General features: G+C 42.2%; 5 protein-coding genes and 1 long non-coding RNA gene across 17 annotated transcripts; 3 read left to right on the top strand and 3 right to left on the bottom strand.

Annotated features, from left to right (window-relative positions):
• Nucleotides 1-260: 260 nt before the first annotated feature.
• On the bottom strand, nucleotides 261-1,601 carry triap1 (TP53 regulated inhibitor of apoptosis 1). Its single transcript, XM_026312456.2, has one exon. The coding sequence runs from the start codon at nucleotides 1,486-1,488 to the stop codon at nucleotides 1,264-1,266; it is 225 nt and encodes a 74-aa protein (XP_026168241.1). The 5' UTR covers nucleotides 1,489-1,601; the 3' UTR covers nucleotides 261-1,263.
• On the top strand, nucleotides 1,600-22,689 carry supt5h (SPT5 homolog, DSIF elongation factor subunit). 6 transcript variants are annotated; one of them, XM_026312386.2, is made up of 31 exons: nucleotides 1,600-1,992; nucleotides 2,204-2,299; nucleotides 2,538-2,682; nucleotides 2,799-2,867; nucleotides 7,560-7,565; nucleotides 8,980-8,991; nucleotides 9,097-9,166; nucleotides 9,901-9,969; nucleotides 10,834-10,899; nucleotides 11,001-11,031; nucleotides 11,213-11,281; nucleotides 12,609-12,860; nucleotides 13,212-13,301; nucleotides 13,388-13,458; nucleotides 13,859-13,964; nucleotides 14,195-14,285; nucleotides 14,889-15,025; nucleotides 15,169-15,324; nucleotides 15,826-15,972; nucleotides 16,087-16,233; nucleotides 16,873-16,998; nucleotides 17,441-17,525; nucleotides 17,690-17,797; nucleotides 17,947-18,049; nucleotides 18,260-18,387; nucleotides 19,204-19,312; nucleotides 19,406-19,564; nucleotides 20,006-20,174; nucleotides 20,689-20,886; nucleotides 21,403-21,498; nucleotides 22,161-22,689. In XM_026312386.2, exons 2-31 carry the CDS (start codon nucleotides 2,213-2,215, stop codon nucleotides 22,299-22,301), a joined length of 3,243 nt encoding a protein of 1,080 aa, XP_026168171.1. In that variant the 5' UTR covers nucleotides 1,600-1,992; nucleotides 2,204-2,212; the 3' UTR covers nucleotides 22,302-22,689. The 6 variants fall into 6 exon arrangements, with proteins under 6 accessions (XP_026168171.1, XP_026168180.1, XP_026168188.1 ...); XM_026312395.2 differs by having other exon boundaries at nucleotides 19,207-19,312; XM_026312403.2 differs by lacking the exon at nucleotides 7,560-7,565.
• A 366-nt stretch (nucleotides 22,690-23,055) lies between these two features.
• On the bottom strand, nucleotides 23,056-32,611 carry rnaset2l (ribonuclease T2, like). Its single transcript, XM_026312443.1, has 9 exons — nucleotides 32,479-32,611; nucleotides 31,597-31,783; nucleotides 29,420-29,487; nucleotides 28,358-28,415; nucleotides 28,188-28,255; nucleotides 27,501-27,614; nucleotides 27,111-27,159; nucleotides 25,672-25,746; nucleotides 23,056-23,553 (listed from the first exon to the last, which is right to left on the bottom strand). The coding sequence occupies exons 2-9, from the start codon at nucleotides 31,768-31,770 to the stop codon at nucleotides 23,368-23,370; spliced, it is 792 nt and encodes a 263-aa protein (XP_026168228.1). The 5' UTR covers nucleotides 31,771-31,783; nucleotides 32,479-32,611; the 3' UTR covers nucleotides 23,056-23,367.
• A 1,336-nt stretch (nucleotides 32,612-33,947) lies between these two features.
• Nucleotides 33,948-39,675, top strand: cox7a1 (cytochrome c oxidase subunit 7A1). The gene is made up of 4 exons (XM_026299226.1): nucleotides 33,948-34,100; nucleotides 37,440-37,526; nucleotides 37,830-37,914; nucleotides 39,330-39,675. Exons 1-4 carry the CDS (start codon nucleotides 34,086-34,088, stop codon nucleotides 39,386-39,388), a joined length of 246 nt encoding a protein of 81 aa, XP_026155011.1. The 5' UTR covers nucleotides 33,948-34,085; the 3' UTR covers nucleotides 39,389-39,675.
• Nucleotides 39,676-41,495: 1,820 nt separating this feature from the next.
• Nucleotides 41,496-50,074, bottom strand: chp2 (calcineurin-like EF-hand protein 2). Of its 7 annotated transcripts, XM_026295988.2 has the most exons (8): nucleotides 49,522-49,676; nucleotides 48,828-48,913; nucleotides 48,481-48,553; nucleotides 43,680-43,760; nucleotides 43,222-43,346; nucleotides 43,064-43,125; nucleotides 42,357-42,479; nucleotides 41,496-42,016 (listed from the first exon to the last, which is right to left on the bottom strand). In XM_026295988.2, the coding sequence occupies exons 2-8, from the start codon at nucleotides 48,904-48,906 to the stop codon at nucleotides 41,963-41,965; spliced, it is 597 nt and encodes a 198-aa protein (XP_026151773.1). In that variant the 5' UTR covers nucleotides 48,907-48,913; nucleotides 49,522-49,676; the 3' UTR covers nucleotides 41,496-41,962. The 7 variants fall into 7 exon arrangements, with proteins under 7 accessions (XP_026151773.1, XP_026151781.1, XP_026151759.1 ...); XM_026295996.2 differs by lacking the exon at nucleotides 48,828-48,913 and having other exon boundaries at nucleotides 49,522-50,026; XM_026295974.1 differs by lacking the exon at nucleotides 41,496-42,016 and having other exon boundaries at nucleotides 42,172-42,479; nucleotides 49,522-50,074.
• LOC113123764 (uncharacterized) lies at nucleotides 49,629-53,896 on the top strand. Its single transcript, XR_003294979.1, has 4 exons — nucleotides 49,629-49,765; nucleotides 51,025-51,058; nucleotides 51,792-51,861; nucleotides 53,043-53,896. It is a non-coding gene; the product is annotated as an uncharacterized LOC113123764 (long non-coding RNA).
• Nucleotides 53,897-69,837: the final 15,941 nt, after the last annotated feature.

Below are 69,837 nucleotides of genomic sequence, written 5' to 3' on the forward strand. Positions count from 1 at the left end.
CCCGGTCCCCACCCTGGATTGTCAGGCTTTAGGTCGGCTAAGAAACTCGGCCAAATTCCTAGAGATGAGAGCTGCACCATTCAAAGTGGGATGGATGCCATCTCTCGCTATCAGACCGGGTTTTCCCCAGAAAGTGGCCCAATTGTCTATGAAGCCCACATCGTTTGCTGGACACCACCTAGACAGCCAGCGACGGAACGACGACATGCGGCTAAACATGTCATCGCTCTTCCTTGTGGAAGACATGAAGAAGAATGAGCTGCCTTTCTCACTGTTTTAATTTTCACATGAAAAAACCCACTGTATTCTGATGTTCTCTAAATTACAATCACATGTCTCTGGTTTGTACAAAACAGTCAACATGAGAATGAGTGTGATCCAGGGGGTCCAGTTCTGCTCATGAGTTCGGTGCAGTTTATAAAACAGATTCTGATGTGACATTCATGCAGCGCCAGGAATGACCAGATGTCCAGTTTTCCGCCCACCCTCAGAGGAAAACAAGAAAAGCCAAAAGTGCCTTGTTATGTAAAAATGATGGCATTCTTTCAACATTTTGCTCCACAGCAGGGAAGGTTCGTCACTCAGACGACCCAAAACAAATAAAAACTCCAGAGCGTTAATTTGAATGAAGCTGTGTATACTGGTGGCCACTAACGAGTGTGTCAACTGTGGTTAAGGAGGCAGATTCTGCTTGGACAAACATCTGTTTTTAATATCTTAAGGAAACCCAAGGAGATGCAGCGCTGAGTTCCAAAGGACCCTCAACCCCAAACCTACAACATGATGACAAACATCAGCAGAGATGCTTCAAACAAAAAGAAACTGTAAGGAAGAAAAACATAGAAAGCAAAATGATAGAGAACAGGCTCAGCACTCAAAGCATGTTACTGCCTGATTACCTAGTAAGTTTTAGTTCCCTTATTCTGTTAATTGTGTTTATAAAGGCTCATATTCAGAAAGTCCAAATCTCAGTGATGTTCCAATTAAAGAGGTCGATCAATCAATTAATCGATTGTTGTACTGGTGGTTTCAGTTGCACACTGCTCATGATAAATAAAGTGAAAAACAGAAGCAGCAGATTTGTTGAGAAAATGTCAGATGAACCGAACAGTCTATTTTAGGATCACGTCTCTGGCCCCCGGTACAGAAACACCATCTGGAGCTTCTCTGTATCTGCGCATGCTCAGTGGGCCTCGTGGACACACTCCCCATCAGCCCAGTGTGTCAAAATGAGGGTCGACGATCAGTCCGGGTCGGGCCCAATCAGCTTTCGGGCTTGTCCTTGTTGGGGCCCATGAAGTCCACTCCGTCGATTGGAATCTCCTTCTCCTTGATGGCCTTGTGCACGCAGCGCTGGTACTTCTTGAAGGTCTCGGTGCACGGGTCGCCGCTCCGGTCCCCCTTCAGGAACTTTTCGGCGAACCAGCGGTTGAAGCACTGGTCGTACTCCCGCTTCAGCTCAGTGCAGGCCTCCCCGACGCTGTTCATTTTCGGTGAACAACCGCAAACATGGAGGGTTTACTCGGCTGTTTTCAACACGCAGCAGCGGCGACACCGCCTCGCACACCGCATGACTGTCCTTGAACCGCGGGATGTGATTGGCTGGTCTCACAACGACGTCGAACGTAGAAACGTCACGACGTATCACAGATAGTGTGTTGAGGAACAGCATCACTCGGTGTGATCTCAAAGGATTCACAGTGAAGCACAAAAATGTGTCCCAATAAATCATCGAAATCAAGCTTTTGACCCGAGCAGTGTGTTGAATGAAACCCTTGAAATGTGAACTACTGTAACTGCTCCGTAAAAGAGGCGGAGTGAGACCTCCTACCTTCTTGACCTATGCGCCGTCCAAAACTCGAGTTATCTGCGCAGCTTTGTGAAATCTCGCGGTTCTTTGACAGTACGTGAGACAGAGAAAACGAACTAGGCTGATATTTACGTTTATTTATCAGTTAACGAACTCAAACCTTCACCTGGAGATAGAAACAGGTAAGTGGGTGTCACTCAACTCATCGGCCCGTGTTTGGCTGCTGCTCTTTGCGGATACGTGGAACATTTCATTCATGCTAGCTGCATTAGCATGCTTTGCTAGGCCACTCCGATTGTTGTGGCCGGGTGCTGCTAGTTCAACGTTAGCCGCTGTTGTTATCCAAACTTTAGAGACGTGCTTTTATTTATTCGCGCCGGTGCTTCCGTCCAGGGCTGCACCATGTCTGACACCGATGACAGCGACTTCTCCGACAACCAGAGTGAGCGCAGCAGCGACGGAGAAGCCGAGGAGGTCGAGGAGAATGAGGTAAGCTAACCGTTAGCTGGCTGCGCTAAGTGCCTGGGGGTCCAGGTAAACATTTTGACACAGATTAGGGTAAAGGTCAGTAAAGTGGATTATTCTGATGAAGGTAGTGTTAAGAGCTGGTAACATCAGACATGAGCGGTGGTGCAAACACGCTGTCAGGGAGAAGCCATGCAGGATAGTAGGTTCTTAGTCCTGTGCTTTTTTGGTTTGTCGTGACCCCCAAACCATGTGTCTCCAGGAGGAGGCGGGCAGCGACAAAGTAGCAGACGAAGAAGGGGAAGACCTGGACGATGAAGAGGAGTATGATGAAGAGGAGGAGGAGGACGATGATGACCGTCCCAGAAAGAAGCCCAGACACGGGGGGTTCATCCTGGATGAAGCCGGTGCGAACAGATGACTCCTTCCTCACGTGTCTTCTTCTTTTTCTCTATCTTCTTTAGACGACGCGAGCAGTTAATGCAGATGTAAAACTCGACTTTGTCCTTCTGTGTCTGTCTAGATGTGGATGACGAATATGAGGATGAGGAGGAGCAGTGGGAGGAAGGAGCTGAGGATATTCTGGAGAGAGGTGAGGAGCTCAGCTGTTTCCAAGGAGTGCTGCGTTAACCTGTCAGGTGCCGTTGATGTTTATGACACAGACAGTAGGACTTTTGTGCACATGTGCTAAGGCCTTGGTCATTTTTCTCACACAAGACTTAAGGTTGGCAATTTCCATGCAAAGTTCAGGCTAAACATTATACACAAATAATAATCATACATGAATAACTGTCAGAACCCCAAGTCCCTTCACAATTGAACAAGGTAGAACAAACATCTTTAATAGTCTCTGAGAAAAAGTTCTAATTCACATATGAAGTATATAATAAAACCACAGTGTTGTCTCAAACAGGAATTTGAAACTCATTTTCTCATTGTGAGAACAGCATGCTGAGGTGGTGCCATGATTGACGGCCCCTCATTCCTGGACTGTTATAGGGGAAACACTGGACAGCCATACGGACTTTGTAGGTTTTGGATATCAAGGCCTAAACTATTCTCTTTCTTCTTAACAAGACCATTTTCTAAAGACACAGATCACCAGTGTTTGGATCCTGAGACCAGTCCGGCTCTGATTAAAGGACCACGTCACTGTTTTTGCAAGTTTTGGATCATTTACTATAAAAGTTAGGGCCTTCCCATTTTCCAAAACACGCTGAAGCAAGCTGATTTAGTTTTTTTTAAATAATGTCCTGGCTTAAAAATCAGATTTAGATTTTGATCGGTTATTAAACCTACACCACAAATAACTAGAGCCCGACCATTATATCTGTTTTGCAGATTTTATCGGCCGATATGAACCGATACATCAGTATCGGCGAATACGCCACAGATATGCTGCTGATATTAACATTTTTTAATGTGTTTAAAATGCATTTATGTATATACTGTTTATGTATACAGTATTCTATATAGAGTACCAATCAAAAGTTTGGACACACAAATTGAAATGTCATTGCCTGTGCAAGTGTATCCAAACTTTTGACTGGTACTGTACTATAATATACACATAAATAATATCAGCTGATATATCGATATCAGATTTTTATTTTTTTTACTTCATAATATTGGTATCAACATTGGCCCCAAAAAACCCATATCAGTCAGGCTCTAATTTAGATACTTTCACTTCATTTGAATTTCAAACTAAGACTAAAGTCATTCCATTATGGAAACGTCACCTGAAGGGGGCTGAACCAAGTTTTCACAGCAGACATTTAACTGTTTACATCTTTAATGGTTTAATTCACATAGTTGTTCTAGCTGCAGGTCTAAGCAGAAAACTGGTTTGCACGTCATGAAAGCTTTTACATGTGCACAATCACAGCTGGAAATCTGTGAACTGTTTCCAGGCCAATTGATTGTGACAACACTACAGTGAATGTCAGCATCCCAGACCCACACTGCCCTGCTGTTCACAGTGGGAACTGGCTGACCTTAAAGCTAAACTTCACTCTTGCAGGTTCAGTGGAAAATCATCCACACTTTATCAAATCCAGATCTCCAATGTTTTCACGTTTTAACTGCAAATCATCCAGATTCTGTATTTCAGCCTAATGTCCGCCAACAAATTCTGCTCTTTAGAAACTGTGCTGTCATTTTGACCAATTGTAGCTTAGAAATGTGTTTACACAGTTTAATCCCTCACCATCCATAATGGCCGACCTCAGTGTTATCTGTAGAGGCCGACCGATATGGTTTTTTGGGGGCCAATGCCGATACCAATATTATGAAGTAAAAAAAAAAAAAATCCGATATCGATATGTCGGCCGATATTATTTATGCGTATATTATAGTACAATACCAGTCAAAAGTTTGGATACACTTGCATAAGCAATGGCATTTCAATTTGTGTGTCCAAACCTTTGACTGGTACTGTATAAACAATACAGAATATATATACAGTGGTGTGAAAAAGTGTTGGCCCCCTTCCTGATTTCTTATTTTTTTGCATGTTTGTCACACTTTGTTTCAGATCATCAAACAAATTTAAATATTAGTCAAAGATAACACAAGTAAACACATCATGCAGTTTTTAAATGAAGGTTTTTATTATTAAGGGAAAACAAAATCCCAAACTACATGGCCCTGTGTGAAAAAGTGTTTGCCCCCTAAACCTAATAACTAGTCGGGCCACCCTTAGCAACAACAACTGAAATCAAGCGTTTGCGATAACTTGTAATGAGTCTGTTACAGCGCTGTGAAGGAATTTTGGCCCACTCATCTTTGCAGAATTGTTGTAATTCAGCCACATTGGAGGGTTTTCGAACATGAACCATCTTTTTAAGGTCATGTCACAGCATCTCAATCGGATTCAGGTCAGGACTTTGACTAGGCAACTCCAAAGACTTCATTTTGTTTTTCTTCAGCCATTCAGAGGTGGACTTGCTGGTGTGTTTTGGATCATTGTCCTCTTGCAGAACCCAAGTTCGCTTCAGCTTGAGGCCACAAATCGATGGCCGGACATTCTCTTTCAGGATTTTTTGGTAGACAGCAGAATTCATGGTTCCATTTATCACAGCAAGTCTTCCAGGTCCCAAACTACATGGTGAAAAAGTGTTTGCCCCCCCTGTTAAAACATAACTTAACTGTGGTTTATCACACCTTCAATTCCTCTAGCCACACCCAGGCCTGATTACTGCAACACTTGTTCGCAATCAAGAAATCACTTAAATAGGACCTGCCTGACAAAGTTAAGTAGACCAAAAGATCTTCAAAAGCTAGACATCATGCTGAGATCCAAAGAAATTCAAAAACAAATGAGAAAGAAAGTAATTGAGATCTATCAGTCTGGAAAAGGTTATAAAGACATTTCTAAAGCTTTGGGACTGCAGCGAACCACAGTGAGAGCCATTATCTACAAATGGCGAAAACATGGAACAGTGGAGAACCTTCCCAGGAGGGGCCGGCCGACCAAAATTACCCAGAGAGCACAGCTACGACTCATCCAAGAGGTCACAAAAGACCCCACAACAACATCCAAAGAACTGCAGACCTCACTTGCCTCAGTTAAGGTCACTGTTCATGACTCCACCATAAGAAAGAGACTGAGCAAAAATGGTCTGCACGTCACAGTTCCAAGACGAAAACCACTGCTGAGCAAAAGAAACATCAACAAAGGCTCATCTCAGTTTTTCCAGAAAACATCTTGATGATCCCCAAGACTTTTGGGAAAATACTGACGAGACAAAAGTTGAACTTTTTGGAAGGTGTGTGTCCGATTACGTCTGGAGTAAAAGTAACACTGCATTTCAGAAAAAGGACATCATACCAACAGTAAAATATGGTGGTGGTAGTGTGATGGTCTGGGGCTGTTTTGCTGCTTCAGGACCTGGAAGACTTGCTGTGATAAATGGAACCATGAATTCTGCTGTCTACCAAAAAATCCTGAAAGAGAATGTCCGGCCATCGATTTGTGGCCTCAAGCTGAAGCGAACTTGGGTTCTGCAAGAGGACAATGATCCAAAACACACCAGCAAGTCCACCTCTGAATGGCTGAAGAAAAACAAAATGAAGTCTTTGGAGTTGCCTAGTCAAAGTCCTGACCTGAATCCGATTGAGATGCTGTGACATGACCTTAAAAAGATGGTTCATGTTCGAAAACCCTCCAATGTGGCTGAATTACAACAATTCTGCAAAGATGAGTGGGCCAAAATTCCTTCACAGCGCTGTAACAGACTCATTACAAGTTATCGCAAACGCTTGATTTCAGTTGTTGTTGCTAAGGGTGGCCCGACTAGTTATTAGGTTTAGGGGGCAAACACTTTTTCACACAGGGCCATGTAGTTTGGGATTTTGTTTTCCCTTAATAATAAAAACCTTCATTTAAAAACTGCATGATGTGTTTACTTGTGTTATCTTTGACTAATATGTAAATTTGTTTGATGATCTGAAACAAAGTGTGCCAAACATGCAAAAAAATAAGAAATCAGGACGGAGGCCAACACTTTTTCACACCACTGTATATACATAAACGCTCATTAAAAAATGTTAATATCTGCGGCATATTCACCGATACAGATATATCTGCGATAGGCTCATATCGGCCGATTAAACTCTGCAAAACGATATATTGGTTGGGCTCTAAATGTCTCACATTCCTGTAACAGACCAACAAAAAAAGAATGAACCTTGATCCAGAATAGGCCGTTTCTGCAGCTTTGTCTTTGCATTGCTTATTTCCAGTCTAGTCCACAGTGATTTGCTTTTTAGTATTGAAGCTGAATTTCCTTGTGTTCCTGATGTAATTGATTAGGACAAAGCAATGTCCACCAGTGGGCTACACATGACTAAAGCACAGAAAGCGTCCTTTAATCCTGGGCCGTTGGCTGCAGATCAAAGACAGTTTCAGGTGATAGGACGGGCAGGAAGTCAGGATTATGAAAACCTTTAGAGGACTTTAAAATCCCATGAAAATAAAAATAAGAGCCTTGGCACAACAGCTGCTCTCTAGTGAAACTAACTTTCTCCATCATTTAAATTCTATTTTATCTTTCTCATGGATTATAGTCACATTAAATTGTTCAGATGTGTCTGATTTATAAGGTAGAATGGACTTTGCCTTTCTTTTTCTTTTTTTTTTTTTTAAAGGTTCTTTAAATGTTAAAACAAAGTTGTTTTAGTGTTGTGTAGTGTTCAGGATGGAGTGCAGGGTGCAGCTGTTTTCTGACTCAACTCTCTCTGTCTTGTCGTTGTTCCTCTCCGTCATGCATGTCCTCTTCAGTTAACGGTAACTCTGCTCCAGATACTCTTTTTATGTATATCCATGTGTATCTGAAACAAATGGAATATCAGCATCATCCATTTGATGAAATCATGTCCCAGAATGGTTTTAACCCCACCTCATCTCAGTATAGCTGTGTTTGTGAGTGTGTAGCTTAACCTGAGGAAGCACTGAAGGCAAATCCATTATTGGCTTCTTGAACAGCACCAGTCAGTGTTTTTGTGAATTCCAGGTGCCAAATGAACTGAAATGCATCTTCGGAACAATTTCCTGGCCCGTTAAAACTGGGATTTGGATCAAAACCAGTTGTTATGTGAACTTGTTAGCCTGAAGCAAATCCAGCCACATGAGTGAACATATCTTAGACAGAGTACTACTTAGATTGTGCATCTGGAGGTTTGACCTCAGGCAGAAGTGTTTTTGTGCCGACCCAGATGTGTGGTAAGTAATTCCACCTTCAGAGAACCAACTATGATCATTTGCCTGACCCTGCTGCCTGGTAAAAGACTGTCACGTTTGTATGGATTATTTCTAGACTAACAGATAAATTTGAAGCTTGTTATGTCCTACAGAGTTATGCACAGCATTACTACAGGCACAAGTACAGTAGAAACAAGCATGCCACTGACGCAGTCTGTGTGTGAATGCCCAGATGTTTATACCCACATCTGTTGTGTGTCATACAGAGCTGCAACTGTACTTCATGGTGGTCACAGGACTACAGGGTTTTCAGTTTCAGATAATTGTAGAAGCTTTGTTTATGCTGAGTCAGAGCATGAGATTTTTGCAGGTCGTCTTATCGCAGCAGCCTGTCAATCTTTAGGAATGACTGTAGCCAGGCATTAAACCTGTGGTGCTGGATTTGTTTCTGCTGTGCTGTCACCGTTAACCACACTCATGCTTCTCTGTGCTGTACAGCCACCATTAATCTGTTTTTGTGTTGTTTTTTTTTTCTCCCATCATGCTTTGTGCTGCTGCTGCCTGACCTTGCTCTGCCCTGATGACACTGTCTGTTGGCTTCTGTCCTCACCTCCTCACCTTTTTTACCCGTCCTGCTCTTTAATCGCTTTTCTTCTTTTCTCTGACATCTTTCTTGTCATTCTCCCCTCAACCTTTTCTTCTCCTCCATTTCTCCCTCTACCAACATTATTTTCTGACCTTATACTCCTCTTTTCCTTCTTCCTCTCCTGCCTTTGGTTTTCTCTCTATCCACTTATCTTTTCTTCCTCATTTGTCTTTTCGGCTCTGATTCTGCAATCATTCCTCTTTCTTGTAATCTGCTATATTCTGAATACCCCTTTCTTTTTCTACATTTTCCTTTTCTTCCCCTTTTCTCTTCCCTGCATCTGTGTTTTCTGTTTTCCTGTACCTCTTTTGTCCTCTTCATCCCTTCTTTCTCTTGCTGGTCACTTCTGAGCAGAGGAGGCTGAAGGTAAGTCTGTTTCTCTTAACACTCACAATCTGTCAGTATTGTATTTTTAAATAAATGTGTTTATATTAAATATTCTTACAATACCTCCTCCTCTGTCTCTCTCAGTGTCTAATATTGACCATGTGGTGCTGGATGAGGATCATTCTGGATCCAGGAGGCTGCAGAACCTCTGGAGGTAACAAATCCTCAGTCGTCTCAGTGTTAATGGCCCACACACACAGGCAATTTAGACAATCCTGCTGCAGGAATTTCTACAGAAATGTCTTTAGGATGGTAATGTCTGATGACCCGCTGTGTTATGTGATGTTTACAAAGACAGCTTGCAAGGGTTTTTACTGTCACCTGTAAATGAAGTTGTTTCTCTTCATTCTGAAACTGGCCTGTTTGAGACTGGAATCTGGTGTGAAGCCAGTTGGTCTTATTATTGGGATGAGGACACAGAGGCATAACTGCTTTGTTGGAGCTGCTCTTGTTTAAATTCCTTTTGTCTTTCTTTCTGACAGTAGTTCATTTGCACACACCCAACCCAGAATGAAACATGGTAGCAGGCTGGAAGCTTGTCAGTGTTTTCATCCATTTTCAGCGGCAGATTTGAGACTTCCTCGGAATTCTGAGATTTCTTGGTATTTTGGTCAAAATTCGTCCGAACCAGAATGATGAGTTGACTAAGTTTTATTACTGCAGACTCCTCCTGCCTGGGGCCTTATGGGGGAATTGTCTGTGACTGCAGTTAAAATGTGGTGCAGGGAGAACCCACCCAGACTCTTTGTCATCACACTAATTGTGAGATCACAGCTGATGAGTTTGGCGGATGAGACTATACATCACTTACACAAAGACAAAATGTGTGTTTGCTTTTGTTTTCCACTGTTATTCATGTGTCCTTGTCTCAATTTGTGTGTTTTACAGGGACTCCAGAGAAGAGGCACTGGGTGAATACTACATGAGGAAATATGCTAAGTCCTCAACTGGAGAACAGTGAGTTACTTTGTTCCTTCATGTCACACAATATGTTCCATCTAAAACTGTTACTGCAAAATTTTCCACATCAGTAGCTCCAGTGACATCACCTCACCACAGTCTTTTTTCCCAACACAAACTGTTTCCATTCACCAGGTAGTTCCTTACTCCATCACCTTTCTCAGGTCACGATGCCAACCCTCCCCCCTCCCCCGTCTGTTACTGTGAAACGTTTGTGCAGGAAGTCTTGGTTTAATTTACAGCTCCTTAGCAGAGATGGGGGGAAAAAACAGCAAAGTAGAAGTAACTGCATACAGCAAGTGAACAAAAACAGCGTTTGTATTAAAGCCAGTCATTATTTAAGTTCAGAGTTTTGCTTGAGAATCGACAAGTTCTTGATGTGAAAGTGTCTTAAATGACACCTGGTATGAATCTGGTACACAGTGATTCATCAACCGTTAACTTTCAGGTAGGGATGTCCCACCTGTCTGCAGGTTGTTTCTCAGATAATCTTCATGACTGAGACACTGTTGACTAATTCTTCTGCACCTACTCTCAACCTGCAGTGATTTGTGTGACTGCTTAATTCAGGATTAGTGGCATAGAGGATGCATGAATTGTAGTTTCCGAAGAATCGAATTATATGGAGCTGTGTTTGCAGTGATTATATGTGTAAAATGATAAAAAAAAAACCAAGTGAAATTCGTATTTGCTGCAACACAATAAAGTATCTAATACAGCACAACAGAATGAAGCTGATGGTGTGATCCGTTTTTCAGTTCAAACTGATCATTTGTTTTTGAGCTGTGCTGACACTTGATCTGGGAAACGTGCTGTCTGAGACCAAATGCTGTTTCTGCTTTCTTCTTCTGTGGTGGGCAGTTACTCTGGAGGGTCTGAGGAGCTGTCCGATGACATCACCCAGCAGCAGCTACTTCCTGGTGTCAAGTATGTAAACAGTCCTCCACCAATCAGCATCAAGTGACCTGCAGAGATCATGATGTGTTGACTAGTGGGTTGTTTAATGTTTGTGTGTTTGCTGTCACCAGGGATCCCAATCTGTGGACAGTCAAGTGTAAGGTGTGTGTCTTCTCTAATAAACCTTATTTTAGTTTTCTTTAGGAGGAAATGTATTTTTCTAATGTACATCCAAACCACAGTTTACAGAAATAAACAGCATTAATAGGCACTAATAGATATTTTACTGTGCAAATGCCTTTATGAGAAACAGTATGTAAGAAACATGTCTGCATGTCTCTAGATCGGAGAGGAGAGAGCGACGGCCATCGCATTGATGAGGAAGTTCATTGCCTATCAGTTCACCGACACGGTACAAAACATTTTTGAAAGCTCACTTCTGATTGGATAGAATGGATGAACTCTGGGTTTTATCAGTTCTGATTAAGAAGCTGCTTTTCAAAACCAACTGAATTCCTCTGAAGAAAGAAGATTACTCAGTTGAATAGATTTCAGATTCATATATACATGACATGTTTTCCTGCAGCATTAATAGATGTTTTTCAAAATAAACTTTTAGGTTTAATAACCTTCATGCAGACCTGTGCCTGCTTTGATAATGAGATTAGAAATTAGTCAGGATCTGTGTTCTTCAAATCTTCAATAATCAAATTATAGCCAAGCTACCGGGTGAGCAGGCCCTGTCTCCATACCTGACAGGCTGCATTTATGGTTTTTACAATATAATGTCAATTTGGCACTAGTCATCTGCCTTTATGGTGGATGGTGGACTAGTTTCTTCAAATGTTTTTTTTTTTTCCTCCCAAAGAGCAAGGCAAGTTTTTTTTTATATCGCACAGTTCACACACAGTAATTCAAACTGCTTTACAAAAATAAGAGACAAGTCAAAAGTACAGACGCAAAAATCTAAATTAGTAACAGCAAATAGTAGAAAATGACTTTTAAATGAAAGATGGTTCATACATCTCTGGCATTTTGATGCCGTAGGTGTATGGTAGGACACATTATTGATGCATATTAACTCGCCTAAAGGAAACGTGTAAATATTGTCAACGCCATTTGGTCTGAGACATAGTTACCAAAGTACTTCCTGTCTTCAAGATAGGACAAAACCATTTCATGGCAGTACCAGAGATGCCTGTCCAGTCCTCTAATCTTTGTAACAGGATCACATGGTTCACCGTGTCAAACGCAGCACTCAGATCCAATAGTAATCAGACAGCGACTCTGCCAGCGTTGGTGTTGTGATGGGGGCCTAAAACCTGACAGTTGTTTAACAGGAGAAAGTCAGTAAGTTGTTGGTAAACAACTTTTTCAAGGAATTTGCCTTAAAACAGCAGGTTTGATAGGGGCCAATAGTTGTTCAGTACTGTGGCATCAAGACTGCTCTGCTTCAGGAAAGGCTTGATGACAGCAATTTTCAAGGCCCTTGGAACTATAATCAGTTATTAACTAGTTGAGTGAGTTGTGGTAGCAAACTGCTTAGTACTGATTTCAGAAATCTAGTGACGTAATGACTTTATGGCTCTTATGTTCATTGTTTTGATGGAAGCTTACAAATAATTAATTCTGTTGTATCAAATAGCATAGATACTGTCCTTGGTAAAGTGTGAGTGAGTGAGTGTTATAAGGCTGCTGTAACTGTGTTGTGACTGTACCACACCCTCGTCAATTCACAGCCTCTGCAGATTAAGTCCGTGGTGGCCCCAGATCACGTTAAAGGCTATATCTACGTGGAGTCGTACAAACAGACGCACGTCAAGGCGGCCATCGAGGGCATTGGGAACTTGAGGATGGGCTTCTGGAACCAGCAGATGGTTCCCATCAAAGAGATGACTGATGTCCTCAAGGTTGTCAAAGAGGTCACCAACCTGAAGCCCAAGTCGTGGGTCAGGCTGAAGAGAGGCCTGTACAAGGACGACATCGCTCAGGTACTGGCTGAGGCTGCACACTCTCAAAACCGTATCAGATGCAGACTCTGAAACACCAGCAATACAAGACAAGAGCAATACAATTGGTGATAAGCAGTGCTGCTCTTCATGGGCTCAGAAATATGAGCCACATTTTCTCTTCTAAAACACCAATAAATTAAAAGCAGTTGTTTAGGAAGAAACCACAGCAGAACCCAGACAGGGCTCCAGTGACAACAGGATGTTGATGAACTCTGAACTGGAGAGAGCTGTCCAGAATAAACTTGCACAGATCAATGAATAACTAAATTAACAATCAATAATCAGTGTGCAGCTCTGCTTTGATGCCTTTGTGTGCTTTTTGTTCTCCAGGTGGACTACGTGGAGCCAAGTCAGAACACCATCTCTCTGAAGATGATCCCACGAATAGACCTGGACCGGATCAAGGCCAAGATGAGCCTGGTAGGACAAACACATTAAAACACTTGATATGTGTTTTGTTCAGTGAGGTTTGTAGTTGGTTTACAGTTGGTCTGTGTGTCCTGTAGAAAGACTGGTTTGCTAAGAGGAAGAAGTTCAAGAGACCTGCTCAGAGGCTATTTGATGCTGAAAAGATCAGGTACACACACACACACACACACACAGACAGTGTCCGAGGGAATAGAAATGTACATGGATATGGACAAAATAAAATAGCCTGAGTGTTGCAGTTCATCTGCAGTATAATCAGTTCCGTCTGCGTGTGTTGGATGTGCTCCTGATAAAGACTCAGTATCAAATATCTTGGGACTAATTAGGGCTTTACATGATCATGAGACCACAGTTGTACCAAGAGGAAACTCAGGTACTGCACTGTGACGCAGGTTCTGGGGATCAGCGTGTTTTTTTTTTTTTTTGTTTTGTTTTTATTGGATCTTATAGAAGAAGGCTGAAGTGAATTTCTCAGACTCAGACGTGCACAAGAGAGTGGAGCTGTGGTTGGGTCCATCTTTATATACAGATGATGATTTGATTGACAGGTCCCTGGGAGGCGAGGTCAGCCATGATGGAGACTTCATGATCTTTGAGGGGAACCGTTACAGCCGTAAAGGATTCCTGTTCAAGAGCTTCGCCATGTCTGCGGTGGTGAGGAGGAAGTTTCAGTTTATCGGTTCTGTCTGGTTGGTTCACATGAATTTCATAAAGTTGTTTGAAGGAATCTTCAGAACCAAGAAACCCTCTACTCTTTAAAGGTTTTGTAAACCCTGATGGCTTTACAGAGAGCAGACTACTGTTTTCATATGAACTTGGATGTTAAGGTTTTAACTTCAGCTGAACAATTAAATGAAGCTCTGAGATGTTTTTGTGTCTGACAGATCACAGATGGTGTGAAGCCCACTCTGTCTGAGCTGGAGAAGTTTGAAGACCAGCCTGAAGGGATCGACCTGGAGGTCGTCACGGAGTCAGGTTGTGTGTGTGTGTGTGTGTGTGTGTGTGTGTGTGTGTGTGTGTGTGTGTGTGTGTGTGTGTGTGTGTGTGTGTGTGTGTGTGTGTGTGTGTGTGTGTGTGTGTGTGTGTGTGTGTGTGTGTGTGTGTGTGTGTGCGTGCGTGCGTGCGTGCGCGCACATTTGCTCTGGGCTGAACATAATCAGGTCTGTAGAGAATCTGCTGCAGCCATGAAAAGCAGTTTGGTGAGGAAAAGTAAAAAACTGAATTCATTACAAATTGAATTCAGTTTTTAATATTATCCGGTTTTAATATTAATTTGTGACAGATTCATTTTTATCGGACATGATTAAGCTGCTCATCTGCTGCTCTTATAATTACAGTTACTGTACATGCTTTTATCTACATAAATTGTCATTTCTTGTTCAACAGAGTTTAGTTCTTGTATGAAGACACAAGATTCATACTGTGACATAATAGATCATTTTTTTCATTCTAAGTTTCGCTTATTTACTTTAATTCAGGTGCATTTCAAGCATGAAGCATGAAATTGTCACAGGTCAAAATTATGATGGCAATAAAGTTCCTGCTGGCTAAAATAAAATTTTGTGTGTCTGTGTGCAGGTAAGGAGCGTGAACACAACCTGCAGGCTGGTGACAACGTGGAGGTGTGTGAGGGGGAGTTGATCAATCTGCAGGGAAAAATCCTCAGTGTGGATGGCAACAAGATCACCATCATGCCCAAACACGAAGACCTGAAGGTACACACACACTCTATTTAACACAGAATGGACACACTTCAGAGGATCACCATGTCCCACCATAGATGCCACAGACTATTAGGAGCAACCAAAGCCTATAGCATTCGTAACTTAGACGATTGGGTGTGTGTGGTTTAATGCAGGACCCGCTGGAGTTTCCAGCTCATGAGTTGAGAAAGTACTTCCGGATGGGCGACCACGTGAAGGTGATCGCTGGGCGATATGAGGGCGACACCGGCCTCATTGTCAGGGTGGAGGAGAACTTTGTGATCCTCTTCTCCGACCTCACCATGCATGAGGTACCTGAGCTGTCCAGTCGAGATTAAGTCATACGTAAACATCAAACCAAGTCAGTATAAATTGTTATTCCTTGTCATCTATCGCTGCCTGCCCTACTGGACAGAAAAGAAATTTCTGTCCAGGAATTTTTTTTTGAATAATATTTGCATATTTATTAATTCTGGATTTGTCAGTGACGAAGAACCTGATGTCATTTTAAAAAATCCTTCTGTCTCTCTTAGGTAAATTCTTTAACAAATAGACTCAGAGATCGAACTCCAGTTGATTATATAAGAGTTTTACTTGTAAGGAGTAATTGTCATGTAAACAGAAAGAGGAGGCAATTTCACACTGCAACACATCTGGGTTTTGATACCATGAGTGTTTATCAAACACTCTCACTGAAAACACACAATAGGTCCTATTCAGCAGTGTTACAATTATACTCGAGTAAGGTGGATTAGGTCACTTGAGGGTAAAAAATTTTCTTAATTTCTGTGTCTGTCGCTGCCTGTGCACAGTTGAAGGTGTTGCCCAGAGACCTGCAGCTGTGCTCAGAGACGGCGTCTGGCGTCGATGCAGGAGGGCAGCATGAGTGGGGGGAGCTGGTTCAGCTGGACCCACAGACTGTCGGCGTCATCGTCCGACTGGAGAGAGAAACCTTCCAGGTAACATTCTGCTCCCGGACCAAAATGGCAACTTGTCTGCAGCTACAGACCTGAACGTTAACAATCCCTAAATCAAGCAAACAGAAAGTAAAGGTCATGCCCCATGTGTCTCAGGTGTTGAACATGCATGGGAAGGTGCTGACGGTGCGACACCAGGCGGTGAACCGCAGGAAGGACAACCGCTTTGCTGTTGCGCTGGACTCAGAGCAGAACAACATCCACGTCAAGGACATTGTGAAGGTCATCGATGGACCGCACTCTGTAAGGATAGTCCTGTCTCCTCAGTTGTTGAGAAACTAAATATTTATATTTATATGTGTGGTGAGCAGCTGACACACCATCTGGCTTTTTTTTGAAAGTTCAGCTTCATTTTAATTTACACAAAACACTTTTCAGGATGGAGTAATTTTAAGTCATTCACTACTTTTTTCAGAATACACAGAATACTACAGACAGATTTAATGTTAGTCTTTTAAAATGTTTACATGCACGGAAAGGCTCATGATCTTTTAGCCAACACTAATTTGCTGACCAGCAGCTACAACACGAACATGGTTCGCATACCAGTTTGTCTGTCTCTGCACAATTAAACAGTGTGTGGAGAGGACAGAGCAGTCACAGTGACAGGGACAGCATAAACTAAACTAAACACAATGACGTCATCGTCATTGGGTTGTTACTGTTGTGGCAGCAGCACCATCAAAGCTTCACCCATGTTGTAGTTTGTTCAGACTTGACATCTCGATAAGCTGGCCCTGTGCTTTATGTGCTTATTTGCACCTTGTGGATTTTTGGGTCATGCAGGTGCAACACTAAAGAAATGTAGAATAAGTTTGGTAGTGGTCATGTACACAGCAGCACATACTTATGCACTGTGTGTGTACTGTTTTTCTCCTGCAGGGCCGTGAGGGTGAGATTCGACATCTGTTCAGAGGCTTCGCCTTCCTCCACTGTAAGAAGCTGGTGGAGAACGGAGGGATGTTTGTCTGCAAGACCAGACACCTTGTGTTAGCTGGAGGATCCAAGGTCAGCTCCTCACCTGCTACTTGGCATCACTGTGGATTCCTGTGGCACTGAATGTCACATTAATTCAGTGTATTTGTATAGATATGTATAATAATCACAATCATTTCAAGGCACTTTACATACCCAATAAATTCCTTATGAACAGGACTTGGTGACATTAGTGCACGGTGACATATAGTCAGAGACAGTTCAGAGGTAACTGATGTTGTAGCCGCAGCTCTCCATGGCTTTAACAATGGGCACTAACCCACAGCAGCTGATGAGGCGGTAACGTCTTGCATGCTGACTGACTAAGCAGCTGCAAATGTGTTGTTTTAACAGCCTTTGTTAGCACAAGTTCTTCTGTTTGTTGATGAATGCGTTACATTTTTTGCAGACTGAGTTCTAAATCCCAGATGTCAGCCTGTGCAGTCTAAATCTTTGTGCTGTTTACCTGTTTCAGCCCAGAGACGTGACCAACTTTACAGTGGGAGGATTCGCTCCAATGAGCCCTCGCATCAGCAGCCCCATGCACCACGGCGGAGGAGGTGTGTCACAAACTAATGAGCTTTGTTGTGTTGACTGATAAATGTCAGCAGTCTGGTTTAGTTGCCTTGCCAAAGTAAACTCCCAAAAGTCTATAGCCAGATATTGGTGGTCAGCATGAACTGTCTTTAGTCCTAATAGTGATGCAGGTGTTGTGCTCCTCCAGGTGCTCAGCAGAGAGGGGGTGGAGGAGGAGGAATGGGACGTGGCCGAGGAAGAAGAGACAATGAGCTAATTGGTCAGACGGTCCGCATCTCCCAGGGTCCTTACAAAGGTGAGACTGTTTGGGAACTCCAGTAACTGTTCTGGAGATCTCTTCTGAAGTCATGTGGGTATCAAAAGTTCAGTCTGTCATTTCTTTATAGTTTCTGGCCAATCACGAATGTTTTACTTATTTTAAATAAATTTCCCTCCTTTTCCCAGGTTACATTGGAGTGGTGAAAGATGCAACAGAGTCTACAGCCAGAGTGGAGCTGCACTCCACCTGTCAGACCATTTCTGTAGACCGACAGCGTTTAACCACCATGTACGTATTTTCAGACATTTTACTTTTGTCCAAAAGCTATTAAAAACACAGCAGGGAGCCACATGGTTCTTCCTCACCAACAATGGGAGGCCCGACCAGCTCTGGTCGTCACTTTTTACAGTCTCTGAAGGAACAAAGAGCCGACTGGTCTCTGCTCAGTTTCCACTGCTCTTTCACTGGAATCACATCATGTTTCCTGCTTCTCTCCAGGGGAGCCAAGAGGCACAGTGGAATGACCTCCACCCATGGACGTACCCCCATGTACGGCTCCCAGACTCCCATGTATGGCATCGGCTCCAGGACTCCCATGTATGGATCTCAGACGCCGCTGCATGATGGTAATAAAGTTTTTTTTGTTTGTTTGTTTTTTGTTTTTTATTTTTATTTTTTTAATTGTGGCCATGATTTGCCTTTTTCTTTGTTACTTCATTAATGGTTGAAGTCATCTTTTATGTGTTACATAAAAAGAAATGCATTACAATGCAGCGCCACCTCTATTAACATTCTCCAAAATGGCCAGAGAGCCAAATCAGCTGCTCTCCGGCAGCTCATAGAAAGAACAGGATGTTGCTGTGTTTTCTAGGGTTGACCAAAGATTGTTGTCATGAAGGGTGTTGGTTCTTTCCTTGCATAGTCCAAAGTACAGATCAGAGTGAATAAATTTGATAGGGTTTTTACAATCAATAAATGCAGTTAGTGTCCTTTTTAAAATTTAAGTTGTGATCTGTATTAAAACTGAAGCTTTTTGCTTCTGATTAAACTGATTTGGCAAACATTTCAACTAAAATCATTTAATTTCAAATATCTAGTAGTCTTTCGGTTTGTCAGACTGTTAAAGTGCTGTGTTATCGACTAGTGGAGTTAAATATACAGTTGCGTGTCATCTGCATAGTTATGAATTTTCTCATGTCAGATCATTTGCTCTGAGAGCGTATATAGTGGAAAAATAGTAATGAACCTCGTGCGAGCCCTGTGGAACAACAGTTGTAATGTGCATCAGAACATCAAATCTAAAACATATAAAAGTGATAGATGATGCTGTAGAATGCCTCATTCTGTCCTTTCAGTTTATACAACAGAAACATAAAACCTCATGATTAAATCAACATCTAGAAAATATGCTGGAGTCACAGTGATTGATCTTTTGTCCCCAGCAGGAAGCCGTACACCTCATTATGGCTCTCAGACCCCACTGCATGATGGGAGCAGGACACCTGGTCAGAGTGGAGCCTGGGACCCCAACAACCCCAACACACCTTCCAGGTAACACACACCACAGATGTGTTTGTTTGAAATAAGGTTATATTATATGAATGTTATATTTAATTCTTCAACTTTCCTCTTTCTTCTCTCTAGAAATGATGAAGATTATGACTTCGGCTACGATGACGAGCCCTCTCCGTCCCCTCAGGGCTACGGGGGGACCCCCAACCCCCAGACGCCAGGTTACCCAGAAGTCCCCTCTCCACAGGTCAACCCTCAGTACAACCCTCAGACACCTGGCACACCAGCTATGTGAGTATTAACACAGACACAGGCAGTTAAACACAAATGTTAATTGGTGGAAACTTCAATTTTTTTTTTTTTTTTTTTTTTTGTCCTAATTGGGTTGAAATGTTTTTTCTTTTCTCATGAAAGATGAAAGCATGATTGTTACAGTTTTGTTCTTTTAGTGTTTTGGTATGTAAAGACTTGGTCCAGCTTCACCAGCTTCTGGCAGCAGCTTCAGTTCAGGCGTTGAGCTCTGTCTCAGCCTAAAAGTCATATTTTAAATTCTGGATATAAAGAGATTGAGCTGATATTTGGAATCGAATTTGCTGTTCATAGAAAAACAGCCTCAACTTTGAACTCATTTAATCATAAGAAAATGGAAAATCTTCAGGAAATAAATTAAATTTGACTGATGTGGATTATAAGGATTATAAGACTCAGTCTAACCTGTGTCTGTATGTGCAGGTATAATACAGAGCAGTATTCTCCATATGCGGCCCCATCACCTCAGGGCTCTTATCAGCCCAGTCCCAGTCCCCAGAGCTACCACCAGGTGGCGCCCTCACCTGTCGGCTACCAGAACACACACTCTCCTGCCAGCTACCATCCCACGCCGTCCCCCATGGCATATCAGGTAGGAGACAGTCGTTGTATTTTCCAGAAGATACAAATAATCTAAGGTGAGCACAAACTGTAGTAAAAGGTTGATAACGGTTTTCACCCGTCCATGTTTCGTTATCAGCTTCTGAACACAAGTGCCAGCAGAGAAATATCAGGTTGAACAGAGTCTTCATTACAGTTAGCCCACCAGAGTCCGTTCACTGCGGGAACATGTTAATACCTCATAGTATTATTAGTGTTTCTCTTGGGTTTGTCTGGCAGATGTCAAAATGTCCTAGTGTCGGCCTCAGTTGGGCTGTGGAGCCTGGTCACAGTCTTAGTTCATTTGTTCTTTATCCAGGCAGTTGTTGATTTCTACAGCTGCACTTATTGAACAAATGCAAAAAGTCAGCGTTTGGTTTCATTGGATGAGGGATTCTGTCCCAGGGTTTCTGGTCTCAGGGTTAAGTAGATTAAACCATTTGTTCAGTGCAGCAGTGCATACCTGTGTGCACCAGTTGGACCAGTGACTCCTGTTGTGTCCACAGGCTAGTCCTAGCCCCAGTCCTGTGGGCTATAGTCCCATGACGCCTGGAGCGCCCTCTCCTGGAGGCTACAACCCCCACACCCCTGGCTCCAACATCGAGCAGGGCAGCAGCGACTGGGTGACTACAGACATCCTGGTCCGAGTGAAGGACTCCTTCATGGATCTGATGGGTCAGACCGGGGTTATCCGGAGCGTCACGGTAAAAAATACACACACAGGCAGATCATGTAAAATCTCCAGATCAGTGTGTAGGCTGAAGCAGGAATCTGTTCTTACCTACAGATGTTCTGCTCTTCTTCTCTTGACTTAATCTGAACTGGTGCGCCACATCTGGCACCTCCACCAACCTGCAGAAAGAGCCAGTCAGACCATCTGGACTCAGACAATAATCTGTCAAAATTATTTGATAATTGGCTGATTTCAGTTTTTGTAAAGTGTGAGACGTTCTTGGTTTCAGCTTCTGTCATGTGGCAAACTGGAGGTGTCAACACTTGAAAGTGATGGCTGGAATAAACGGATAATGTGAAGACCTCAACCTCCGTGATTTCCCTGGTGTCTGATCTTTATAGACAACAGGATTTATTACCAGATTCATCTGTAACGGAGACAATAATCAGCTATTTATTAGAGGCAGGAGCTACAGGTTTGAGCAGTTATTAAGACTCTAACACATTATTTTGTGTGCGTGTGTGCGTGCGTGTGTGTGTGTGTGTAGGGAGGGATGTGCTCAGTGTTCATGCAGGAGTCAGAGAAAGTGGTCAGTATCAGCAGCGATCATCTGGAACCTGTCACTCCCACCAAGAACAACAAGGTAACTGTTAAATTTCCATTGAGGAACAGACATCAGGGTTGTTTTCTCTTTGTTTAATGAACATTTATTGGAATTATTCTTCAGTTTTTATTATTCCTCAATTTCCTGCTGTGTTTTTTTTTTTTCATTTTACTTTGGTTTAATTCGACTTGATGCAGCATGTTAGACATCAGCCTTAAATTATAACCTGACATGTTCAGGTTGTCAGAAGTCGGACACAGCTCTGTTATTAGACACTGAGGGGCCCCTGGTCCCTAGAGGTTCCAGCGGAGGGAAGTCCTGTAGCTGCATACAGTCATGTTTTAGAGAGGCCCACGGATCACTGGTGTAGTAAGAAAAACTGCAAGGATGAATATGATGTAGGGATATACGCTGCTAAACATGCTGATAAGTCAGAGTCGGTGAACAGTGATCAGGTTCCACCTCTTGGTCTGGGACTCCTGTTGGCCATGGAGCAAACTAAAACCTGTTAGATCTGCTAAATGTAAGCTGCCAAATCTTTTAGTTTGAAGATCAAAATGTGATAATTTATAAGAAAATGCCTCACTAGTTGTGGAGTTGGAGCCATGAGGCTGAATTTATGATTCTGGATTAAAACATTTGCAATGACTGAGATGTTGAAATGCTGGAAAATATTGTTGCTGACTGCTCCTGTTGTCCAGGTGAAGGTGATCCTGGGCGAGGACCGCGAGGCCACAGGGATCCTGCTGAGTATTGACGGAGACGACGGCATCGTACGCATGGAGCTGGACGACCAGCTGAAGATCCTCAACCTGCGGTTCTTGGGACGCCTGGAGCACTGAGCCCGATGAGGGAGAGAAACGTATGCTGTCACAGCCGAGATCACACACACATACACAGGAGGCTGACAGGCATGCTGGGAAAAGTATTTTTTATTTTAGTACAGGTCAAATCCACTCACTCAGCAGATTAGCTGCAAGTGCAGATGTTTTGACAGATTCAGCCAAACTGGAATTATGTTCTGGTGTTTCATCAGTGGCCAGTTTAAACCCAGCAGGCTTCTCCCTCCCCTGCTTGACTTCATGATGTTTTCAGTAGCTTTCCTGTGAGTCTCACTGCTGCTCTGTCTGTTTTTAGCGCTTTCTTTATTTTCTGTCAGTGATTTCAGTTTGCTGGGTGCAGGAAGGAGAAAACTAAGTGTAACATGTCAATAAACTGTGATTCAGTTGATCCGTTTGTCTTCGTGTGTGTTTTTGGTCATGTGACTCTGCACGGGTGACATCTGTCCGGAGGGAAACCCCTCAGGTGGACTGGTACACACTGTAAGAGAAAACCTGACCACAGTAAGTCAGAGTTTAGAGAGGAAATCCAGCCAACCAGAAAACGCATGTGAAATATGAAATGGTGAGCTGTACACACGTAACACACAGGTTTTTACCTCATACATTGTGTTAGACTTATTTATCTGTGCACAGAAGCTTCAGCAGGTTGTCTTTATCTAGATCACAGAGTTCTAATGCAGACAGACATCACATGGTGTACAGGCACATTAAGAGTCAGTCTGGTTGTAGTGCATTTTTCTCACCACAGTTCTCATGCAGATCAAAAGATAAGATTTATTTGTCATGTGTTATACATAGTACAATGTACAGTGAAATGTATTTTTGTACCAGGAGCCAGTAACAATTCCACGCAAAAGTATAAAAGATAAAGATAAATATGTATTTGCGCATATAATATAGAAAGGTTGCGATAGATAGAGTAGCTAATCATTTGGAACCGACACGTTGTGCCTCGTCTGTCAAGTGTTGGTTCTTAAACAGTTGGAAGTCACTGTGTTTTTGTCAAGCAGGAGGAAACAGGTATGTGTTGGGGACTAGTTTCAGCAGCGGATGGTTACTGCTGCTGTTAGCCGCAGGGCTGCAGTGGCTGCTGGTGGTCTATGGGGTAATAGTAGAACGGGACCTCAGGAGGGCAGGGGTGTCCAGGTGAGCCGTTCCATCCTGGGCCAGAGCTGGCACCGCTGTGGTGATCACAGCCCACAGTTAGGTTGTGGGACAGGGGGATCTTTACTTGAAACCACACCTGTCTGCCCTGAGGAGGAGAGACCGAAGACCAGATGTGAAACAGCTGCTGCCACAGGTAAGATGCCATGTTTCATTAGTGCTGCTATAAAAATATATATATTATAGAAGTATAAATAGCAATTTGAAGATACATACAGTATTGTTCAAAATAATAGCAGTACAATGTGACTAACCAGAATAATCCAGGTTTTTTGTATATCTTTTATTGCTACATGGCAAACAAGTTAGCAGTAGGTGCAGTAGATTCTCAGAAAACAAACAAGACCCAGGATTCATGATATGCACGCACTTAAGGCTGTGTAACTGGGCAATTAGTTGAAAGGGGTGTGTACTGCTATTATTTTGAACAATACTGTATATGATAGAAGTGTAAATAGAAATTTGAAGATATATATAAGATAAAAGTGACTACAGGGGTGTACTTAAAGAATCGGTTTCTTAAATTTGTTGTGAGTTTGAAGTTGTGAGTGTTTTGTGACCAGCAAAACTAACCGTATATGAAATTCAGTCACAGGCCAAAGTGAGAGTCTCTACTGCAGAGTCATGAGAAGTATTAATGCAGCACCAACTCTCAGCTGAGTCTGAAACCTAGACTGAACAATGAACCGGAGCAGGGGTCAAAGTCTCAGAGATGTCAGCTGTGGTCTGATTGCCTTCGGATGGTGTGGGTTAGAGTTCATAAAAGGGTTTGTGGATTTTAGAGATTGTTCAGGGAGGTGTTCCCACGCTCAGCCTCTGCGACTGGGACTGACTGATTGTTTTGGAGAAAAGTCTTAGATTAAAACTGTTGGCTGCTGGAACAATCAGCACAGGGGCCGACGTGAACACAGATATTAATACAGGATACTGGTATTTGCACTTTATCAGCAGTACAGAGTCTTGAATGTGGGCCCAGCTTCAACAAACTGGACGTGTTTGGTCTAGTTGAACTTCTTAGCTAACACGTGGTCACTAATCCATCACAGACCCATCTGGGCTGTGAAGTGACAGTTCAACCATGTGGCGTTCAAGTAACGTCAGCATTACCACGATTATCTAACCCTCAACAACCAAGTCAGAGTCAGACTAACTTTCCTGAAACCTTTGCTGCTGTTTGTACCTGAGCCAGGTCCAGAGAAAGTTCATGGATCCTTTACTACATTAAAAACAGAAATACCAGTTACTAGTAAAACCCTCCATCCAAAATGGTACTTAAGTATTATTTGCAAAATGTACCTAAGGTATTGTAAAAATCATGCAGAATGGCCTCTGCCATGTTCCAACAGCTCAGTACCAATTCAATTCAATTCAATTCAATTCAATTCAATTCAATTCAATTCAATTCAATTCAATTCAATTCAACCCAACCATGATTGGGTTTTGTATTATTATATATCATGATTTTATTTCAGGGTAGAGTTCAGTTAAATTATATAATCACTTCTTGAATTTGTTTTCTATAAGAAATTTGTAGTGTTTGTAAAACTGCAAAGTAGTTAGCAGATGGATGTATTGCAGTACAAACTGCAGAGCAGGAGTATAAAGTACCATCAAATGTAAAAACATAACATTTTAATTAGGTACTTGAATTTTACGGTGCTGTCCTACCTCTTACCTAAATCTGAAGTACAAGTACTTCTACTACACAGTAAAACACAGAGAGGGACCAGTTTCACTGCACAGTGAGTACTTTTACTGTAATTACTGTGAGTACATTTTGCTGATATTACTTGACACTTTCACTTGATTAGGATTTGAACGCAGGGTTTCTACTTGTAGCGGAGTGTTTTCACAGAGAGGTACCAATAGTTGTACTGCAGTAAAATGAGTCATGTGATGTTACAATTGCCTTTTCTGCTGCAGCAGCACGAAGACAGCGAGGATGACCAGTGGCAGCAGGATCAAATTAAGCCACAAGCCTGTGTTTTCCACCATGCTGCTGTTAAAGAACAGATGTCATACAACAGTTTTCCCATCAACAGGCTGAGTGGGAGCTGGAAGGCCAAGTTTCAGGCCTGTGAAGGCTTCCTGTACCTCAGGTGTCCAGGTAACAGCGTCATTAACAGCACAATTTGGATGAAATTCCTGCAGCATGAAGGCTGCCCAAAGATGACCTCATCTCAGAGGAAACACAGCAGCATCTCACCTGGTCATCCGTCACACACTGGATCTCATGTTTGTCCCCAAGATGTGGAGCCAGGACTCTGTGGACCTCCACAACCTAAACACACACACACACACACACACACACACACACACACACACAGACACTTTGAGTATTTTTTCACTCTCTAGAACTGCATTCTTTCAACTGCGCAACATTGCCAAAATTAGGAACATCCTGTCTGAAAATGATGCAGAAAAACTAGTCCATGCATTTGTTACCTCAAGGTTAGATTACTGTAACTCATTACTATCTGGATGTCCCAATATCTCCATAAAAAGCCTCCAATTAATCCAGAATGCCACAGCCAGAGTCCTGACAGGAACTAGCAAGAGAGATCATATTTCTCCTATATTGGCTTCTCTTCATTGGCTCCCTGTAAAATATAGAATAGAATTTAAAGTCCTTCTTCTCACATACAAATCCCTTCATAATCAAGCTCCTTCATACCTTAAAGACCTCATAGTACCATATTATCCCAATAGACCACTTCGCTCTCAGAGTGCAGGTCTACTTGTGGTTCCCAGAGTTTCCAAAAGCAGAATGGGAGGCAGAGCCTTTAGTTATCAAGATCCTCTCCTGTGGAACCAGCTCCCAGCCTGGGTTCAGGAGGCAGACACTCTCTGTACTTTTAAGGCTAGACTTAAAACCTTCCTCTTTGACAAAGCATATAGTTAGGGCTGGCTTCAGGTAACCCTGAACCATCCCTTAGTTATGCTGCTATAGGCCTAGACTGCCCGAGGACCATCGGTGCACTGAGCTCCACTACCCTAACCCCGCCCCCCCCCTTCCCTCCCCTCCCTCTCTTCCTCTCCTCCCCCCTCACATGTATATTCCACCATTGAATGTCACTAACCTTGTGTTCTCTCTCTCCCCTAGTTTGTGCTCTCTCTCTCTCTCTCTCTCTCTCTGTACCTTCTGCAGGTGTCCCTGGTCTTGGAGCTGTATATCGCTGATGTGCAGTTACTGGTCCCACCAACCTGCAGTGTCTATTTGTTGTTTATTGTTGCTGTTCTTTTCTCTCTGCTCTATCCACTCACCCCAACCGGTCGAGGCAGATGGCCGCCCAAACTGAGCCCGGTTCTGCTGGAGGTTTTTTCTTCCGTTAAAGGGAGTTTTTTCCTCTCCACTGTCGCCAAGTGCTTGCTCATAAGGGAATTGTTGGGATTTTAGTTTTAGTTTTTGTAAAGTGCCTTGAGATGATTTGTATTGTGATTTGGCGCTATACAAATAAAATTGAATTGAATTGAATTGAATAGAACTTTACCAAAGTTAAATTCAGAAACAAAAACAGACTCTGGCTGCAGCTTCAGCTGAACCAACCCGGATCCCCCAGGCTCAGTTTAATGTTGCTAGCTACGCTTACACCTGGAGGAAAATCACTGCAGCAGATTTTAGCTACAGACTGTCTGTGTTATTACCTTGTACAGTCGCTCACAGGACGGAGTGATGCCAGCATCCTCCAACAGTCTGCAACACATACACACACACACACACACACACACACAGTCGTATATTTCCATGCACGGTTTGATTCACTAAACTGATTCTGGTTTATACGTCTCAGGATTGAACAGAAACAACCAGAGTGGATCTGAAGGTTGAACACAGCTGTCCTGATGTGGTAACTCTGTTCCCATGGTACTGTGTCATTCAAAGGCTTAGGGTCCACAGAGATGTCTTAAGTATCAGAAAGGGAGTTCAGTCCTGGTTTTAGGGCTCAGGTTTAGCAGGATTAGGTTTATGGTGGAGTGCTTCAGGTGTGTGTGTGTGTGTGTGTGTGTGTGTGTGTGTGTGTGTGTGAGATTAACCTGCGGATATTAAACTGTCCTCGCAGTTTGAGGCAGATCTGGAAGTATCTCAGCGGAGAGTTCATCCCTTCCACACACGCTGCACACGCTCCGTGTTTGTGCCACTCGTCCAACCTGAAGCACCAAACCAACACAGTGACGTCACAGGTGCAGAAATAATGTTTACTGTGGATTCAGGGTTCAGGGTTTATGACATAGTGACAGGGTGAAGGTTTATGCTCAGAGCTTCAGGTCAGTACTCTGCAGATGCTGCATTCACAGCTTTGATCGAGTGTGATGGAGGTGAGAGGTTCTGCAGGAAGACCAGGACAAACGGCACAGATCCAGGACTTAGCGTCCATGGAACCCAAAGCTGCACCTGCACCAACTCTTAACACTGATTTTTATAAATTTGCGAGAACATGTTCATGTAATAGATTGTTGAGCAAAATGGAAATTTTCAGCTCCAGATGTGCAAACAGTGAAGGGTCTGAATACTTGAAGCTGCTGTTTATCATGACCGTCCTGCAGTCCACATGGAAGCCCCTGATATGTTTCTGAGCATTAATATGACATGACATGAAGACGTGTCTGTATGATCTTAGAGATCAGAGGCCAAAATGTCAGCGTGAACATGATGAAGATGTGTCCATGCTGGTTCTTAACAGCCTCCAATAGATCTGTGATCAGCTCATGTGTTTCTGATACCAGAAGTGAAAGCTGGATCTGGTCTTCACCAAAGATGGCCAGTGTTCAGTCAGCTCTGCCTCCATCTCCTGCAGGAGAAACAACATCAGCCAATCAGCTGTCAGCCTCAGGTGCCAGTGCCTTCATCAGTCATTCCACCAGCATCAGTTCTCTGATGCTGGGCACCTCACCTGGACGTCAGAGCGGAACATCGGCCAGCAGCTGCAGCAGCTCAGCACCCGCAGAGGCCTGTGCATGTACACACACACACGCACACACAGAGGATGTGATGTACTGCAGGTAACAGCACAGGGAACAGACTCAACTGCTCATCAGTGGATGTGACCTGGATGTGGCTATTTATGTAAAAACAGTGATGCTATTTCTGAGTTTTCCTCTCACATTCAACACATCTGGACAATGTTCTCAAACCTCTGTTTTCTTTTGCACTCCCTGCATTTCCACCACGTTGGTTTTTAAATGTTATTTAGGTCTTAAATTGAACTTGGTTATATCTGTGTGACCCTGACAGGACTCAAGGCAGTTTATTAAAAAGAAAACTATGTTTTTACCAAAGTTAATTTCAGAAACAAAAACAGACTCTGGGTGCAGCTTTCAGCTGATCCGACATGGACCCCCTAGGCTCAGTTTAATGCTGTCAGCTACGCTTACACCTGGACTCACGGACACACGAGACACACTAACTCCTTCACTTCCTCAGCGGGCTTTGGCTCATGAAGAGACGGTCTTTGTTCATAGTGTTTTTTCTGAAAAACAACTGTTCAATCTTTCAGAAAAAGGCGAGTTTGCAGAGCTGCTAATGTGTTCCTCATGTTCTTCATCACAGTTTATCTCATGGAGCAGAACAGAAGGACGAAGGAATTACAGCAAACCACAGTAGAGCAAAGAAAAAGCCTTCACTTGTTTGTTGTCATCAGTTCTCATCTTAAGCCATTTTATTGGCTCTGGTTTCCTGAATAATAACATCAACTTGAAGTCAGGACATGTCTTCGACTTTAAGACGAGTTCCTGGATGATCCTAAGTCTGAGCTGCAGGAGCAGCAGAATAAATCTGTTTCAATACACAATGACTGAACATCTTTGCTGTGCACAGGTCTGGAAACATGTTAGAGGTGACACTGCTCTGGACAAATAGCATCATGTTTACATGGAGGAGCAGTATTTTGTAGCTTTAACAAGAAGATCAGTGTGAAAAAGGAACTGCAGGTGATTCAAACAGCTGAGATATTTACCAGAGACCATGGATCGTCCAGGTGTTGATGCTCTGAGGGATCACACACTCGGTGTCTTTGTTCAAAGACTGAGAGACAGATGGAGACAGATGGTCAGAAAACTGGACATATGGAAAGTACTTCAAATTAGAAGTATATAAGGTAGTTAACATAAGCTACCCAGCGGTATATAAAGTACTTCAAATTAGAAGTATATAAGGTAGTTAACATCAGCTACCCAGCGGTATATAAAGTACTTCAAATTAGAAGTATATAAGGTAGTTAACATAAGCTACCCAGCGGTATATAAAGTACTTCAAATTAGAAGTATATAAGGTAGTTAACATCAGCTACCCAGCAGTATATAAAGTACTTCAAATTAGAAGTATATAAGGTAGTTAACATCAGCTACCCAGCGGTATATAAAGTACTTCAAATTAGAAGTATATAAGGTAGTTAACGTAAGCTACCCAGCGGTATATAAAGTACTTCAAATTAGAAGTATATAAGGTAGTTAACGTCAGCTACCCAGCAGTATATAAAGTACTTCAAATTAGAAGTATATAAGGTAGTTAACATCAGCTACCCAGCAGTATATAAAGTACTTCAAATTAGAAGTATATAAGGTAGTTAACATAAGCTACCCAGCGGTATATAAAGTACTTCAAATTAGAAGTATATAAGGTAGTTAACATCAGCTACCCAGCAGTATATGAAGTACTTCAAATTAGAAGTATATAAGGTAGTTAACATAAGCTACCCAGCGGTATATAAAGTACTTCAAATTAGAAGTATATAAGGTAGTTAACGTCAGCTACCCAGCGGTATATAAAGTACTTCAAATTAGAAGTATATAAGGTAGTTAACATCAGCTACCCAGCAGTAGATAAAGTATTTCAAATTAGAAGTATATAAGGTAGTTAACGTCAGCTACCCAGCAGTATATAAAGTACTTCAAATTAAAAGTATATAAGGTAGTCAACGTGAGCTACCCAGCAGTATATAAAGTACTTCAAATTAGAAGTATATAAGGCAGTCAACGTCAGCTACCCAGCAGTATATAAAGTACTTCAAATTAGAAGTATATAAGGCAGTTAACGTCAGCTACCCAGCAGTATGGAAAGTACTTCAAATTAGAAGTATATAAGGTAGTTGCTATTAGCTACCCAGCAGTAGATAAAGTACTTCAAATTAGAAGTATATAAGGCAGTTAACGTCAGCTACCCAGCGGTATATAAAGTACTTCAAATTAGAAGTATATAAGGCAGTTAACGTCAGCTACCCAGCGGTATATAAAGTACTTCAAATTAGAAGTATATAAGGCAGTTAACGTCAGCTACCCAGCAGTATATAAAGTACTTCAAATTAAAAGTATATAAGGTAGTTAACGTCAGCTACCCAGCAGTATATAAAGTACTTCAAATTAAAAGTATATAAGGTAGTCAACGTCAGCTACCCAGCAGTATATAAAGTACTTCAAATTAGAAGTATATAAGATAAATTTGAATGCTCTTCATTTGTTTTCTCCTCTCCTTCCTCTTTTCCTTTCTGCCTAAATCTAAACGCAGTTTGATTTTTCTTGCCTTCTGATAAACAGCCCCAGTTTTTCGCTTGGCCTCAGACTCAGTTACTTAACTGGAAATTCACAGGAATCACTGGAGTGTAAACCCAGAAAACCATCTGCTTGTCATTAGCAGCAAAAACAAGTCTGTCTTCCTCCTCAGTGCTGGATCACTCTGGCCCATCGGGTTAAGCACAGTTCAGCTCAGAAAACTGGGTCTGTGTCCTCACGTCCTCATGCTCTTCACTACTTCCTTCCTTATCTTTTGCTCATTTCCTTCTTTGCCTCCTTCATTCCTTTTTCCTTACTAACTTCCCTCCTTTTTAATCACCTCCTTGTTTCCTTCACTAGTTAATGATTCATTTCCTCACCTCCTTACTTTCATGTCCTACCTCCTTTCCTTAACCACCACACCCTCCTTAACTTCCCAACATCCTTCATTCCTGCCTCCTTCTTTCCTCCCCCTTGTTTTCTTCCTTGGAGGACACATGATAGGACACTAGCAGGAGGAGAGACACTGAACACACCCCTGCTCTCTCACCACTACCTTTTCCCCACAGTGCTCAACTAATCAATAATTCTCTGATCCCTGTTAATGATCAGTAGTCATGATGATGATGATGATGATGAAGCTCACCTGACAGAACCCTCCAGGCCACTGCAAGGTGAACAAGAGACATTTCCAGGAGCATAAAGGCTTTTTGTCGAGCACCTCAGAGCCTTGGTGGCCATATTTGTAGTCCTCCCAGTGGCCTTGGTGTGCGGCTGTGATGCCGGACAGCTGCAGCAGGAGCAGACCGAGCAGCAACATTTCCACAGCCTCACTGATCAGAGATCAATCAATCAATAAAACAGGCAGTGGGCAGAAAAGGAAGGAGACTAGGATGGGAAATAAAGGAAAGGGGGAAGTAGTGAAGGAGACAAGGTGGTAAGGAGGGAAGAAACTGAAGATGTAAGGAAGGAAAGGATGTGTAACAATGGAAGGGCGATGATCATTTCCATGATCACAGCTGATACTTTAACTACATGATGGTTGGAATATGTGTGTACTTTTACTACTAAAACTATACCAGGCTGTAATACCTCTGTGTACTTCAAGTTAAAAACAAGATGTTACCTTTAATGAAGTATTTTTACACTGTTATAGTGGTACTTATATTTCAGTAAAAACAATCATCACAGCCTGCCAGTGTTTTAGTAGAATTATTTCATAACATACATAATAATAGTACCTGTAACAATAACATTAGGCTAAAATATAGGGTATATTGCTAGATATTGTTATATACTGTACACACACACACACATATATATATAATATATATATATATCTTATAATTCCTTATGAAGCATGTTTACCATGTAAGAAATCAAACTCTTTTATATGTAAAACTTTAATAAAAACCTAAATAAAGCTAATTTCTTCTGAGTCAGGACAAGAAAGAAGTATTTTTAGTTCTTCACCAAAATGACATGAAGAGTTATTGACTGTGTTGGAGGAAAGATGTGAGGAACTTACCAGAGCTGATGCTGCACTGAGCTGTACCTCAAACCTCCCTCTGCCTCTGTTCAGAAAAAACGAGAAATGAAACTCAGATTTCATGTTTTCACTGAATCTTTTCACTTATTTTCACTTATTTTCACTGAATGTTTTCACTGAATGTTTTCACTGAATGTTTTCACTTATTTTCACTGAATGTTTTCACTGAATGTTTTCACTTATTTTCACTGAATGTTTTCACTGAATGTTTTCACTTATTTTCACTGAATGTTTTCACTGAATGTTTTCACTTATTTTCACTGAATGTTTTCACTGAATGTTTTCACTTATTTTCACTGAATGTTTTTACTGAACGTTTCTGTGTTCATGCTTTCAGCTTTTTGGGACGTGCTCTTCACTTCCATCCATGTTGCCCTGGACCAGAATAAATGAACTGGAGCAGATTCACAGATCTACAGTACAGCATAGATCTGGATTTACTAGAACTGTCAGTGCCTTAAACATTTAACTTGTTCACCTTAAACGCTCAGAAATTTTGGAGTGTCTGAAACTCTGATAGTGGTACTTTTACTTAAGTAAAGAATCAGAGTACTTCTTCCATTTCTTCAAACACGCTCCTACCTAAACACCCACTAATTAATCCGCTTATGAAAATAGTCCCCTACAAAGCACAGTTTCCCCCTGTTTGATTAAAAACTACAGTCAGGAATTTACCTTATTAAAATATGAAAGAATATTATTACATTATCCTGAGATAACAAAGCTTTTTTTCTCGTGATAATGTGATCATTTACTCCGTTATAACAAAAACTTCAGTAATCTGAAGATAATGATCTGTTATCTCAAGAAATCTTTTGTTTTCCTGAGATAACAGCATGCGGGTGTTGAAACTCTGCATCCAGAATGGTACAGAAGGACAGAAGTACTGATATAAAAATATACTCAACACAAGTATTTGTGCAACAAACTGAGCCATGTGTTGTGTTATTGTAAGTTATAGTGTCATTAGTGATGCATTCTGCTTCTACTCTGAAAAAACTGGAATGAAACATACAATGTAGTAGAGTAGAAGTAAAGTAACAGAACATGAATATTCAAGTAAAATATCTTGAACTTGACCCTAAGGAGAGTATTTGGGTAAATGTACTTATCTACTTTCTGGTACTGCTGTTGAGGGTGAAGCCACTTTGGCCTCTGACTATATTTAGCAAAGACAGGTCTATATTTCAGGATGTGGATCAGGTTTGCGTAGGAGTAGACCAGAGACCAGAGTGGGATGTTTTCATGTGTAAAACATTACAACCTGTGATTTCAACAGACTGCAGTCGTCCTGTCCTTGCAGTAGCTCTTTATTAAACACCTGAGGCAGGAATGGAAGTAAATGTAAAACAGTGCAGCCGCAGCTGCCCATAAAACACAGTCTGACATGAGTCCTGGGTCAGCGCTGCGTCTGGTTTCTGCAGATTGCCGCGTGCAGACAGTTTGGCCTCTGCAGCTGATCGTAGTTTGGCAGAGGTTCAATAATACTGATACTGCGTGTGTGTGTCTGTATGTGTTTGTTTGCGCACATGCCCTTGTGAGGGTGAAACGAGGCAGAGCAGCTGAACACAGACACCACCACAGACATGAATCAGCTACTGGTAACTACCGCTCTTATTTTTCTGTCTTTGCCTTCACGTCTTCCTCTGTGTTTGTTTGTTTATGGAGCTTCAGGTCAAAGGGCAGCTCAGACCAGCTGGAGGATTTGTGTCAGAGCGAACTGAAGTCACGCTTGACTTTTGCACTGCGTCTGACAGAAATGTGACACTTTCAGTTTGTGCGGAGCTGGATTTTATTGTAGTGGTTGCTGAGCGTCAGTGTGGCGTTTACAGACATGATATACATAAACTGGCCTGCCGCAGGATCACACGCTCTCTGTCTGCCTGGTTTCACTCTAACTCGCAGTCGTACCTGAGGCCTAGTGTTAGGCAGGTGGTGCAGCTCAGCACGTACACAATGACACACACACTTGGCTTACTGCAGCTGTGAGGACACACACTGACATTATGCATCCCTAGACCCTCATCCTGACCTTAACCCGGTTCTAACCTGAACCCTGAAACCAGGTCTGAGCCCTCAAACAGCCATTTGAAGGTGTGAGGACCAGACAACGCGTCCTTACTTAAATCTCATTTAAACACACGCACACACAGCAACAGGTTGAACCTGCAGCACAGAAACACACTGCAGCGGACAACCCTGAACCTTTTACTCCACTATTCATCTGCACTTACTCTGCGGATCAGTAACAACTGAAACAGTGCTCACATGTTATCTCTCCATTAATAACAGTTTAGTTAAATATTCTCCATAACGTTACCTCCTCACAGGTGGAGGGGCAGACAAGCTTGCTCTGTTTTTGAGAGAGAAGGCTACAGGTTCTTCGTACAGCAAAGACTCAGATATTCAGCATTAAAGCCAAAAAGAGGAATGTGTGACACGTAGAAGTAACAGGACAGAAAACTGGTTTTCTGCATGTTAGGAAACAAAATATCTTGGCCATCTTCTCACTAACAATATGAAATAAAGTTTTAGTATTAGTATTTAGTATTATTATTATTATTATTATTTCCAAATAGTTATTAACTGTAATGGGTGTATTACTGAACAACATGTCCGATTGTGGCTGTTCAGCCTTGACGTGACACACAGACTCATGTCACTGACTCCACAGTGGAAATAACAGCAGCCCTTCACTTCTCTGTGTCCTGATTGGTCCGTGTGTCAGGGTGAGAGTCTGTGATTGGCTGTTGGTGGTGGCAGTGTGCAGCTGTGACCTTGGCAGACGGTTAAAAAGTCATATAGCTTTCTTAAAGAGACAGAACCTCAGTATGTGTAGCAGATACACAATGTCATTTTGTTGCAATCACTTTGCATGATATTGATTTTCCACGTCTTGTTGTAGTTGTGTCATTTCATTGATATTACAGTACGAAATATGAGTGAACTGAGGCCTCCTGCCATTTCAGTCACATCAGTGATGTGTGTCTAGCTCCTGTCTGAAAACTGCTGGGGTCGAACAGGAACCCATGCTCCTCGAGGGCCACTGTCAGTCAGAAGCTGGAAGGCACCATCTTAGGTGAGTAGGGAAAGACAAAGTGAACTGGTACCTTCCAGCTTCTGATTGGCTGAACGCACCTGATCCAGGTAACCAGCAGTGGGCGGGGACAGTTGGAACTCAAGCAGGAAATCACAAAATCTTCAAACTGAACTGACCCAACCTGTTTCCTACAAACACCATCACTAAACTCAGCTCTCAGTTACACTGATGGATCTCTGGCTGGATTATGTTTAACCACTAATTTTACAAACTGCAGCAGAGTCTCCCTGGAGAAGGCCGGACTGGATCAGGGGTGTACAGTCCAGGTCGTTGTGGTTAAATGTAAGCAGAGTTTCGTTTCTCTGACCTGAACCCAGACCAGTGGATCAGAGGATTATTACAGCAGCTCATTAAAGTCTGTGGAAGCTACAGGGACACCTCTGATGTCGAAATGTTCATCTTCTATTTGTGGTTCTGAAGGAAATTCCTGAAACTATGTGATAAACCACAGTGAAACTTGGATCCCACGTTCCTGTTATGTGTAAGAAACTTCAGTGATCTTCAGACTTTTGACTTAGCACAAGTTACAGGTGAACAGTGCTGCTAACATGGCCGCAGACTGGTTAGGCCACAGCTTTAAGTCAACAGCAGATGTTTGAGCTTGTTTCCACATCTGTACAGCTGTGGAGTATTTTAAAATGCTGTAATTACTCTGATAATGTTAAAGTAATGGTGCACACACACCATAACAGTCTGCAGAGTGTGTTATTCCTGCAGATGAACCAAGAGTGTACAGTTCGGACTCACTGCAGGTTTGTGGGGTTCGATGTCAGGCTGAGCGGGTGAAAACGTCTGGTGGGACGAGAAAAAAGGAACAGAGAAAGAAGGTCACACTAAAATTAAAGTGATAAGATGAGAAAATAACAAACATCCAATGATGTTTTCATTTCCCATAAACTGCAGCACCCAGAGAGTGACACCTGCTCCTGTCTGCCTAGACAGCTCCCAGCAGCCTCCTCGCTGCAGAAAACAGAACAGTCACTTTCTCTTCCCCTTTTGCTGCCCAGTGTTCGACTGAAAAAGCATCTCAGAGCCAAAACCACAGAAAAAGAAAATGCAGGTGTTGGTCATGTGACATGATAAATAAATGTGTGTTAAAAGTTTCATTTCATCCTGAAATACAAGACACAAATAGTTAAGAAGTACAATTTTTACACTATTATTCAAATACATTATACATGAAATAGGTTTTAATGCTTTAGCCAAACTGCACTAAAAAGAAGTGAAACATCCATCATCAAGTCGTGAGGATAAAGCTGCTTGTTGTCAAATTAGCAGAGTGGAAAGTTCATTATACTGAATTTATGAAACATGAAGGGTGGCTTGACTTTACATCAACCAGGGAGCAGGAAAAAAATCCTGATGTTACTATGATTTAGTTTTAAAAAAACAAAAATGATGAGACCAAAAACCATATGAAACTGAATCTGCATGTTTTTATCATTTCCATAAAAACCTTCCTGCTTAATAAACTCTGCCACAAAAACATCTTCAGTGAGAAACTGCAAAACAAGTGGAAGCTTGTGTCAAACATTATAAAAACATTAAACTTCAGTTTTCATGTCCCTGATCCATTTGCAGAAATCACAAAAGAACGGTGGACATTTCACATTATAATCTCTAAAATGCTGACGAACTTAACAAAGAATCCAGAAAATGTAAATTAATGCCAGTTCTCTGTCATTTTGTTGTGTGAAAATTGGAGGTTGGTTAAAGGATGAGATGCATCAGTTGGTGCTGTAACGAGACAGACTCCTGACTGAACACACGCCATCTCTTTTCCTGCAGCTACACTTCAGTTTTCCAACAGAATCTAATCTCAGTTTCCTGCTGTTTCTAGAAAGTTCCAGTTCTGGCCCACCGGGCCTTCAGTAGCTCTGCCAGACAGCTGAAGAACAAAGTCCCTGAGGCCCAGAAGCTCTTCCAGGTAACACAACAGTAAACTGACCCATGTCCAGTAATAATCTACAAACCATGAACTTTCATTTTAATGGAGTACAGTTTAAAGGTACTTGTACTTCCTGGACCTGGGCTTGACGAACTGAATGCTGCTATCAGTGACCAACAGTACCAAAAAACATTTAGAATGTAATTTATTTCTCCCTCCAAAATCTCCAGTCTTGTTCTGTTCCACTGTACCAAAATGGCAGCTGCACAGAATAAATGACACAATGTCACACACATAATGTGTCTCACACACATTTTAATCACGTGGCTTCTGCTGTTACAGGCGGACAACGGGTTGCCAGTCCACATCAAAGGAGGGACTGCTGATGTGCTGCTGTACCGGGCGACCATGACGCTGACCATTGCAGGTAATGTGTAGAGACTTTTCAAGAAACCTGCACTGAAAGTAAAATCCCGTCTGCCTTTGGTTCTGCTCACTGAGGTTTAACTGGGTCAGAACAATTATTCAGCTTCATTGGGGCAATCACCTTCATTGAGTTACAGAGACTTTACAGAGAATGACATCACTTCATAGCCATTGGGTTTGTTTCTTTACAAAGTGACAATATAAACACAGAGGTCACAGGGTCAGAGCAGACACATCAGGACTTTCTCTCTGAAAACATGCTGCTGCAGCTGAAAACCAGTACTTTATAAACTGTATATAACTTCATTTGCAGCAGAGCATCATATTCTACAAGATCTCACATGTTTGAAGTTTTCACTATACAGGAAGGGGATGGAAAACTGTCACTGGAAAAGTAACTGCAGCTGTCAGACACATGGAGTGCAGTAAAAGCACAACATCTGTCTCTGGACACATGGAGTGTAGTAAAAGTACAACATCTGTCTCTGGACACATGGAGGGCAGTAAAAGTACAATATCTGTTTCTGGACACATGGAGTGTAGTAAAAGCACAACATCTGTCTCTGGACACATGGAGTGTAGTAAAAGTACAACATCTGTCTCTGGACACATGGAGTGCAGTAAAAGTACAACATCTGTCTCTGGACACATGGAGGGCAGTAAAAGTACAATATCTGTCTCTGGACACATGGAGTGTAGTAAAAGTACAACATCTGTCTCTGGACACATGGAGTGCAGTAAAAGTACAACATCTGTCTCTGGACACATGGAGGGCAGTAAAAGTACAATATCTGTTTCTGGACACATGGGGTGCAGTAAAAGTACAACATTTACTCTGGACACATGGAGTCTAGTAAAAGTACAATATCTGTCTCTGGACACACGCAGTGTAGTAAAAGTACAATGTCTGTCTGTGTATTATAGTGGAATAGAAGTAGAAAGCTGAACATGCGAATATTCCAGTACCTCATATTTATACTTTTAGAGTACTTGAGTGAATACACTTGTGCACATGCATTTTACTTGAAGTGTGGATAATATTGAATATCTTTATGGCTCAGTTTAGAAAATGTTCAGACCAAACGTGTTGTCACTGTGTAAACACAGCAGTGACGTTGGTCTAAACCAGGGCTGGACAACCTGTGGTCCTCCAGAGCCACTGTCCTGTTTGTTTTCCACCTGTTGATTACCTGGATCAGGTGTGCTCAGCCAATCAGAAGCTGGAAGAGCAGGTACAGTTTGGCCCTGGGGGACCAATATAAGTCACCCCTGGTTTAGAGGCCTAGTGTGTTTAAATCAGATCATCCCACAGAGAAGGTCTGAAGGATGTGACCTTCTGTCTTTGAGTCACTGTTGGACAACCTGGCCTGTGAACTGGTTTTTGTAATATCTTTGTTCTGTGTGTCTGTTCTTCAGGAACCTGCTACTCTCTGTACTGGCTGCTTGTTGCCTCCATGCCTCAGAAAAAAGCCTAGACACAGTCCCGGGCTCCGTCTATCACATGGAGAACAACTCTCGGTTTCTTCTAACACTGATGTTTGTTGTGTACAGTTCTGTTTGATTTTATTGCCATCTGTCCTTACTGAACATGTTAAACTGTAAAAACATTTTTATTTTTGTCTGTGACTTCACACAATTTTAACAAATTCACAACCATGCAAATTAATTATCTTTACAACTTATGTGTTTTTCCAGTAGGTCCAGGATGAGTTTAGTAACGATGGCTGTAAAATAAAGTTACCTGTGTAAAAGGTATTCAAAAGTCAGTTTCTCTAAGTAAACGTGTTACGTTTTAAAGGGGAAAAGATGTTTAGGCTACAAAACAAATTCAAACAAAAATTTACAGCATTTTACACAACGTTTCTATTTAAAGGGGACATGAGATGCAAAACCAACTTTTTCAAATGTTTTTCACGTGTATTTGGCTCCTTCCTGTGCAATCACTAGTCCACCCACTGTTGTTCCTCTAGGCCGACAATAAGAACCTGATGGTAAGAACGGATCGTTTCAGATTTTGCCCACCTGTTGCATCACAGGTGGCCTTATTAACATGGGCAGTTCAGTAGTAATTTGGAGGTAAATGTTTTCTGAAGGGGCAACATGGTGGATTAGTGGTTAGCACTGCTGCCTCACAAGCAAGAAGGTTCCTGGTTTGAAAGCCATCAGGGCCTTTCTGTGTGGAGTCTGCATGTTCTCCCTGTGCTTGTGTGGGTTTTCTCCAGGTACTCTGGTTTCCTCCCACAGTCCAAAAACATGTATGTCAGGTTGATTGGTGACTCTAAATTGCCCATAGGAGTGAGTGTGAGTGTGTGAGGTTGTGTGTCTCTATGTGGCCCTGTGATGGACTGGGGACCTGTCCAGGGTGGACCCCTGCCTTTCACCCAAAGAGGGCTGGGATAGGCTCCAGCAGATCCCTGTGACCCTGGTTAGGAATAAGTGGGTATAGATGATGGATGGATGTTTTCTGTAACTTCCAACAACTTCTGACCATGGACCTGAAAAGACGACGACATTGTTCTTACGTGCAGTTCGTTCAGATGCAGTGGCAGAGACCTCCCTTATTTAATCTGATGTTTCGCCTTATTATGTTCTTCCAAATACACAACTGTCCTTGTTCTAACAGCATAAAAGAGCACAGTCACTAGATAATGTTGCTAAAACACAAATGTAAGTGATGTTTAGAACCAACCTTTCAGAAACATCCTGTTCAAGCTGAGATGGTCCAACTGGTTCAGGAGCCTCATCGTCTTGCTCTGTGTCGGACTGTCAGTGGGTTGGACTTGTGGGTCGTATTGTTGTTCTTTCGGCGCAGACTTGAGGTGAGTATATAGCCTTCGGCTGTTGATGTGGTTAGCATGGACTGAAGCCTACATGCCCCCAAAACAAAACAACCATGTCACTGAAGTCTTCTAGGACATCAGAGCACTGATCGTGCTCCAAAGGGGTCTCTCATGTCAATGCACCCCTGTTCTGTCCACAGGCACTTTGCAACCTGTGCATAAAACTGATGCAAATCACAAATACATGGACTAAATTAACCCAAAATGACAAGACAATAAACCCAAAATGCTACTAAGCTGCATAAATAACATGAAACTTTCACATCTCTAAGGCAGTCAACACAGGGAACTGACGACGACAGCTCCAGACTGATGTGGCTCCAGGAAAAACTCTCCCTGTTTTCTGATATAATAAAAATGCAGTAGGGATTAAATCTGGCATGGCCAAGACAGATTTTTTCAGGGCTAAAAGTGTTTATCTGGTCAGATGTGTTGGACAGAAGAATACATGTAGTCGTTCAAAAATGCAGCTCAAACATGGAGCCTCATCCAGAGCTGACCAAGCTGCAAACATATTTTCACCCAGTGTTTGGAGCACACCAGCTGCTCCTTCTGTTCCTCTTCATCCTCACATTAAAAGCCAAATTGCTTCCTTTTAAATCAAGAACTGTCATTTTGCTTTGTTGTTTTCTTCAGTGCTACACAGCTGGAATAAGTAAAATCTGTGAGCTGGAATTTGGATCTGTCTGCTGAAGATCACAGTGGGTCTGCAGAGGCAGAAACATGATACACTGATACAAAACAAGAGCAGAAAATCCTTTATTTAACGACAGAACTGGCGGTTACAGCGTCACACTGTTATTTCTTACCTACAATTAATACTACGAGAGTAGACAAGCACATGGTTCGTTACACCAGATGTAACACTGGGTTGTCCCGTTTGTCCACCTGGTCTAATGTTTTGGGCTGAACATGGATGGTCTGTGGCAGCTGTCAGACCTGACACACGAGTTTTTTTACTGCCACGTGGAGGTGAGAAGTTTCATTTAGTCTTTCTTCACCTTGGCTCCCCTCCTCTCTGTCCAAGCAAATGTGTGATGTGCTTTTCAAATCACCAGAGCGTGTAGATGTGGTCATGGTCACAGCTCATTGAGAAAACACAGTAAAGAAAAACACTGGTGTAAAGCAGTTTACCCACTAATCTCCTTCTTCCTGCTGGGTCTTTTCAATCTAACCAGGAACATCCCACAGTGTTAGCGGGTTGTGTCTTTACCTCAGGAAGCGAATACTCATCTTTTGATCGATGTTCACTTTCTCCAGGGACTGAAAACAAAATGACAAAGATCTTTTTAATTCTTCTTATGCCATGTTACATTCTCTTCCTACCACACATGCAGCCATTTAAAGCCAATGTTGCAGTACAAAGGGTCTCTTCATGATTCAAATGTGTTTTTAATGTTCTACTTTTATTTTTAGGTGCTACAAGAAGTGAAGAAGAATAAAAAATCATGCATTGAGAACATATTCAAGGCATTTACACCAAACTTCTGAACATCACTGCACTGATATTTGTCCGGATCAATATCCTAAAGGTTCCAAATGTACTTTTGATCAGTTGAGTCTTCATCGCTCTCTGACAGCGTGTGGTCTTTGCCTCGCTCACCTTTCTGAACTCCTCAAAGGAGATGGCGTCGTCTTTGTCCAGGTCGGCCTCTTGGATGGCTCGCTCAGCAATGCTCTGCAGCTGCTCCTCTGTCACCTGCATCTCCAGCATCGCCCGCAGCACCTGTGGATCAAACCAAGCATCAAGGCCCCGACAGACTTTTGGTGGGTTGCGTTGTTTTTCTTGTTCATTTAATTAAACGAATGAATGTTTTGTTTAATTACTACACAGATGACACACAGTTGTATCTTCCTATTAGTTGGTTTGTTGGCCTGTGGGACTCCTTTAGGGATATTTGTTTCTCTTGGAGGAGAGATTTTCTGTAAGTGGGTTGCCAGTCTCCTCCTTCGTCTGATTATGATTTATTATAGAGCCAGCTTTATAAAACTGATAATGGATGATTAGTAGAGAAGCAGAGTGATGAGAGAATTTTCTTTTGTATTTTATTGTTATTTAAAGCTGTGATTCTGGGCCCTGACTCAAATCCACTGAAACCTTCATGAATCTGAGATGACAACAGTAGATTAGACTCTTTTAGTGAAGGAGCATCAACTGAAAGATGGAGAAAGAATTTTTTTTTTATGAATTTCCAAAATAAGTTGGAACTTATTTGCACAGTAGGATGGAGAATTATTAACTTATTGAGAGTAATCCTAAAGTGTGTTCAACAAGGGTTCTGTTCATTTGTTCAGTGATGAGTTACAGACCTGAAGAAGCTCCTCTCTAGAAATCTTTCCATCTCTGTCCTGGTCATACAGCTGGAAGGCAACTGAATGTGGGGAACAGACAAGTGATTTTCTAGATTTTCTTTTGCAGACCACAGGTTCATTTCAAAAACCTGAAGAGCAAACAAAACCGCACTGACATTTCAGCTTCCTGGTCCTGCTGCTGGCTGGCTCTTGCTGCATCCCGTCTCTGGCTCTGTTTGTGTCAGTGGGACGGAAATGAGACAGAATCTGGACAAATGTGGGGAAGTCGAGCGTTTCCTGTCTGGGATAGAGAGGAAAGGGAGATGCATCCTGTTTCCTGTCAAAGTGACCAACAGCCCTAGAACAAACCATAATGTGGACTGAAGTACCACCATAACCTTAATGAGGTTCAGTTTGTCATAGTTATCTCCTGCACCAACAGCTTAAATATCAAAAACATTGAGATGTGGAAACCTGTAATGGTCTACAACAGTGACAGGAGATTTACAAGACAGCAGACAAATCTCAAACACTGTGGTGTGCTTGGAAACACAGTTAGTGTTCCTGTGAAGCAGCACTGTAGTTAATGAGCTCTATAGAACAGCAGGCCTTTAATAATGTGGTTTAAACGTACCCTGGAGAGAAAAAAGCACCGATGATTCGGTCTCCGATGGGGTTCATGGCCAACTCCCGAACTGCTCCGAAATCCTCCGCCCTGAACCAAACACTGAGTTTAATATGAAATCTACAGGGTTTAGGCATCAGACATCATTTAACCAAAACCACCATTTTTCATAATGACCGCCGCCCTCAGCGAACCGCCGGTGCGAGCGACCCGCGGCCGGCCAGAGGTCGAACTGCGCCTCGGGCGTGAAGCGGCTGACCGGGAGCCCTTCAAATGAGAGCAGGATTCAGAACAGAGCCGGTAGCTGAGGTGGGGGATTTTTTTCAGTTACCCCGGTCCCGTGCTCGACCGATAAATTGTATTTCCAGATATAACACTATCACCAAAGATCCTCGGACAAATTTGAATAAAGGCCTACAAACCATATACCCAATTAAAGGATAAAGTCTCACGATTCAAATGGTATAAAGCAATTTAGGATTGAATTATCACAGCCACTACAGTTTCTTGATGTTTAACAAAAGGACTTCAAGACAGACGGCTGCCTCGGTCTGGAGCTCTCCAGTTGTTTTGTTATTTTTGTTAGTTTGTGTAAGCGCGTTCGTTTTTCTGCAGTGAGGACTCTTCACAGTAACTCAATTTAGTAGATTTATTTGCATTGAAGAATCATCTACATGTACATGGACCTCTCCTTGTTCGGGAAATCGCAGTCTGTAAGTAGTTATCTGCAACCAACTTTCCAAAGAGAAGATGCTATCCTTAGCATTACACAAACATATATATGAAAATGTGTGACTATCTGATTGGTCTATACTGATGGGGGCAACCGTGGTTTTAAACTTAGTTCCCCTTTGATTGGTGTACTGTCCATTCCTTCGACACTCTTCATCCAATCCTGTGACAGAGCGCCCATCTGTGAAATCTAAAGAATTCCAGTGTTGCCAACTTAGCGGTTTTGTCGCTATATTTAGCGAGTATTCAGACCCCTCTAGCGACACATTTATAAAAAAGCGACTAGCGACAAATCTGGCGACTTTTTCTGGTGTTACTTGAGACTTTTGGAGACTCTGATGTGTCTGCACTGTTCTTACACTTCTCAACTTGCTGCATTAGCTGCAGCCGCGGGCCCCTCCCCCGTCCCAAAGCCTTCACAGGCGGCCCAGTCCTCTCGCAGCAGTCCCTCCCTCCCAGCTGCAGTCACAGCAGGAAGTGTTCACGCCTCCGCGTCCCGACTGCAAATGAATCGCGCGTGCGATCATGTATGTGTGTGGTCTGTACTGATGCATGGCATAATAAAAAAATACAATAAAATAAAATAAAAAAAGGTCAAATGTTCTTTGTCTAAAATAAATCACTGCATTTGACTCAAACAGCCTCAGTCATTTACAGCAAGGCAAATGTGTTTATTTCTGAGAACTTATTAACTGCAGGCCGTCATGCTACATTATATGGCACAGTACAAATACTTTGAGTGTCCCTTATTCTGTCCCTTATTTCTTATAAAGAATCACAATTGTCTCTTACTTTCCATTTCTGAAGTTGGCAAAAGCGTCCATCACAATTACAGCATGTGCCATGGACATTATGCAAATTACGCGATGACGTCATTCAGTAACTTCTAGCGACTTTTAGGACAGCCAATAGCTACTTTCCTTACTGACGAGTTGGCACCACTGACTGTTTCTCGGTACCCCTCATTGTGCACTCCCAGGATATTTTTCCTCCAATTTTTGCACACTCGGACGTTTTGTTGAGCATTTTAGTTGGCGGAGCAGATGCGCTTCTCAGGAAGCGCAAACGCGGGAAGCGCGCTGGTGCGCTGGTGAAACTTCGTCAGCTTCCTCAGGACAGCGCTGCCCAGCATACACCTGGCGAACCTCCGCTCTCTACCCAACAAGATGGACGAAATACACCTGCTTACCTGGATAAACAAGGACCTTTCGAACTTTGCTGCTCTATGTTTCATGGTGACCTGGCTTAATAGAGCCATACCGGACAGCGCGCACCATCTGCACGGAACTCAGACGCAACAGGGAATCGCGCGGTGGTGGGACATGCTTTTACATCAATGAGAGGTGGTGTACAGATGTAACAGTGTTGAGGAAAATCTGCTGTCCTGACCTGGAAGCGCTTTTCATTAACTGTAAACCCTTCTACTTACATCTTACATCAGTTTCTGTGAGGACATGTGCATTCCTACCCGGATCTTCTTAACATACAACAACGACAAACCGTGGTTCTCTGGAAAACTCAGACAGCTTTGTCAAGCCAAAGGAGATGCCTACAGAAGTGGTGATCGGGTCTTGTATAATCAGGCCAGGAACACACTGAACAAGGAGATCAGAGCAGCTAAGAGGAGCTACTCCAAAAAGCTGCAAAACCAGTTTACAGCTAACGACTCTGCTTCAGTGTGGAGAGGCCTGAGGACAATAACCAACTATAGGACTCCATCCCCCTCCTCAATAGGCAATCAAACCCTGGTGAACGATCTGAACGAGTTCTATTGCAGATTTGAATCACCCCCCACCCGCTCTGATTGTCCTCCAGAGCAACCATAAACACCTTTAACACCTTCAACCATTAACCCCCTCACCCCACTCCTATACTTCAGACCAGTGTGGACGATGTGTGTCGGTTCTTCAGGAAGCAGAAGAGAAGGAAAGCACCAGGACCAGATGGGGTTTCACCAACATGCCTCAGAACCTGTGCTGACCAGCTGGCTCCCATCTTCTCTCTGATCTTCAACGGATCACTGGAGCTGTGTGAAGTCCCTGCATGCTTCAAACGCTCCACCATCATTCCCATCCCCAAGAAGCCAAAAATCACAGGACTCAATGACTACAGACCAGTGGCTCTGACATCTGTGGTCATGAAGTCCTTTGAGAGACTGTTGTTGGCCCACCTGAAGAACATCACTGGACCCTTCCTGGACCCCCTGCAGTTTACCTACCGATCCAATCGGTCCGTAGATGATGCAGTCAATATGGGGCTGCACTACATCCTGCAACATCTGGACAAACCAGGGACTTATGTGAGGATTCTGTTTGTGGACTTCAGCTCGGCGTTCAACACCATCATCCCATCACTCCTCCGGAATAAACTCTCCCAGCTCTCCGTTCCTGACTCTACCTGTCAGTGGATTACAAACTTACTTCTGGCCCCTGCGTCACCAGCACCGGCGCCCCCCAGGAGTGTGTTCTCTCCCCACTGCTCTTCTCCCTCTACACAAATGATTTGTGTAGGGCAGGTTAAAGCATTTCTTTAAGGTTGTAGCATTTCTGTAGCATTTATGTTTACTGTTTGACCCTTTGTAGCATTTGTATTTATGTCTATTTGCACTGGAGTACCCCCCCTGTAACTAAACAAATTCCTTGTGTGTGTGTGCTCACACACTTGGCAATAAAGCTCATTCTGATTCTGATTCTGATTCTGAAGATTACAAATACAGTACAGTACACTAGTTCTGACCTTTTCTGTCGTGTTACTTGATATGTGTACTCAGACATGGAGTGTCATATGTCCTTTTATTCATTAGAATCCAGAGAACAAAGTGGCACTATGTTCACGATCGATCCGGCGCCGAGTTCGAACCACGTCGCTGGCCGCTTCACCGGGAGCCCTTCAAACGACGGCAGAACCCGAAGGGGGATTTTTTCAGGTTAATGTGCGTTTAAGAGACAGACTTCGAAACACGTGACATTTCCATAGTAACCAGAGCAGCAGTAGTAAACACAGACGCACATTTCCAGATGTACTGAGACACAAAAACACACAGACACACAAATTAAGACATTAACAAATACATTCAGCCAGACAAACCATTGCACACACCCGTGGACACATACAGAGCAAGAATCCAACACATTTATTGTTGTAAATTTTCATTTGACAGGACTACCAAAGCTGAGGTGGGGGATTTTGCAAATCACTGCAGAGGCCAGATTTCGGAACCAAAGAAACATTTTTCACAGTTCACATTTTTAACATGCCAAGGCTGGTGACTGTGTGATGAAAAAAATGTCAGTGGGCCTCCCACTTCCGTAATGTATTTTCACTTTTGTTGGGTGCGCTGAAGAGCCATTCTTTTGAAGTCGTTTATGAAACCTATAAAATATAAAATTTTCAAATTTGAGGTCGTTGCGGAGAAAAATAATAATAATAGGGAAAAATAATATTCCTAACGATCTCCAGGCCCACGTCCGCCCGGCAACCGCATCATATACATTTTTTTCTGAAAGGTCTCGCACATTGCCACGTCATGGTGGGGTGTGGGTCAACGCTAGACGCTGTCTATAGCCCCCCTTATTCGTCCCTTGCCCTTTGAGCAATTATAATAGTCCCTATGGCGTGACCTTTGGTCGGTGCTCGGGCCTAATAAGAGCAGAATAGAAAAAAGGAACAGGGTATTTAAACAATAAAAATATATTATAAATGAAAACGGCTAATATTGCACTCTGGTATGTTGCATATTTACAAGTTTGATTTGTTAATGAGATTAATGTGAGAGGACAGAAAAGTGTTGCATGTCCACTAAACATAAATACATTACTTACAGGATTCATTCGAAATATCTGCAAAATCTAGAAGCTTTTCTTTTACTCCTCTAATAAGAATCATGCAGTGACAGTGTGACATTTCCTGTACCAAGCACTTTGTTAACCTTAGTTCCGGCATAGAATGAATGAGCTGTGGTTTATGTAGTTGACAAATGAAAACATATTTGGAAAGCACACACCCTCAGGCTGCTCTCACTTTGGATTATAACAGTTTACACACAATCTGGAATTACACTAATATTACTGTGACCAACCTGAGCTCTCCTCTGTGGCTTCTGTCCAGAAACTCAAACCTCTCGTACAGACGCAGGAGGTGAGCAGCAGAGACTGCAACACAGAGGATGGTCGATTGATTACACACTAATCAATGGCAAACATCAGTAAAACAGTAGGAAAATTAATCTTAAAGTAAAAGTGAATCAACAGTCCTAAACTTGAGTATGTCACTGGTTCAAGCTGAAGTAGAGAATCAAAAGTGTCAAGTTACTTCACTTTCTGCAGGACAACTGCTGCTTAACTTCCCAGATTTCACTTGAATTCTGACATTTCCATTTGTTCACCATGTGACCTTTGTGAGCGTGAATGTGTTTGTTGAATTCACTGTTGTCTGTTGTCTGAGGCCGAGCTGGTTTGGTCTGCACGGTGGGTTTGTTGACAGTTGACAGGACAAAGAAAGTCATTCCGACCCTGGACAGGAGGAGATTAGGACTGAACAGAGACGTGCTGAACACAAAATGACCGACAGTGTGTGTATCAGCAACCACAGTTCAGGGTGTTCACACACAGACTGAGATAATCAGTCCTGATGGGTTTAACCGAGCGTTCACACTGACGCCATCACACTACACAAACAAAACCAGAAGCGTTATGGGAAAATAATTTCTTTGTGTTTAACATGAAAACTACTGAAAAAGCAGAGTTTTAAAGCTTAAAGTTTTAAATGTGCCTCTGCAGATGTCAGTAGAATAAATGTGTGAAACGTCAAAACCTGTTCCCAAACACACAACTGTGGATGTGCAGGTCATGTCTGTTCATGTTATGAAGAGATTTGTTGCAGCAGCTGTGACTTCATGTTTCACACCAACAACACAGCCACACACAGTTGTTGTCACATGGCTGTTCACATGTGACTCAACTCAAAGACTCAGTGACTTTTCAAAAGTGTTAATGATCATTAAAGCTTTGCTGAAGCTGTTTTTCTGTAATGTGACTGCTCTCCTTTCTTTCCTAGTTCTCCCCCAAGCTCATCCTCTCTGTAGAAAAACAACAACTGAAGCTAGAAGATTTCAACTCACAGCCAGTTTCCTGCATGAGCTCCTGGGCACGTGGGATGTGGTTCATGCTGGAGCTGCTGGAGCCCATTCTGCTGCCCAGACAAAGCCAACTTTCTGAGTTCTGAGCTTCCTTATGGTGTCGATCTCCAGCTACAGTATCTTTCCATCTGTCCTGCTGCAGACCGTCTGCACCCTGCTCTGACTGAGGCCTCCCACCACTGACATGACAGACATGCTGCTCAGCCAATCACTGCTCTCCTCACAGGTACTCACTGATCAGTAGCTTTCTTAGACCTGCCCCTACACATTCTAGGATATTTCAATAACATGCATCCTGAGGGACTCACAGGTGAGCTGCCACAGATTAAATAAAAAAGGCTGCACCGACAAAGCATTGACTTAAGGGTCTGAACATGTTGTTTTAATACATGGAACAATTAGAGGCTTAGGTTTTTTCTAACAGCTAGACAGAAGAAACCAAGGGCTGTGCAAGTCCTAACTTTGGGACCACTAGAAGTCATATACAGCACTTTACCATGAATGTCACTAATGTCATCAATGTGACTGTAATCATTAACAACTATGAAACATGCAGGTCATTGCTCATTAAAGGCATGTTTTGTGTCAAACCTTGTGTGTATAATAAAGCCATGACACTGGTGTCATAACACTTTCAGTTCAGTAACTAACATCACTTAATTAATGCCACTATGGTAGAATTTCTAAAAAACAGGTGATGTCTCAATGGACAGTGATGAAAAAAAGGCTTATTTTAAAAGTACACAAGTTAACAGTGTACTCAAGTCACAAACATCATAATGAATACATAATACTGACAAACATATGATTTTTTGTTTTGTTTGTTTGTTTCCACATAGTCATTTCATAATGGATGGATGGATGATTATAAATATCTGTTATAGTTGTTATTTCCACAGATCTGCTGATTGGTTACATCTGTGTCCTCAGTATAGTTAGCTGCAGGGATGAGACACAGTAAAACCACAGGCTGTGTCTTGGTGTGTTGACACTGTCGCTGAGGAGCCTGCACCCTGTCTGTCCATTCATGGACACTGGATGGAGCCATTTCCACATAAATGCTCAGTCGAACGGCAAAACATCCAGATAGAGTTGGACTTGTACTTCTGTGAGGACTGAAGATACACTCAGTGTGGATGGGCAGCAGAATTTTATTGATAAAGGTTTATAAAGGTATTATAATGTAGTTGTAAGCAGATATGAGGATAGTTTAATGTCCATCCATCATCTATACCCCCTTATTCCTAACCAGGGTCACAGGGATCCGCTAGAGCCTATCCCAGCTCTCTTTGGGTGAAAGGCAGGGGTCCACCCTGGACAGGTCACCAGTCCATCACAGGGCCACATAGAGACAAACAACCTCACACACTCACACTCACTGCTATGGGCAATTTAGAGTCACCAATCAACCTGACATACATGTTTTTGGACTGTGGGAGGAAACTGGAATGGTTTAAAGTATTTTTTGTATTTCTCTACAACTAGAGCTGCTCTTGTGAAGGACCTGGCAAATAAAAAGGTAAAATGACACATACAGCTCTCACGACATAAGCATCTTCATATAATGAATATGAATTACCATGTTAGCATAAGCACTATTCATTTTAATGTTAATTAACTTTATGTTAATTAAAGATGCTGTTGAAAGCTCCAGAGGGAATCCAACAAATGGACCTCAAGTTAATTTTACGTGTCCAGCTTTTATTTCTGAGGTCGAGAGTGAAACTGAAATTCAACATGTAGTACAACTGATCGATAACATTTAATTAAAACTAGTATAAATGTACTCAAAACCAAGAATAAAGACAAGTAAAGTAACCCAATACATTCGAGCTGAGCTTCCCTTTCAGCAGTGCTGTTTCTATCACCCTACCAACTTAGATTCATCATGTGGGCACAAACAGCAGCCTGAAAATACCACACTGACCATGCAAACATATCAGAGCTCAAAATGAACAACAGGTGTGACAGCTGAAACCCAAACCTGCCTGCTGTACCACAAACTGGGGATTTTACATCTGATTCGCCTTCACAAATCCAACCTGTTACTGCTGGAGCTGCACCTGAAACACCAGACCTGCACTAACATAGACAACACTGATTCTTCCTTCTGACAGATGGATTTATCACCAAACTGAGCTTCAAAGCGCCCTCTGCTGGAAACACCAGAGATAACCCTCCTTCGTCCTTTAGACCGTTTTTGTGTCGGCCATTGTGGATTGTCTGTTCTACTTTCTGTCTCCATTTCTCAGAATTCACACCTCTTCACCTCCTCTCTGTCGACCTGTTGAGGTCTTTCCCGGCCCTGGAATGAAAGTGCAGGTATGTTTGGTATGCACTTAGAGGTACAAGTGACGCGTGGGCAGGTACACATGGCACAGTAATCACACAGAACAATACAAAACAAAACAGGTTAGGCTTTGGAAATCCCTGTGTCCATACAGCTGGTGTTGCAGGGATGGTTATTGTTTGGGGGAGACACAAGACGCACCTGCACTTCGGAGTCACATGTGGATTACAAAAACTCAAACTCTTGCCAACCACTAAAAGATGTTCACAAGCCCAAGTCAAGTCTGGAGTCACTTTGGGGCGGGTTGGAAGTCCATTAATGTAGGACTCGACTGTGATGTGTCTGCTTGACAGGAGATCAGTGTTGATGAGTTACAGATCTTAGGCTGCAGACACACACAGCTCTGCTCTGATCGGCCTCACTGGGCTTTTGTCCAAACTGTCATAAGCAGTCAAACTGAAAGCTGGCCGAAATCCAGCAGGAAATGAATGAAGTTTTCCTGCCTGAGTGACCTTTGACCCGCTGCCAAGTCCCCTGGCTGGCTCAGATACAGGCAGAACAGGACAGGAAGGTGGTCTGATGTAATTCAGCCTCATACACAGTGTAATTACACAGAAATCTTTAGAAAAAGTACCAAAAAACAGGAAGTGCATTACTGTAAAGTACAGCACACCTGAAATCTTGTCACTGTCCATTATTTGTTAGATCATTTTAAAAAAACAAATGGAAATGTGACACAAATAGTTTGAATAAAGGTTTAACAAACTACAGAGCTCAGTGTCTGCTGCATATCAGGTCTGAAACACCAAAGCTTTACTGAGGCAACATGACCATTTTTTGGTCACTCAGGCTTGTCGACTGGCAAAGAGAAGGAAACAGCCATTTAAGGATAATAAATAAATCAATGAATAATCAAACTAACTGGATATATCACCAGGTCCTACTGCAAATGTGTGGGCAGACAAAAATAACTGGGATGGATTCCCAGAGAGACTTGGTCTTGGTCCAGTCAAATATTTAGGGTAAATCGGTCTGTAATGACCCAGATATGAAGACTGCTGGACTGGTTAAACTGGTCCATTCCCAGTGGGACTGTGTAGAGCAGAACAACTTTTTGTGTCTGTGAAAAAGGCCCAAAAAGTGTCTTGTTAAAACCTATTTTTTGTGAGAATATGTGAAAAATGTGGTTATATAATTGTGCCATTGTTTCCAGAGACAAATGAGAGGTGACACGCTGCAGTCCAGCTTCTACCAGGACAGACCAAGAGGAGCAGGAACGTCCCACTGAGTCCAGGCGGGCTGGTAATGAGAGAAAATTCCTGCCCAGCACAGGAGGGAAAGAACCGCAGAGGAACTGGTGACTGGATGAATGACGTGTTAATGATACTAATTCATCCACCGCTGTCATATCTGAGGTCACAAGAACTCACAGTGAGCCAACACAATCCTAGAAAGAAAACTGTTCAGACTTACTTTCTATGAGGTTTCCTGGTTTGGTCCAGAACCAAATATTTCAACATCCAGTGTCCAGATTACATTTTGTAAATATTAATGAACCCTGGAAGATTGTGCCTGCCACATTCCTGCTCTCCAGAGGATGAACCTTTTCAGTTTTAATGAACTAGTATCTTTCCACTATCAGCATCCTCAGGAAGAGCTTAACACTAGGAGCTCCAGTACTGGTGAGACTAACAGATAAAAAATGAATACTGTGCATCACTTTCACACTGTGGCCAGATTTGACATGTATCGTGCTCCGGTGTGAACACCCTGAGCTCCTAAACTGCCACCATGCACAGACTGAACTGAAATGTGAAGAACAACAACGTCATTTGTGCACAGTTTCCTCCAAAGCTGCTGGGTTCCCATATGTTCCTTCCAGTTTGGCTCCATCAGAAGCTTCTCCATAAATGTCCAACCAATGTGAAGCGTCCTGGTCTCTCCACTGCCCCCCCTCCTCCATGTTGATATTTCCCCCACTGAATGATGATGACAGGCGATATGTGCAGAGGAGGGAGACGTTAAAACAACCACATGGATTCTGATCTGACCGTTCTGACGGCGCTCGCACACTCGGGGAATCGGATCTAGGAGCACATATGGAGGTGGACATCTGATTTGGTCAGTTTACACTGTGGGAACATCAGGACTGATTCAGTGCAGCTAAATGTGAACACAACCAAAGTGCAGCTGAGGCTGATGGGAAAGACATTAGTTTTACAATGTTTATTTGATAATGGCTCAAAATAAAAAGCTGGATTACTGTTCATCCTAACAGGAACAAAAATGTCCAAAGTATGGCAATCCATACTGCAGCAGCAGAGTTGTTCTCTGCAGAAGAACATTACTTATCTGATTGAAAAGTATCAGGCGAGCTGACCAGGCCACGCCGCCATTTAAGGGATTTCCAGATGACTGATGTGTTAGGTTTCTGTTTTTCAGCTGCACAGGAAACTGCTGCACTGGGCTGAGGGTTTTGATATGAACATCACAAGATAAGAAAGACCTTTGTGACTCAAACAGCTACGTCTAATCACTTTCAGTATAAATGAAGTGACAGGTATTCCCTGTGTCACCTGTACACACACAAACAAACACACCTTTTGATTATGTAACAGTGGAGGACAGTTTCTGGTAAAACCCTTCAAAGGTTTACATTTTACTGTCAAAGCAATGCAGTGATTTATTATGAAATTCCAGAGTGTCGGTTTCAGAATTACAATTCTGGCCTAAATCGAGCCCACTGCCAAATAAGAGAATGAATTCCTGCAGTCTGTCAACACTTATGGAAAATGCAACATTTTGGTCAGTGATGCTCATCAGACGTCAGACTCAGTATTGTTTTATCCAGAGCCACAGGATACAGGACCTGGACTGACTGGTCAAATGCTGCTAACACTAAGTCAGTTTTAGGATGATTTACAGCCATTTTCCCAAACCCAATCCAGAGACTGACAGCACCAATGAATGTGGTGTCCTCAGTGTAATGTGTGTGAATCCAGAACCTGGTTCAGCTTATCAGTCTGTGCCGTAGACCTCCATTGTTGTCCAAAAACTATTAAAAACACAGCAGGGAGCCACACTGCTGACCTGGCTCAGGCTCATGGTTCACAGTATTCACTCTCCTTTCTGCCCTGATGTGGCCACCGCCACCAACGACAAACTAAAGTCATCCTGCAGCCCTTACTCTGAGCCCAGTCAGACACTGAACACATAAAACCAAAACCAGGAGCAAGAAGAGGCTAAAGGGACAGAGCTGCGGAGACAATTCTACCAGGCGCTTTACACCATCTGGTGTGTATGCTAGCTCAAAAGCCAGTGTGATTGGGATACACAGGAAAGCAGAGTTTCTGTAATAACACTGATAGTCGGCCTGTTCCTTAGCAGACAGATTTTCAGATTCTTTTGTTTGTCTTTAAAAATGGGTTGCTCCACTATATTTAATTAACCTTTTGTCTTAATAGAGGAGGCTGACTGAGCAGCGCCATCCCACTGGTTTGACTGGGTCCTTGCTGTAACTACTCCTAAAAACTAAAAAAGTCTCTGTGATATTTGTTCTATACTGTGTTTAAGGCAAAGCTGAAGGCTTGTTTTTTCAGCCCAGCTTTTGACACTTAGTGGCCTAACATCCACCTGCAGCTCCTGTTGTATTTTACTGTAATATGTGTAAAGCACTTTGGTCAGTTTCTGTTGTTTTAAAGCACCATATGAATAAACTGATTGACTGGTGATGTCCGTGCTTTGTGTGAGCTCTAATTCCAGCTTCATTCACCAGAACCATTACTGAGCCTCTTCCTGCATCTAGTCCAGTTTCCTGCTGGATACTTGCTGGGCTTCTGTTGGCATTTAGCACAACAAACTACAACAGATTGTCATCTCTTTAAAATATCTTATTTCTCATCTGGCTTCCTGGCTGAAAACCCTGAGACCACCGTCATCGCCTCTTCCTCTGCTTCAATGTTGGGAGTTTCCAGTTATGCTGATCCCCAGACCGGTTTCTGATTTGGGCTTTAAACTAAAGGATCTGACTTACTGGAAGTCTCAAAGAGCTTAAGACTTGATAGTCTTCAGCTCAAGTTGGATCAGTGTAGCAGCAAAGAAAATAAATAGCAAAATAAATTTCCAGTTAGATTTCTGTTTCATTTTGTTACTGTTATGCAGGTGTTTTTTTTCGGTCACAAATTTAATCAGCATCATTCGTGTTTTTATTTCTGCAGTGTCTGCAACCAAAGACTCCTTCAATCCCAGTTTGTTTCAGTTGTGGCTGAAGTTGTGAATTGACACTGGTGGACTCTGACATTTAACGCCCACAGAGGAAACGTCAGAGCTGATAATTCTATTTATCTGTGGCTGATATTGGTCTTATACTGATGACGAGGACAATTAAGGCTAATTATCCACTGTGACACAGTGCAGAAAAACGAAGAACAGAACAGTACAATTCAACATTTACAATCAAATTTAGAGGTACTTGTACTGTATTTGCTACTAAAATATGGTACTTTTAGTTCACTACATATGTGACAGCTGTAGCTGCAGGTTAATATTCAGATAAATATTTTACTGAGAGTTCATAAAGCATTAGCTATTAACTCTCAGCAGTCAACTAATGAAGAGAGTGGCCTGTTCATGTCATCTGTGTGTCAAACAAGTTAGCTGTCATAACCTACAGCAAAGCTGAGAGAGTAAACCTTTCTCTTTCATATCCAACCTGACACACTGGGACAGCCTGAATCTCCAAAAACCAGGCGAAACTGTGGACTGAACTAACTATTCAAACTATTTATGTCATTTACATTAATTCAATTCAATTCAATTCAATTTTATTTGTATAGCACCAAATCACAATACAAATCATCTCAAGGCACTTTACAAAAACTAAAACTAAAAACCCAACAATTCCCTTATGAGCAGCACTTGGCGACAGTGGAGAGGAAAAACTCCCTTTAACGGAAGAAAAAACCTCCAGCGGCTAAGTTTGGGCAGCCATCTGCCTCGACCGGTTGGGGTGAGTGGATACAGCAGAGAGAAAAGAACAGCAACAATAAAGAACAAATAGACACTGCAGGTTGGTGGGGCCAGTAACTGCACATCAGCGATATACAGCTCCAGGACCAGGGACACCTGCAGAAGGTACAGAGAGAGAGAGAGAGAAGGAGAGAGCACAAACTAGGGGAGAGAGAGAGCACAAGGTTAGTGACATTCAATGGTGGAATATACATGTGAGGGGGGAGGAGAGGAAGAGAGGGGAAGGGAAGGGAGGGGAGGGGTAGGGGAGCTCAGTGCACCAATGGTCCTCGGGCAGTCTAGGCCTATAGCAGCATAACTAAGGGATGGTTCAGGGTTGCCTGAAGCCAGCCCTAACTATATGCTTTGTCAAAGAGGAAGGTTTTAAGTCTAGCCTTAAAAGTACAGAGAGTGTCTGCCTCCTGAACCCAGGCTGGGAGCTGGTTCCACAGGAGAGGAGCTTGATAACTAAAGGCTCTGCCTCCCAGTCTGCTTCTGGAAACTCTGGGAACCACAAGTAGACCTGCACTCTGAGAGCGAAGTGGTCTATTGGAATAATATGGTACTATGAGGTCTTTAAGGTATGAAGGAGCTTGATTATGAAGGGATTTATATGTGAGAAGAAGGATTTTAAATTCTATTCTATATTTTACAGGGAGCCAATGAAGAGAAGCCAATATAGGAGAAATATGATCTCTCTTGCTAGTTCCTGTCAGGACTCTGGCTGCGGCATTCTGGATTAATTGGAGGCATTTTATGGAGATATTGGGACATCCAGATAGTAATGAGTTACAGTAATCTAGCCTTGAGGTAACAAATGCATGGACTAGTTTTTCTGCATCATTTTGAGACAGGGAGCTCCTAATTTTGGAAATGTTGCGCAGGTGAAAGAAGGCAGTTCTAGAGATTTGTTTTATGTGTGAGTTAAAGGACATGTCCTGGTCAAAAATAACTCCAAGGTTTTTTACAGTAGTGCTGGAGGCCAGGGCTATGCCATCTAGGGTAGCTATAATTTTAGAAAAGTTATTTCTGAGATTTTTTTGGCCCAAATATAATGACTTCTGTTTTCTCTGAGTTTAAAAGTAAAAAGTTACTGGTCATCCAGGCCTTTATGTCAGTTAGACAGGCTTGAAGTCTGGTTAACTGGTTTGTGTTAACTGGTTTAATAGATAGATACAACTGAGTGTCATCTGCATAGCAGTGGTAATTAATAGAGTGCTTCCTAATGACATAGCCTAGAGGAAGTATGTACAGGGTGAACAGAATCGGTCCTAGCACAGAGCCTTAACAACATTAAAAGCATCCTCTGTGTATTTTTACTGCCTGAAGCATTTAGACAGTATATGCTGGAAGAATAGTGATCAAACGATGTGGGCTTCATAGACAATTGGGCCACTTTCTGGGGAAAACCCAGTCTGGTAGCAAGACACGGCATCCATCCCACTTTGAATGGTGCAGCTCTCATCTCTACAAATTTGGCCGAGTTTATTAGCCGACCTAAAGCCTGACAATCCAGAGTTGGGACCGGGATGCTGAGACTCAGTTTAAAACGCCTCTCTGCAGTTCGGCAAATTTCTGTTTGTAAATGATTTGATAACTGATCACCAAATTGACTTACTCTGTCTTACTGAAACCTGGCATTTGGAAGAAAATTTCACTACAGTAGATGTTTATCTGATAATGCTCTTAATAAATTTAAGAAAATGATTCCATCTTTAGGGCAGCATGGTGGATTAGTAGTTAGCACTGTTGCTTCACAGCAAGAAGGTCGTGGGTTCGCAACCCAGCTTTTCTGCGTGGAGTTTACATGTTTCTCCCTGTGCTTGTGTGGGTTTTCTCCGGTTTTCTCCCACTGTCCAAAAACATGTATGTCAGGTTGATTGGTGAATCTAAATTGCCCATAGGAGTGAGTGTGAGTGTGTGTGGTTGTTTGTCTCTGGATTGGTGACCTGTCCGGGGTGTACCCCTGTCTTTCACCCAAAGAGATCTGGGATAGGCTCCAGCAGATCCCTGTGACCCTGGTTCAGGAAAAAAGTGGGTACAAAAAATGGATAGATTCCATTTTTATTTATATCTATGTCAAGTACCAACACAGTGGAGGGCAACTGCATCAATCCCACTCCCTACCAAATTGATCATATTGTTGACAGTGCTGTAGCCTCACTGCATGAAACGTTTGATACTGTGGCCCCTCTGAAGAAGAAGTTAGGAAATCAGAGGAGATTAGCCCCATGGTATAATTTACATATTCGTACCTTAAAGCAGCATCATGAAGGCTGGAAAGGAAGTGGCGTTCCACAAACTTAGAGGAAATTTTTCTAGCCTGGAAAAACAGTCTACTAACATATAAAAAAGCTACTCCGTAAAGCCAGAACTGCATACTATTCATCACTAATAGAGGAAAATAAGAACAATCCCAGGTTTCTTTTCAGCACTGTAGCCAGGCTGACAAAAAGTCACAGCTCTGTTGAGCCCAGTGTTCCCTTAGCTCTCAGCAGTGATGAATTTATGAGTTTCTTTACAAATAAAATCACAACTATTAAATTCAGCAGATGCTTCCTATACCTGCAATAAATGAATCTCCTACTACAGTAGCTCTTGAACCATCTGCAAGACCTCAGTTATGTTTAGACATCCTTCTCTCCCACAGACCTCTCTGAATTTACTTTATTAGTTGCTTCATGTAATCATCAACGTGTCTCTTAGACCCTATCCTGACTAGACTGCTCAAAGACACCCTGCCATTAATTAACTCATCTTTATTAGACTTAGTACATTTCTATCTAGTATCAGGCTACGTACCACAGGCCTTTAAGACTGCAGTAATCAAACCCTTATTCAAAAAGCCTAGTCTTGATCCAGGTGTCTTGGCTAATTATAGACCAATATCCAACCTGCCATTTATTTCTAAAATCCTAGAAAAAGCTGTTGCTAAGCAGCTATCAGACCACTTACACAGGAATGAACTATTTGAAGATTTCCAATCAGGATTTAGAGCACATCATAGTACAGAAACAGCACTGTTAAAAGTTAGCAACGATCTTCTCTTAGCCTCAGATAATGGACTTGTTTGTATACTTGTCCTCCTAGACCTTAGTGCTGCATTCGACACTATTGACCACAACATCTTATTACAGAGACTGGAGCATATGACTGGTATCAGAGGAATAGCATTAAAGTGGTTCCAATCCTATTTATTGGACAGATTCAAGTTCGTTCATGTCCATGATAAACCCTCCACACGAGCAAAGGTTAGTTATGGAGTTCCATGAAGCTCTGTGCTAGGACCGATTCTGTTCACCCTGTACATGCTTCCTTTAGGATATGTCATTAGGAAGCACTCTATTAATTACCACTGCTATGCAGATGACACTCAGCTGTATCTATCTGTGAAACCTGTTAACACAAACCAATTAGACTTCAAGCCTGTCTAACTGATATAAAGCCCTGGATGACCAATAACTTTCTACTTTTAAATTCAGAGAAAACAGAAGTCATTATATTTGGGCCAAAAAATCTCAGAAATAACTATTCTAAAATTATAGCTACTCTAGATGGCATAGCCCTGGCCTCCAGCACTACTGTGAAAAACCTTGGAGTTATTTTTGACCAGGACATGTCCTTTAACTCACACATAAAGCAAATCTCTAGAACTGCCTTCTTTCACCTGCGCAACATTGCCAAAATTAGAAACATCCTGTCTCAAAATGATGCAGAAAAACTAGTCCATGCATTTGTTACCTCAAGGCTAGATTACTACACATTACTATCTGGATGTCCCAGTAGCTCCATAAAAAGCCTCCAGTTAATCCAGAATGCCGCAGCCAGAGTCCTGACAGGAACTAGCAAGAGAGATCATATTTCTCCTATATTAGCTTCTCTTCATTGGCTCCCTGTAAAATACAGAATAGAATTTAAAATCCTTCTTCTCACATACAAATCCCTTCATGATCAAGCTCCTTAAAGACCTCATAGTACCATATCATCCCATGTGAATGCACAGGTGAACAAACTGAGTCATTCACATTTCCAGTAACAATGGACACCAACAGTGGGTTCTACCTGTTATTTCTAATGTGCCACACCAGCTTTTAGCTGGACACAGACACCAAACGTAAAAATAACCAATCGAGGACAGCTGGGAGAGTGCTGCTATTTTTAAACTCCATCTGGGTAGCGACATGACTGGTCAAAGCAAGGTCTTGCTGGATGATGTCACAATGCATTGCAGAAAAATCTGAATCTGATCCAATGTTTTGTTGCTGCTGCATGAAGCGGTTTGCCGGAGCCGTCCATGGTGCTGATGCCAACTGCAGTGAACAGTGCCCCCCTTTTAAACTTGGGGTGAACAGAGCATATGCTTCTCAGAGGGACCAGAGAAGTCTGCACGTACAAGATAATCCCTAATATTCCTCAGTCTTTGAGAGAAAGAGAAGGTTCTTCAGAGAGAACATCCCAGTGACTCAGCCAATGTCTTAACATCTTTGATAAGAGGAGAGCAAGTGTTTGCACACACACATTTCTACGGCAAGTCTATGGCTCCTCAGTGGACCAGCAGCTCTCCTTCAGACTTCAAGAGCTGCTTTCAAATCTTCCACAGTCAATAGATATTTTTCCCCACAAAAAAACTTAGTAGGCGAGTCCTTTCTATAGGGACATCGCATTCATTCACTCTGTCACCTTATGCAATCGATTCAATGATTTAAGAGCGTCCTTGCTGCTTTGTCACTGTGCAGGCAGTTTTAGTCTGAATGGAACTTTTTGTTTATGACCACATGAATGTGTCATCATTTCTTGAAAAGCCTGGATTTAACAGCATCTGCACTGCAGTGATTTTGGTTTAACCAAAAGATGGTCTGAGCAGGTGGACACTTATTTTACAAACAGTGAGAAGTCTAGGGACTCTCCATTTCCTGGTGTCTCCATTTTGAAGTTCCTTGCCAGATTTCCCTTTAGGAACAAATTCCTGGTGCTGTGTCTGATCTGGTTTAAATAAGATCAGGAGGAAGAGATTCTTTTTTCAAGGGCTGCAGCTTTTCCACTTTTTCCATGCTGCCTTCTTCATGAACTGGTGACATGAGTAATCTGAAGTTGTCCTGAGTGGATACTGTTGATAGTCAAAATATTCGGTGCTATGCTATTTACACTTTTATCCCTTTGTTTAACTTGAAATGTTAAATCCTGTTTTGTTCGCCCAGACCTCCTCCCTAACATTCCTAAGAGCACCAGCTTTCTTCATCTCTATTATCAGATCTCATTATTGGGTAATTTCTCAAATGAGTCATGTTATGTTTTTTAGAACACAGTTTCATCTCCCAGAAACAGCTACCATAACCAGAGATGCTGGTTGAGTTAATCACCAATTCTGCCAGTTATTCGGTGGTCAGAGACAGGTGAATCTGCTCAGTTGGTAAAGGGACTAAATGGTCGGGTTAAGGAGAATGTATGTGTGTATACCAGCTATCATGTAACTCCTTGGTTGTTTCCTGTTATTGTAGTTTCTGTTGATGTTAGAGGCCTGCTGATAAAACATGCCAGCTGAACACTGGCAAGTGCAGCGGATGCAGTAAACAGTCTGACAGTAATTTATAGCAAGGGAAACCCCAATCTGCAGAGAGCGAAGTGGACGGGTATTATTCCAGAGTGACACCTCTGGAGTTTTCAGCTCTCACAAGAAATGAGAAAATATCTGAAAAATGATTCAGCTGTTTTATTTTTTGAGTCACCCTGGAGTCCAGAAATGGTTAAAATGCCCTGATGACTAATCTCAGAAGATGGACATGAGCAGCATGTAAAACCTTTCTTACCTACTCAAATGAATCCGTGTGGATGCTTACTGGCCTGTGTTCAAGAAAAGATGGCAGAGTGCAGGACAATAGACCTGAGGTAAAATGAAAGCCACATGGGGGAAGTTATCTCTGCTCGTGATGAAAATGCAGCTTTATAATGAGTCCCAGCTCAACTTCACTGTCTGTCTGTCTTCACATAAAAATGTGATTCAGACAGCATTATGTCCTTCTCAAAAGGCATTCATTGTGAAAATGAGTATAGCAGTACATTTACTCACAGTATCTGCCAAGAGTGCTTCCTGTTTGCAGACTGTAAACAGGAAACACTCCCATCATGCACGCTACAGTTTTGAATTCACGCCACTGTGCTAATATGCAGTGTGTTTACTTTTGACCGTTCAGTCACTTCCTGAGTTTGTTACTGAGGTTTGTTGGGAAAACCCAGTGGAGATTTGCCAGCTTTATATCTGAACATGCACCGTGTTTGCATCTGTTGTTCTGCATCTAGCTCTGTGGAAGTCCCAGTCGGGTGAGCACCACCTATGCAAAGTAGAAAAGTCACCCTGAGCTGCTCCAACATGTGACCACTGTGACATACTCCACTGGTGTGACAGGACATTTGGTAAATCCCAGACAGTTCTGAGTTCTGGTGCCAAAGTAAACAAAGAGAGGAGGTTTGTTGAAGCATGGCGAGAAATCTCAGTAATAAAAGTTAAAAATCACTAGCTACAGATGGGAAACACCTAAATCACAAACAAGAAGATCTAAATCAAAGCAGCAGAACCAGATAGTAAATCTTTATTCCATGTATCCTCCTTCCTTATCAGCGTATTGCCCACAATGCAACCCAATAACCTACCACAGTTCGGTCAGAGACTGGGGGTGCCTTATCCTCAAGTAGCTAATGTCCCCTGGAGACTGAAGCCTACAGCCTAGACAATGAGCAGCTCACTTCTTTTAACTACACTGGTTTTTCAAACTTGTCGTCTTCAGATCACTTTTCTCCCCCTTAAGTTAAAGACAACTGTATCCAAGGTGTAGTTCAAAAAGAATCGTTTCCTTCTGATCATCCAACATCTATTTATCATAATTATACAGGAAGTATATTGGTTGCCAGTTGGTTGATCCAACTTCCTGTTGTGAGTTGGGAGAAGGCAGCAGGCACCTTCAAGGACACAATGAAGCAGCAAGAGGAGACTTTCTGAAGAAATGAGGAAATATAAGCCTTTATTCCTCGTCCATTATTCCACTTGTTTTCAACAAGAATTGTCATCCTTGCAGGTTTCCTGCCTTCTTCTATGCTTTCTGTATTGTGTTGCTTAAGTGCCCCCTAACCAGAATGGTGAAGTATTGCTGCAACAGCTACACAACCATCTCAGAACAACAACCTTCATAGTAGCAGGAGATCTTAATCAGGCTGATTTATGAACAGTGCTCCATAAATTCTACCAGCATGTGCAGTGTCACACCAGGGGCTCCAGTATTCTGGACTACATGTAGACCAACATTAAAGACCCACACAGAGACTTCCACAGCCCCCCTCTCTGACAGTTTGATCACCTCTCACAGGCACCAGAGTACAGACCCCACATTCGCAAATCAAGACCCACAGTCCAAACTGTCAAGCTTTGGCCAGAAGATGCCATGGTACAACTCCAGGACTGCTTCCATAGAACAAACTGGGAGCTGTTTGCAGAACAGCTCTGACACCAGGAGAGTGAGGCAAGGAATCAGAGCTCTTACAGAATACGAGAGATCGCCTGACTGCGATGTCCACTGCGATGTCTCACTGTCTAGTGAGCTTAACAACTTCTTCGCTTGGTTTGAGAACAGAGACAATCTGACAACGGCTACAATCCCAGCCACAGAGGAGGTTCAGCCGCTGGCACTGAGCACATGCGATGTATGACGTACGTTGTGGAGCGTAAACCCAACCAAAGCCGCAGACTGTGCTGAGCAACTTGCTGGAGTCTTCACTGACATTTTCAACTGCCTTTGTTACTGACATCAATCGCCAAGTGCCTGAAATCAGCCATCATTGTGCCAGTACCAAAGAAAACTAAACATCACCTCTGCTTCAATAGACTGGTCCTCTCACATCAAATACCGTCATCCTGCAAACTGATCACACAACTCCACCAGTTTGGTCTGAGTTCACTGCTCTGCTACTGGATACAAGACTTTGTGACAGCGCGTGCTCAGTGTCCAGCAATGTACAAGTGCATGTCTAAATCAGAATAAGAATACATTATTAATCCCCTGCAGGAAATTGTTTTGTTCCCACGGTGCACATGACACCATAGAAGTTAAAAAAATAGAAGTTAAAAAAAAGGAAAAAAGGAAAAGTAAAATTGAAAATAAAATATAAAATACAGTAATTAAATAAAATTAACTGCCGTCTTTAAAAAAATGATACAAAAAATACCGAAAGACCTTTAAATATACATATTTACATATAACATGCATTGAAACTATGAACAGGTGAATGGGGCAGATTGATTGAGAATGAGATTATGTACAGCCTCAATAACAGACAGATTGAGGAGTTGAGCAGTTTGATGACTATTAGCAGGAATGAATTCCTGTGCCTTTCTGTGTTGCATCGTGGGGGAGTGAGTCTCTGCTGAATCTGCTGCTGAGGCTGAGCAGGGTGTGAAGAGTGGTCCAATACGTATGTTACCTTGGACAACATTCTCCTTGCTGACACTGATGTCAGAGCCCAGCTCTCCCACAACATGGCTGGACTTGTGGATGATTTTATTGAGTCTGTCTGTCCTTCAGTCTCAGCACACCACAGCACACAGGATGGTACTAGCTACTACAGACTCATCCAACATCCTCAGCATCATCCACCTGATGTTGAAGGACATCAGCCATCACGTGTCGTCAGCCGTTTTATTACATGTGGCGCAAACTCGTTTGAGGCTCAAGACGTTGAAAACAGACTTATATATTATATATTATATATTAGATATTCTCCTGTAAAAATCTGGTTAATCGATTGATCAAAAACATAATCGACTGATCAATCAATTCTTTAAATAGTTTATTGCAGCCCTAAGCATCATAACCTCAAACAGACAGAAACAGTCATAAACACACAGTTATGATGCCAAGCAATGTGCGTGTGTGTCAGCATTTTCCTGACGTCAGACACTATTGCTAAGAACATGGGAGTCATTAAATGTGTCACGCTTTGAAAATAAAAGACGTTATAGTGGTTCAGAATAGACGTATTCAAAGATGAAGTGAAACGCTGAATGTTATAAAGTGAAGGGGGCTGTGAAGAAGTGCAAATGGGGATAACTGGGCCCATATCGTTCATGATGCTGCACTTCCTGCTCTGCTGTGCACCTGGCCAAAGGGTGCATGATGATTTTGACAGTACAGCAGCTTCTTCAACTTACACAAACTGAGGAAGGTTTTGAAAAAGATGAGGATTTGTGTTTCCAGGCACATGTAGTTTGTGTGACTACAGCAGCTTGAATATGCTGCCAAGAGCAGATCACATGCCTCGACATGTTACAGTTTTTCTTACAAATAATTGTACTATGAATAGAATTAAAGCAAAAATGTGTTGTATATTCTTGTTCATTTCCTAATAGTTAATTTCATTGGATGTGACAGATTTGCACATTTCACGTATACTCATTATGTGTATACAGTATATATTCCGATTAAATAAAGGTCCACTAACTAACCAAACACTCTGCTGTTCTTTTCCCCCGACTGACACAGTTAACACTTTCAGTTCCTTGGCAGTAAAACGTACAGAAGTGAACTTAAGAAGGTGGTTCTGACTGGATGGAGAGCATAAGGTTTGGGTTAGATCCCTAATAAGTGCAAACAGGAATAACTGTGGCTGATCATAGGTCTGGCTGAGCTGCTAATGCTCGTGCCGCTCTGAGTGTCTTCACAAATTATACAGCTCTCTTCGTAAACATATTTCAGTCTGCATCTGACCTAATTTTTATGTACATTTTTCTGCAGTGAGTCTTGTAATCACACAAGTTTGCTGTTTGCATTAGTCTGCATTTATAAAGTTTTGGCTGGTTAAACTTCACACAGGCGCTGTGTTTATGACTGTTTGTGCTTAATCATCTGTATTTACACCAGTGCTGTTGATGAGATAAACTGCCTGGCATCCATCCTGCAAGGCTGTGGTTACGAAGTGGCTTATAGGATCATACCTGACACTGTGACAACACAGTGCACCTGTGTCAACAACAGCCAGTGACACTTTCACTAAGCTTCCACCACGTCTTCTCCAGCTGCACTTGTGAAATCAGTGTCGGTAAAAACTAAGCAGGTTTCAATTCCCAGAATGTGGGAACACAGGTTTTAACAGTGGAGTGAAAGGGAAACATCCGATCACACTGAGCTTTTTACAAACATTACACAACGAGGTGTCTGTTCAACATTGGACTCTGCAAATCTGAACACGACTGTTCCACTGTTCCTCAAACTGGTAGTTGGGAAACAACTAGACTGAAATAATGTGTGATACTGACTTTAGTAAGAACATCTGAAGTTAATGATGACTGTAGACCAACAAGGTCTACCTTTGTCAGCTGATTCATATCGGAACACACATAGGAAACTAATTAAGTATCTATCTATCTATCTTTTTATTAAACTGTCAATATATATACAGAGTATGACAACATCACAGACATGGCAACAAGCTGCTTGAATAATAATTCTTCTATGATGAAAACAAGCTGGTGGCAGGTTTCATTCAATCTGATCCAACAGGGAAATCTGAAGAGACACAAGTATTCACCTCCCCGCTGCCCCTCTTGTTAATTTGGAGAAGTTGTCCCCTGGACTAAGCTCTGGTGGAAGATCATTGACAATGATAGAGTTGTCACTCTGGATCACACAGAGACAATAACGACGCTGCCTAACACAGAGGAATGTCAGCCAGTGCTGTCGTGCAGCAGGAGGGGAGCAGGCCGAGATCAAACACCTGTCAGAGTGTATGAACTCACACTGCAGCTACTCAATGCTGTCTAATACGTCTGAATGGGCTTGTTACAGACAGCAACCTGTTAACAGTATGAACAAATCCTTCACCTTACTGACACACTGACAGCTGCATTACCAGGTCAGAGCCTGACTATAAGTCAAGGAGCTTAGCAACTGATTCACAGACTAGCTTAAAAGAAGAGTTGAATATTTTAGGAAACTGAAGTTTGACACCTCTTTTCTCCTCTGTACAGAGCTGGAGGGGACACGTGGTAAATCTAGTTTGGCACAAAGACAGGAAGCAGGTGCAAACAGCTGCCCTGATTCTGTCTAAAGTCCACAAACACACCTAGCAGCAGCTCTAAAGCTCACTGATTAACACTTTACATCGGCCTTGTGTACACAAACAGGAATGGTTTTAGGAGGAGTTTGGAACGATTTCAGTCGGTGCAGTGACTGTGTGCAGTGAGATTGCCAGGTCTGGTACGATCATGCCTGTACAGAGACCCGTGCAGTTGTACCCCTCCCTGAAATCACACTGACTGTTCACATTTCTGTGTGCAGCTGTCTCAGCATGTCTTTTGCATGGTTTAACAGACAGGAGTGTGTTGTGCACCTGATATGTCGCTCTGCTCTCTGCAGATCTGTAAAGACGCTTGATGAACTTTCTGTAGTCTAATATGAGTCACATTAACATTAACAACAGCATCTCCACACCACATGACATGTCAGCTTTACTGAGGTTTGGAGCAGTGTTCATTTCGTTGACGAAGTATTTTCGTTATAATTTTCATCAAGTTTTCACTGACGAAAACGAGACGTTAACTAAATAATTAAGTGATGACGACGAAAACTAAATAACAATATACTGACATTTTCGTTGACTAATAAACACGAGACGAAAATGTGAGTGAGAGACGTTTTTAGAAAAGATCCAATCAGAAATAATCTTCTTAGATGCACATTTGAAAAGTAACTGATCCACCTAGTGACGCGGGATGCGTGAGTACAGGACATCATCATAGCCTACACTGGGTTTGTGTCTGACTTAAACTATAATGAAATGGAAACAGCTGGAGAAAACAAAGAGAAGATATATGGGTCAGTTTCATCTTTGATACAATGGCATTACTGCTAAATACAGTTTTTCTCTTAAATATTTTGGAGTTGACCTTTTGCTTTAAAGAATGAAGAATGTCATATGCAAGTTATAAACGATGCATATCTAATGTTTAGTCTTTTATGGAAAGGCCATATTCCATATATATTTAATGAAACTTGTTTTTCATTTAATTTGAATTTAGAATATTTTGTATATTACAGTAGTTTTACTAAATTACACTTAAATTAAACCCAATAGATTTTAGTCGACTAAATCTACAGTAGATTTAGTCGACTAAATCTACAGTAGATTTAGTTGACTAAAATCTTATGCTATTTAGTCGACTAAAACTAAAACAAAGCAGATGACTAAAATATGACTAAAACTAAAATTGCATTTTAGTCAAAAGACTATGACTAAAACTAAATTAAAATCTGCTGTCAAAATTAACACTGGTTTGGAGAACATACAAAAGGGTTCTGTGGCATCCTGTTGTGATCAGAATCAAAATCAGAAATACTTTAACAATTCCTTGTAGGAAATTGTTTTGTTACCATGCGCCAGTCCACAAATATAAAATATGGAAAAAAAAGAAAATAATAAAAAATAAACCCCCATCTTTCAAATATAAAATATAGCTTATCAATAACAGACAGGGGCCCTCGAGTGGCTAGCTGTTACCTCTGGACTCATCGTTTACAAACAAGCCTGGCGTGAGCATCAGAAAACTTATTCTTTTGCACTTCATTCTGTCAGGTCAAAATTCTACTCCAATATTAACAACAATAACTCTGGAAATTCAAAAAAACTATTCACTACCATAAACCAACTGCTCAAACTCCAACACTGGAGTCATTAAACACTGCAATAATTCTACAGAGGAGCAGTGAAATAACTTCACTGACTATTTTTCAACTAAAATAAACATCATTCAGTCCTCCTTTTCCCTTTGCACTCCCTCCATTTGCCGCAGAACACCATCACACATTTTGCTACCACCACCTCAGAGATCGAGGCTATCATATGCACTATGAAAGCTACTACATGTGCCCTGGACCCCTTCCCAACATTCCTAATTAAAGCAAACATCTGCTCCATAAGCCCCCTTATTACTGCTATTATCAACTGACCATGGTCCACCA

Source organism: Mastacembelus armatus, chromosome 13 (assembly GCF_900324485.2).
Source record: "Mastacembelus armatus chromosome 13, fMasArm1.2, whole genome shotgun sequence".
Taxonomy (NCBI): Eukaryota; Metazoa; Chordata; class Actinopteri; order Synbranchiformes; family Mastacembelidae; genus Mastacembelus; species Mastacembelus armatus.

What these genes read in the sequence shown, in the direction of transcription:
- triap1 (XM_026312456.2), bottom strand. Translation starts at nt 1,488, where the DNA reads ATGAACAGCGTCGGGGAGGCCTGCACTGAGCTGAAGCGGGAGTACGAC.
- supt5h (XM_026312386.2), top strand. Translation starts at nt 2,213, where the DNA reads ATGTCTGACACCGATGACAGCGACTTCTCCGACAACCAGAGTGAGCGC. An exon ending in AAGTCCTCAACTGGAGAACA is followed by an intron (nt 9,970 to 10,833) that starts GTGAGTTACTTT and finishes TGTGGTGGGCAG; the next exon opens with TTACTCTGGAGGGTCTGAGG. An exon ending in CTCCCACCAAGAACAACAAG is followed by an intron (nt 21,499 to 22,160) that starts GTAACTGTTAAA and finishes CCTGTTGTCCAG; the next exon opens with GTGAAGGTGATCCTGGGCGA.
- rnaset2l (XM_026312443.1), bottom strand. Translation starts at nt 31,770, where the DNA reads ATGTTGCTGCTCGGTCTGCTCCTGCTGCAGCTGTCCGGCATCACAGCC. An exon ending in TGTTCCGCTCTGACGTCCAG is followed by an intron (nt 28,256 to 28,357) that starts GTGAGGTGCCCA and finishes TTTCTCCTGCAG; the next exon opens with GAGATGGAGGCAGAGCTGAC. An exon ending in CCTGTGAGCGACTGTACAAG is followed by an intron (nt 25,747 to 27,110) that starts GTAATAACACAG and finishes GTGTGTGTTTAG; the next exon opens with GTTGTGGAGGTCCACAGAGT.
- cox7a1 (XM_026299226.1), top strand. An exon ending in AGGCCCAGAAGCTCTTCCAG is followed by an intron (nt 37,527 to 37,829) that starts GTAACACAACAG and finishes CTGCTGTTACAG; the next exon opens with GCGGACAACGGGTTGCCAGT. An exon ending in CATGACGCTGACCATTGCAG is followed by an intron (nt 37,915 to 39,329) that starts GTAATGTGTAGA and finishes TCTGTTCTTCAG; the next exon opens with GAACCTGCTACTCTCTGTAC.
- chp2 (XM_026295974.1), bottom strand. Translation starts at nt 48,906, where the DNA reads ATGACTTTCTTTGTCCTGTCAACTGTCAACAAACCCACCGTGCAGACC. An exon ending in GCCTCAGACAACAGACAACA is followed by an intron (nt 48,554 to 48,827) that starts GTGAATTCAACA and finishes TCTGTGTTGCAG; the next exon opens with TCTCTGCTGCTCACCTCCTG. An exon ending in GGTGCTTTTTTCTCTCCAGG is followed by an intron (nt 43,347 to 43,679) that starts GTACGTTTAAAC and finishes TCTCTATCCCAG; the next exon opens with ACAGGAAACGCTCGACTTCC.